Below are 72,089 nucleotides of genomic sequence, written 5' to 3'. Positions count from 1 at the left end.
GATTACCCCAAAGTCAGTGAAAAACACTAGATGTTTTCAATCCGGGCCTCATCGCTCCAGCATTTTCTGGAATGCAATCAAATGATTTCTGAGTATACACGTGCAAATAGACATGGCCATTTTGAACTTTGAATATGTTCCTTTTATGAGTGTAATATATATCAATACATAAATATATGGATGTGTGAATAGATGGTCAGATAGAAATAGACATGTCTGTTTCTTCCACTCACAAGTGTCCTGAGCATAATTTGAGTCTGGGCTCAGCCTCCAGATGATGAGGCCATGGAAACTCTAGAGCTGGCTTCTGGGCAGCAGGATGGCCTTCTGCTTCTGAAAATATCCATTATTGCCTCTTCTTCTCCCACGACCCACCTCTGTCCACTGCTTGGAGGCCAAACAAAGCCCTTCCTAGTGATTGCACCTCTTGCAGCCTGCTGAGAGAACCAGGCTTTGAGGGATGTCAGAAAATGCCCCAGGGATTAGATTGTCCCCACCATGGCCTGCAAGTGTCCGCCATGCTCTCAGCCCTCTCTAAAGGTGATAGTCATCCCATGACTTCCCAGTTACCTCTTCCTGTCTGCTTTCCCCCTGCTAAAGCAAGGAAGGCCATAGTTTCTCCTGTTTGTTTAGAAGGTCGTAGGCCTAACAACTCTTAGCTGTCTCCCAGGGGGTCCGTGCACCGACATGAAAGTGGAAATTTTGGGAGACTGAAATGACACCCCAGATTTCCTGAGGAGGGTGTGCAGACCTTCTCTGTGATGAACATGACATGCATGTTTTACACACAAAGACAAACGTGCATACACATGCGCAGGTGTATTCATTCATCAAACATGCCTTCAGGGCTTACTAGTACAGGGTATACAGTTAAAATAGGAATGCTCACACATCCATGAAATAGAAATAGAAAAGGAGAGAGATCTTAACCAAGGCACCAGGAAGGAAACAAAAATTAATGTTCCCGTGCCCTCATAATGTAGTGGGCTCCTTGGGCTCTGAATTCAGAGAAGCCTGATTAGTGCCCTCCCACCTCCTCTGTAAGCTCATTTTACCCACACCACCTGCCCAAGAAGCCTACCTCTTTATCCCGTTCCCCAGAGCTCTGCCCAGTTAGCTCCTGTCTGTTCATCCCAACAAGGTAAGCAATTCCCCTTCCCATGGGGAGCTCCATTTTCATGAGACTCCAGAGGACCCCAGGGATCCCTAGTGTAAGGGAATCTCAGGGACCTCTCTCTTCTCTAGCCAGGCAGACTGTCCTCTCTTCCCCCTGCTGGAGGAGCTGGTTCTCTGTCGGCTTTCTCTCACCCTACAGCCCTCCCACCTAAACCATAATGTGAAGCTGCCCTTCCCACCACCTGCTTTCTGATGGGACACTGTCCCTCTCCCCTTCCTCGCCATCCCTGAATGTGAACACGAAGGGCAAAAGGCCCACATGCTAATCATTCCTAGCAAACAGAACAGCAAAAGTAACAATGGAGGTGGGGAGGGGGGGTCCTTAAAGATTTCTGAACTGTATACTGCTCTCTTGCCTGCAGCCACCCCCCCCCCCCCCCCCCCCCCCCGCCCATTCTTCCTTTTTCCATCACCAAGTAAAGGCCAGCTCCTGCCCTGAGGCTTGATTTGTTTGGCTTTGCTATCCTTTGCTAAGGATTTAGAAGGTGAGAAATTTCATTAAAAATCTGAATTTTGATCTCTTAAAAAGTTGCAGTCATTTCATCATTTCCATGCAGCAATGATTGACCGAGGAGTGGCTCTCCCTTTTGGGAATGGAGCATGTCACTCTCCTGTCTCACCAGCTCTAAGTCTGTCACTGGCCGCTTACCATCCACCCAGTTTCCTCCACCCAGCCAGCTCTCTTCTCAGGACTTTGGGAGCATTTGAGCTCTTAATTCCAATGCTAGAGTCTCCGATCGGTGTCCCCACTCTTCCTCATGGAAGAGTGACTTAGATTAAATGGGGTCCTCTAACCATCAGAATAGAGACCAAGGCATGGGAGCAGGACAGACTTCAACCCCATATGAGGAAGAACATCTTGACAATGAGTGAGGCCTGCAATGTGGTCTTGGGAAAAAGTCTATTCTCAGCAGAGCTTTCTAGGCATAGGTGAGGTAGTTAAGTCCCTTCTGACCTTTAAGTGTCCACTGCTATAGACTAATGCTCAAGGAGATCACAGGACACAGCACTGGAGGCTGGAAGACCCCACAGAATGGAGGGAACCCCTATGGGCCTACAATAGTAGATAACAGTTTCCATTGGCTCATGGAATCAATTAAGGAAGAGTTTGATTGAAATTAATTTTCTCAGCTGATGTGCTCCTCTAACTCACTCTGCTGATGCCAAGTCAAAGCTACACAAGGAGGAGGGGCCTGGCCCTCTGGCACAGTGGCAGTGGCAGACAGCAAGTGCTCTCCCCCACCCTCATGGGCAGCAAACATAGAGTTAACTCCCTTCCTCCCCCAGAGAGCGACTCCCTACTACAACAGCAGAACTGGAGGTGCCCTTTGTGAATTACAGAATCAAAGTGGAAAAAATTACAAGGCAACTTTTCTGGTTTCAACTTGTCCCCTGCAGAAAGGAAATAGATTTTAATGTAAGATCTAAGAGGCAACATGTTTAATAAACTGCAAAAAAATATACACTTTTGGCTGCATGCTAGCATGATGAGCTTTGGGATAAAAGGAGATTTTTTTTTTAAGAGAGAGACAGATCCAAAAGGGGGCTGGAATCTACCTCCCACCATCCCACTAACATGCTCTCTAAGCAGTTGGGAGTAATCGCCCTAACCCCATCACAGATACCATGCAAAAGGCAAGATTAAAGGCTTTTCCTGCTCCCTTTCACCCAAATGGAAAAGTTTATTGCAAAAATTCTTTGTGCAAGCCAAGCAATATATAGCCTCCTTGTGATGGGACATCACTTAGACACTGATAAATCCCATTCTCCAAGTTGTGGGGCCTCTAGCTGACTGTGCGGGGAGTCAGCCCTCAAGGTCAGGAATGGGAATATTTCACTGTGTCCACCCCCAAGTAAAGAAATATTTCATTCTCTTTCTCTTTACCCTGGTTGCAATCTACAGTCTAGACAGTTGTCAGATAACAACCATTAGAGACAACGAAAAAGAATGCATATGTCTCCCAAAGATAAGCGGATGCTGGACCTCTCTCATGAGTTTTCTGGAAAGCTCTCAGAAGGCCCTTCTGATGAGAAACTGAAGGAAATGTGTCTGGCAATACATTCCCAGATGCTGGGACACATTTTACTCATCCCTGGAAGCTTTGCCCAGTTCGTAGATACATGGCAGAAAGAGGTCATCTTCTCCCCAAGGCTTGTTCAGAAATAAATGGAAAGGCAATCCATGGGAAAGTAGTGGAGTATCCCGATGTCCGTTTCAATCTGTCATTAATTCTCTCACTTAGCAAACATTTATCAAGGGTCTACCACTCCTCAGGCATTTCACTGGACACAGAAGGCATAAGTGAACAAGGCCAATAAAGATCCTGTTCTCATAAAATTGAAATTCCTACTAGAAAGTCTGGCAAACTTTTGTTTAGAGACGGGACAATGTCCAGAGTGTGCCAACTTAGAATAAAATTTTGAGATATTGTGAATCTCACTGTGCTGCTTGTACCCTCAAATAGCTAAAGCCTCTACCCTCTTTCCCACATCCATTGTGGTCTGGGGTTCGCAATACCTCAGTATCTCCATTTGAGATAGCAGAGACATTCCACTCCCCCAGACCACGGGACACTGGGGAGCAGAGACCACATCCTCCATTTTCCTCCAGACTTTCTCAGTACCAAGGATGGTTCCAGGCACAAAATGGGTACCCAGTAAATACTTGCATAGTTATTGATGAAGCAAAGAAACTTACAAGCAATAAAAAGGGTACTTATGCTTGTCAGCTCAAGGGCTATTATAAATGCAAACATTATCTGTCTGCATTTGAGGAGAGGAGCATTTGTGCTGGTCTAACTCTGATCCCTTTAAGACTGACCGGTTTGGACTAAGGCACTTACCATTTTTGTGTCAACTCCTGAAAAAGCAATAACAGTTTGACCAGGTTAGATAGAACTCCGAAGCAGCTTTTAAGATGGTTATGTTGATGCCACTTTTCTCACAAGAGGAGCTGGAAACTGTATGAAGCCTCTGATCTGATACCAGAGTCTAGTTCTAAAATTCCCTGGGTCAACAGCCAGGGCATGCATAAGTCCTGGGAAAAGGGGGAAAAAATGGCTTATTATTGCTGCGTCTTTCTTCCCTGAAGCTGGAAAGAATTATGTACATTGATCCCAGTGCTTCTGTGCCTCTGATGAAAAGACTCAACCCTGAATCCCAGAGTGATCGCCTGGAGCAAAGGCTTGAGTAAGTTTTCACCTCTTCTCTTGCCAAGATGTGGCTTTTAGAGCCTGGGCTGCTGATGAAAATGTCAACAACGCTCACATCAAGAGGAAAATGCTCATTCCACTGGCAAAGAGCATCAGCATTCCATAGATCGGCGGTGGTCTGAGGCACCCTTCGCTGGGCAGAGAGAAAGAACACACTCCCTTTCCCCAATCCAGTGTAGATCGTAAAGTGTGCCTGTTCCAAAGAGGGGAACAAGGAGTAGAGGCTGACACAAAAGCGCCCTCTTCTCCCATAAGGCCCCCTAGAGGGGACAGCTTGTCTTGTCCCGTATTCAGAGTCTCTCCTGCAGCAACAAAAACGTGGGATCCAGGTTTAGAATCTGACCCCTTTCCAAGATCTCACCAAGCACTTGAAAATTAAACTTAGTTCTAGAGGGCAGACAAATGGACTAATCCCAAACACAAAGATCCAAGTGGTGGCAGTTAACTAGAAGGAGGTTAATGTCTAGCTAATCCTAAACCCAAGACTCACAAGTTAAAATATAAGTAAATTATTTAGGGCCAACGGACCTGATTGCCAAATCTTGATTCAGAATGAGCTCACAAGACTGGGATACTGAATGTGCTGGAAAGTCTGGGGGAAGACTGGACTTGTTTGTCTCAACCGAGGTGGCTGCTATTAATAGCATTACTAACAAAGGAGGGGGAAAAGGTGTTGAAAAGGAGCAATGATATAATAACCTCCTTTGCAGAGATTCTAGAAAAGTAGTAGGCATTTGGTATGGAATTAGCCATGTTCTTCCAGAGAATTACAGAATCCTCTAGTTGAGTGGCTTCCAGACTGTGCTGTGAGGAGAACGTGGAGTTTCAAGAGATCTCCAGATCCATCTCCCAGCCCTGCTTTAGCTCAAGTGTCTCCACTTGCATGTATGAAACACAGTTGGGGTTCTGAGTAAGATTCTGTTTGAAGAAGTGGTTTTGCTGTTTGTATCAATAGGACTCTATTAATTGCAAAAGACAGAGACCCTAATTTATACAATACATTTAGACCAAGGGGCGCCTAGGTGGCTCAGTCACTTGAGCATCTGACTTCAGTTCAGGTCATGATCTGATGATTCGTGGGTTTGAGCCCCACATCAGACTCTGTGCTGACAGCTCAGAGCCTGGAGCTGCTTTGGATTTTGTGTTTCCCTCTCTCTGGCCGTCCCCTGCTAATGCTCTGTCTTTCTCTCCCTCTCTCAAAAATAAATTTATTTATTTTCATTCAGGAAACCTTTTCCATGTGGTAGCAAATTTCAGGCTTCCATTCTATCACCTCAAAAGCCCAGTGGTTCTCTTCCCCAATAGCTCTCTCTCTATTAGAATCAGGTTAGTCAGCCAAGGAAGAGAAAACTCAAAATGGCTTCTTAAACAAGAAGCTTATTCTCTCCCATAAAAAGAAATACCAGAGATAATACCAGAGATAAGCAATCCAGGAATATTGCTCTACAACATCAGGAATCCAGGCTTCTTTTTTTGTTATTTTATTATTTGCCACAGGTGGCTTCTAATTCATAGTCCAATAAGGCTGCTTGAGCTCCAGCCATCTTTTCTGTACCCATTTTTCTGTTCCCATATTTCTCCACCACCATCCCATGCAGGTCAAGTCTCAGCTTGCCTGCCCTGCCCTACCCCACCCATGCCACGGTAGATCCTCGTCACAAAGATATATACTAAGTGACTGCTACCTCCCTCTTCACAGTTGACAATGACCCCAGCTTGTCGCCATAGCCCACCCTCTTGTCCCTATAGGATAGGACACTACAGGTATCCCTTCATTATACCTCAGAGGGACAGAGGGCAGCAGAGACCTGAGCTTCCCTGGACCCCACCACAGACCTTTCCTAGAGGCCCACAGCTGGTCTTGCAGACAAAGGAGACAATCAGAAAGCCTCGCCAATGGGTCACCCTTATTTCAGGTACCAGGTAGCATTGAACTGAAAGAGCAGACAGCAGGAACAAGGTTGGCAGAAGCAGAAAGGGAGGAAAGTCTCACATTATGCCAGGTGCTATGCAAGCACTTGGTGTATCAGATGCCATTTAATCCCCACTTAGGGATAATCCTCACTGTACAGATAAGGAAATGGAGACTTAGCAGAGTTAATAACTGGGGCGCCTGGATGGCTCCCTTCGTTAAGTGTCCAATGCTTGATTTCTGCTCAGGTCATGATCTCACAGTTCGTGAGTTCGAACACCACCTCGGGTTCTGCACTGACAGGGTGGAGCCTGCTTAGGATTCTCTCTCTCTCCTTCTATCTCTGCCCCTCTTCTGCTCATGCTGTCTCTGTCTCTCTCAAAATAAATAAACTCAAAAAAAAAAGAAAGAAGAGTTCATAACTTACCAAGGTAACAGCTATTAAATCTAGAAGGAGAATTCAGACCCATGTTCACTCAGCACCAATCCCTGGGTTATTTCAACCCTCATCGTGTTGCCTCTGTTGTGCTCTCACAGGGAAGTCAGAGGACCAATGACTTTGTGAGGACTCACTGATGAGGACTGTGAAGCTCTATGAATTATTTAGTTCTGCACAAACATTACAAGATATTATTGTAAGAAACCCCAAGGGACTGTCCACATTTTCTCAGTGTCCTAGACTCTGGTTGTATCAAAAGCTGCTGCTTACAGGGAAAAGACTTGACCTTGGTTTTGGTGTCCAAGATCCAACTCCTAGCTGTAACTTTATTTAGAGGCAGAACACATAGAAAGCCCTGGAGATGAGGACCTTTGCTGTCCATCCTTACTCAGGGCCTTCAAAGTAGAAGCTCAGCATTACCTGGTCCCAATTTCATTCTGACCAAGTCCTCCGTGGGCCCCAGCCAACAAAGACCAGGCTAGCCTTGGTGTCTGGTGTCTGGTCCTGCTGTGAGCACCAGGTACCTATGCTCCTCTGAAATGGGGGCCTTTTCATAAACCCCAGCAGGCATCTGGAGGGCCCAACAAAGGTTTGGCCTGCATTTCATACTTTGGGCCCCAAGTCCCTCATCAGTACAAAAGTCCTGCCTTGAATTCCTTCAGTAAAGAAGTTTAAAATTTAGCAAGGTAGTGCCACAGAACAGATTTGTGGATCCACAATCCTCCAAGAGCAACAGGCCCCTTGTGGCATTTCCCAAAGAAAAAAGCAGAGGAGACTTGTTCAACATAAAGGGTTACCATCAGAGTGATCAATGTGACTTCTGAAAACAAATACCACAGTCCTTACGCTTTAGAATGCACTCATTCAGGTTAGGATTCACTGCTCACTGACTGTGTGACCACAGAGCACTTTATCAGTACCTCACCTTTATCATGTCAGGCTTGTATTCAAACTAACGGTATAGTTATATAACCGTGAAGCTATCACTTGTTGGACTCCTCTATAATCTATGCACAAATTACTTCTCACTCTCTAGTACTTTGTTGAGGACACAGATCAGAGAAGTGAAGTATTAAGTAACTTGCTCTAAGACACAAAGCTCCTAAGTGGTGGGGTTTGACTCAGAACTCAAGTATTCTGATGCCAAGACCATGGTTTTTCCCTAGCTATGTTGTCTCTTTCCTTTCTTTTTGGAAAGTGAGTTATTTAAGGACAGGGAGTGTGTCCCCTGGTTTGTACCCCAAAGCCAGTGTAAGCTGTTGAAGGAGAAAAGGAAGGAAAGGAGGGAGACCTCTCTAGGAAACCCATACATCCTAGGAACACCCTGTGGCTCTGTTTGGCCCTTATTACCAAGGGCTCCCAAAGATGCACTTAGACAAGGGCTTGGGAAAGGGACTGCAAGTACGTCTCCTTCCACCAAGCTGCACCTGCCTCCTATTCTTCCTGACATCCTCCCTCTATTTCCTAAAGTATGGTATCTCTGAGTGTAATATAGACCTTGGGTGTTTGGAGTTGAGGGGACAGCTCTGAGGCTAAAGTAAGTTTTCTATAGGTGTTTTGACTGATTTTTTGGGGTGACCTAGATAGCACAGTAGATTTCCATGACTATTAGACTTCTTCACTCACTTGCTGCTGCTGCCTACCCACCTAGGTCTCCCCTTGTGATTAGCTCCCAGCTGGATCTTACCAGATGGCATTGTGGAAACAGTGCCCCAGCTAGTCTCTGTCTTTGGGAGTGAGCTAAGATGAATCTCCTTGCTCAGATGTTTGGGTTAGCAAAAGCACCCCTGAAGGAGATGAATGGCCTCACCATGGAATGTGTCCAGAGCCCTGGCTGCTGTCCAGGTGCTTGGGGAGATAAGCCATTAGTCCCACATCTGATTTCCATCCCTCTGCCTGGCCTTGGTGTCGGGAGAGATTGAATGAGCCCATGCCCTCAGGATGGAGCAGCAGCATGGAAGCAGGGAGGGGAGGATGTGTCAGACAAATGGGGTGTTATGAGACTGGCCGACTTGTCTTCACCAAAAGGGAATTTGGTGGGAGCAGGAGCCCAAGGAGAAGGAAGCCTTTACTTTCCTACCCCTCCCACGATGATTACTAGAGAGGTCATGATCTCCGTGATCCCTACACAATTAAACACATATGGTTGTAGCCAGCATGCCAGGTCACTTTCTTCTGCTGGTGCACTAATGGGCCCTAAGTGGATCCCAGAATGTCAAGTGGCCAAAGGGAGGTATCCGCCAGCATCTCAGGCTGCCCCAAGAGAAAGGAGAATGAAGAATAGGGATATTTGGGGGAGATCTCCATTTTTCTAATGCAAAATAAAAAGTAATAGCCAGAGATCATAACCAAAAAGTTATCAAAGAATGCTTTTAAGGCACACACAGTGCCAAATAATATAATACAGGGTCAAAATACAGGTAATCAGTTAATCAATGGCCACCCTATTGAGCAGTTCCTTTGGGCCTAAAGAAGAGCTAGATTGGGGGTTCTCAACCAGGAGAGTGATATTTTTTTTTAATTTTAGAAAGTGAGAGGTAGCTTGAAAACACTCTCTTCCTTCCTCCCATATTCAACTGCAATAGACAAGTACTGTTAGGTACTGAGAAGAGGAAACCCTTTAAAACACATGTAGCATCTCTAATCTGAAGCTGACACTCTTTTTAGAGAGACCAGACTTTCTCATCCTAAATCATGTCCATGGAAGGTATCCATGGAGAAAAACCTGAGACTCAGTCCCTTTGTTTAAAAGATAAAAAAATCTGTAGTCCAGAAGAGGGAGGAGAACTTGCTGGAAAACCCAAATCCAGCCTTGCATATGTGAACAAATACAGATTTAACATAAGACAGAGGAGAATCTAATCCTGGTCACCTCTACAGGGTATGCACATGTGTGTTTTGTGCAACACAGTGGTTCTGGGTCAGTGTACTGTGACACAGCAGTGTGTGGCCAACCTCCAAGTGTTTGTAAGCAATTTTGAATCAACACGTAAGATCTATTTTTGTGACAGCAAATCCCTGTTAGATGGGTCATAGAGCTGAGAGAGTCACCCATTGAGGCATAGAACCAGCCACCACTTGCAGTTGACTAAGAGTCTGGAGTGTGACCTGTTGACTGGACCTTGCAAGAGCTTTATCTGAGGAGTAATTCCAAGGAACAGTGGAGGCAGGAAACGGTTGTGTTTACAGCAGCATGGTACCAAAGTGTGGCCAAAAGGATAAGGCAATAAGAGTCAGTGAAATTTAATCCCTCCAAGAGGGCTGCAAAAATTCTGGAATTTTAAAATAAGCCAAAGACATGAAAAACTTGAGGCCCAGTGATAACTGATAGGGAATACTCAAGACAGACTGAACCACAGGACTTCATTCCAAAGGCTATGAGTTATGACTAGAGCAGAGACCGAGAATGGAAATTACCCTCAGGACCCACCCTGGCTAAATTGTGAGACCCTCTTCTGGCCTCTATTTTCAGCTGCCCTCCCCACCACCAGCTCCCTGAAACACCCCCAGGCTGTCATCTGTCACAGCAGGCTGTCTCCCAGGCTTGTCTGCTTCCCCATCTGAACCTGCTCTCTCTAGCTGTTAATCAGAAAGAGTTCACCTACTGATTTACAACAAGATGTTTATTGGACTACCTGCATTTATTTCAAGCTTGTAATCTAAAGAAATAAATTTCTGATAGATACATAATAATGGAATTTCAGGCCTAAATGCTAGGTCCCTCCAATCATCACAAAGGAGGTCACTTTCTCTTCTCCATATGTGAAAACAGACCCTTAGCCCTAGAGTATTATGATGTCATGTTTTTTGTAACTACCTCCCACACTCACTGTATTGTTCACTTAATTTCTGGCCTGGGTTTCTGCTCTTACTGTGTGTCTAAATTGGAGCCATGTTCCAAGATCTGGCTTTCTCTCCTTTGTTTAAATAACAGATTTATTGAGATACAATTCATGCAATTCACTCATTTAAATTGCACTATTCAACAGATTTTAGTATGTTTACAGAGTTGTGCAATCATCACCATAGTCAATTTTGGAACATTTTCATTACTCTGAAGAGAAACCCCCACAACCATCAGCCGTCATTCCCCACGTCTCCCCAGCCTCCTCAGTCCTAGGCAACCAACAATCTTCGTTCTGTCCCTGTGAACTGGCTTATTCTAGATACTTTATAAAATGAAATCATACCATATGTGGGTTTTCATGACTGGCTTCGTTCACTTAGCATAATGATTTCAAGATTCATCCATCTCATAGCACGTATTGACACTTTATTTCTTGTAGTCAATGTTCCATTATATGGCTATGACACATTTTATTTATTCATTCATCAGTTGATAGACATTTAGATCATTTCCACTTTTGGTCTACAATGAATAATGGTGCTATGAATATTCTTGTGTAAGTTTTGTGTGGACAGATGTTTGCATTTCTCTTGGGTATATACCTAAGAGTGGAATTGCTGGGTCATGTGGGGATGCTGTGTTTAAATTTTAGAGGAACTGCCAGACTGTTTTACAAAGTAGCTGCACCATTTTGTATTCCTGCCAACAGCATATAGGATCTCAATTTGTCCACATTCTTACCAACACTTGTTATTATCTGCCTTTTTTTACCCTATCTGTCCTAAAGGTATGACATGGTATCTCACTGTGGATTTAATATGCACTTCCTTAATCATGTTGAACATTGTTTCATGTGGATATTTACCCTTTATGTGTCTTTGGAGAAAGGTCTATTCAAATCCTCTGGATGTGGCTTTCTTTTTAAAGAAAATTTAGAAGTATCAGGCAGTATGTTTCTGGCTTGAATACATTTTACATGGCATGAAAATCAAGAGGTTCTTCTAGAGATTGATAATAAACTTACTGGCTTATTTGATTACATTCCACAAACCCATTGAGCTCCCATAATGTATAGTCTTTTAGACCCTGTAGAAACAAAGAAGGAATAAGTCACAGATCTTCACTGAGGAAGCTTTGACTTTCATGAGACAACCATTTGTTTTCCTGATTTGAATTAAAATTCAACTACTTTCAGTATCTATATATCAGAGTTGTCACTAGATCATATGAGCCACCTCCGAATTAATGGAGGCAGTAGGGTTTCTTTCCATTCAATATTGTTTTAATATCCTCAATGCCCTTCTTTTTTCTCCTCTACTCAATGTTTTCAGTTTTTTTCTAAAGTATCATTCAAGTGGTTAATGCTCATGTAGATACTTCTCTAACATAAAAAAGAATGTATCAAGCCAAGAGCAAAACACCAGAAACACTCTAATTTAATTAGAATCAAACACTATCCCCTTCAGTGTGGCTGGACTTAGGGATTTGGTTCCCCAGAATAAAGGATGGAATGGAATACAATAACTTTACTGGGTAGAAAATTGGCAAACTCTCCCTTGGCCAGGTGACCAAGTTTCGCATTGCCAGTGCTATGTCATGTTGACAGCATGATAGCATGTTGATAACATGAAACAAAAAAATACAGATAGAGCTCTGCCTTATAACTTATCCAAAACTCCAAGCATATTAAAAAGTTACACATAAAAATGACTGGGAGAAAATGGATTTACACAATCTATTATAAAATAATACATAAATATAAAGTAGATGGATGTGGTCTTAAAGGAAGTTTTTCTAAGCTTAACACCAAAAAAAAGGAGAAGACCAATAGACATAACTAAATAAAATGTTTGCAATTCTTTTAAAAAAAAAAGAACAGATGAAATTGAAAAATCAGGGCAAATAATATTTGTGATGTGTATAACAATAAAGAGAACTTAGAAATGCGAAAACAAGCAAAGGATATAGGCCAGCAATTCACAAACCACTTTCAAAGTCAATAAACATATAATTAAATTTTCAACTTCTGTAGTAAGAATAAAAGGCAAATTAGAACTATAATAGGACAATATTTTATATCTGTCCTGCTGTAGAAAAGAATTTAAAAGTAATACCCAGTGTTGGCAAGAATGCAGGGAACGGGGCACTCTCATATACTCAAGGTGGGCACTTTGACAATTTGTTTGAAAAGCCTTTAAATATGCCTAATCATTGGCTCCAGAAGAGAATTCCTAGACATTTATACTAAAAAAGAAAGAATGTACATGAGTATTTATGTACAAAATGTTTTTCAAATCATGAATCACGATAGTGAAATATTGATGAAAATGTCCAAAAAGGGGGATTAGCCTTAAAAATCATAGGACAGTTTAGGGGCACGTGGGTGGCTCAGTCGGTTACGCGGCTGACTTCAGCTCAGGTCATGATCTCACAGTCTGTGAGTTTGAACCCCGCGTCGGGCTCTGCGCTGACAGCTCAGATCCTGGAGCCTGTTTCGGATTCTGTCTCCCTCTCTCTGACCCTCCCCTGTTCATGCTCTGTCTCTCTCTGTCTCAAAAATAAATAAACATTAAAAAAAATCATTTAAAAAAAATCCTAGGACAGTTTTATTCCATAGTTTATATGGAGATAAATGGGCCTAGAATAGTCAAGACAATCTTACAGAAGAGCAGCTGTATTAGCTGTATTTAGAACTCTATTTCTTTTTTTATTGAAGTATAATTAACATACAGTGTTAATATGAGTTTCAGATGTACAATATAATGATTCAACATTTCTATACATAACTCAGTGCTCATCTTGGAGTACTTGCGTTTTTTTTTTTTAAAGAGATCCCTTGGTCAATTAAGCATCCGACTTTTGGTTTCTCCTCAGGTCATGATCTCGCAGTTCGCAAGTTTGAGCCCCACATCGGGTTCCACACTGACAGTGTGACAGACTCCTGCTTGGGATTCTCTTTCTCTCCCTCTCTCTCCACCCCTCACTGGCTTGCAGATTCCCTCTCTCTCTCTGTCTCTCTGTCTCTCTCTCTCTCTCTCAAAATAAATAAAGCTTTAGATAGATATAGATAGATAGATAGATAGATAGATAGATATTCTCAGCAACCAAAGTGCTGCAGACAACTGGCCTTGCTTAATTGAAATGTTTTCCCCCAGGTCAATCTCATACACTGCAGATGAAAATTTAAATCTGTTCAATCAGTCTGAGAGGCAATTTAGCAATATATATAAGAAACTTTTAGATTGCACATAGCCTTTGACCCAGTAATTTCACCTATAATTTTTTTTTCTTAAGTGATCAAAAATGTCCTCAAAGATTTAGGTAGAAGGATATTCATTGCAGAGAACAACGAACATTTAGAAAATTCAGAGAAAACAGATTTCCAGGAACACAGGACTTAAAAACTAGATTATTACATATCCAAATAACAGAACAGTATGCTGTCATGTTTTAAAATCCCATTCTTGAAGAATATTTAAGAATGTGAATAAAATCCTGAGAGATTGTGTTACATGAATAAGGTAGGCTATAAAATAGTGTATATATTCCGATTCCATTTTGTAAAAAAAAGAAAGAAAAGTGAGAAAAAGGAAGAAGAAAGAGAGAAGGGGAAGGAGGAAAAGAAGGAAGGAGGGCCAGGGGGAGGGGATAGAAAGAGTCTCTGCTCACCTCCGACCTTGGACAAGAAGTAGAACTTCTCTAAATTGAAGCTCTCTCTTCTGGAAACAATGATTTATTCTTAGCCTTGTAAGAATTAAATGAATGACACGTAGGTGAGGGCTCTTTTGAACTTCAGTGATGGTACCAATGAAAGGTGGTGGGAGAAGGTGAAGAAAGAAAAAAGATTAAAGAACAAACTTAGAAGACACAAGCACTTTGTTCTGGAGGAGTTTTCATTGGGAAAGAGTGAACATAAAACCTCTGGAAGACATTTATGCATTTACAAACCAATAAACACCTGGGTGGCTCAGTTGGCTGAGCATCCAAGTGGGAAGCCTGCTTGGGATTCTCTCTGTCTCTCTATCTCTGTCTCTGTCTCTGTCTCTCTCTCTCTCTGTTTCTCTCTTCCCCTCCCCCACTCGAGCTGTCTCTGTCTCTCTCAAAATAAATAAATAAATTTTAAAAAATAAATAAGTAAAATAAAACAGTAAACACCGAATTCTCACCATGGTTCAGAGGCCCCGGCCCTCCACCTTCAGGTGGTCGACTCTCTCCCTCCTCCTACGTTTCTCCCTCCTCAGTTCCTTCAATCCCTGGGGCTGCTCCCTTGACCCAGAGCATTCTCCCCCCATATTCTTTTACTAGATAATTCCTACTCATCTTCCAGAACTCTGTTCAAATGTCACCTCTTCAAGGATTCCTTCTCAGACTGGGATGGTTCCCATAATATGTTCCTGTAGTATCCTGTACATCACCTTGATAGCTCTTGATTACAATGGAAATTTATCAGTTCCATATCTGTTGTTTTCCATCTGCCTTCCAGGCTAGAATAGAAGCTATCTTGTTCTCTGTCACATCCCCTATACTGAGCACAGTATACATAGTGTGGGCACTATAAAGTATGTGCCCGATTAATTGTGCATTCTCCTACAACCTGGCCATCCAGAGAAACCAGCAAGTATCTCTGGTACACACTGAAATCATCTGAAGAGATTTAAAACATACATTTGCCCAAGCCTCGCCCCCAAAAAACCTGGTATTAATTGGCCTGGAGAGGGTATGGGTCTGGGTTGCATCTGGATTTCCCCAATATGCAGCCATAGGTGAGGCTCACTGCTGAGTATCCAAGCCCAGTCTCAGCACAGGTGAGCATCTCTCAGATCTGGTCAGGTGGTCTTAGTTCAGAGCAGAAAACCTTGGAACATGAGCTCACCTCTCCCTTCCCCACCTGCCCTGGGTGACGTGTATAAACACTTACACAGCGTTACTTAAATTTGACACAGCCCAGGCCCTAAAGCCGGGCTAAGGAGAGGTTTGTTTTTACAGTACCAACACTTGACAGATTAAAATCTAAAGTGGGAGACTGTTTACATCATCCTTCCCACTGCTTTTCTGGCATTTGGTTTACTGAAAGGGCACCGTCCCTTTTCAGAGGCTGTGGGAAGTCCCTATTAATGCTTGTTATACTAAACAGGAGCACTCCAGACTGGGGACAGATCGCACACAGGGCTGGCTGCTTACTTTCATTTCGTTAAACTGCTTCTAAATAATGTCATTAGATTCAGAGTCCATTTATCTGCAGCATCCAGGCTTTCCCAATATGTAAACCACCTCCAAACTGAACTATCTCTCAGCAAAAGCTATTTCCTGTAACAGATGTTTTCACCTCCACAACACACTGGAAATGTACCACAGCAGGGGAGCCAATCAGGTAATGTAAGCACCTGGGAGGGTGTTGTGAGGTCATGCAGGCCCTCAACACGCAGTGTGGTCCTGGGACCAGCAGCATGTACATCACCTGGGAGCTTATTAGAAATGCAGTCTCAAGTCCCTCTGCAAACCTGCTGAACCTACATTTTCACAAAATCCTCCCCATTGAAATTCCTCCCATGCACATTTACACCTGAGAAGCACTAGTCTCAAATTCACTGGGCATTGGAATCACCTAAAGAGTTGTTTGTTTGTTTTTACTAATGCCTAGGCCCCACCCCCAAGAGATTCTCTTTGATATGGCATGTGGCCTGAACAAGACTTTAAAATTCTAATGTGAAGCAACATGTGAGAATCTAGGCTGATCGCCTCTTTTCCTGCTGAACAAATTAAGGCCTGGGGAGTTGAGTGAGTCATCCAAGGCCTCACAGTCATGAGTGCATGACAGCAAGAGATCTTAGGGCCATGGTAAAGACACGGGTGCTAAATTGTGCAGTCCTTTTTGTTAGTTCCTGTAGTGGGTTGAATAGCATCCCCCCAAAAGATACGTCCAAGTCCTAACCTGCTAGTACAAGTGAATGTAACCTTATTTTGCAGATCTCGAAATGAGATTATCCTGAATTTGGGGTGGGTCCAAAATCCACTGGCAGATGTTCTTATGAGAAGCGGGGGGACACAGAGAAGAAGGCAAGGTAAAGTTGGAGGCTGAGTTGGAGTAATAGGCCTACAAGCCAAGGATTATCAATAACCACCAGAAGCTAGGAGGGAGGCAGGGGTGGGTTTCTCCCTCAGGGCCTCCAGAAGGAACCAGCCCTAGACAACTTGAATTCAGAACTCTGGCCTCCTAGTGGTGATTTGTCCCAGCAACTCCAGGAAACCAGTATAGCCCATCGGAAGCTTGCCAACTCATCTGATACCCATCTGGGCACTCCCCAAAATCGTATCTGCATCCAGCCCCAAACACCCACGGCTCAAAAATATTCAAGGGCTCCTCATTTATAGTGAAGCTAATGAAGCCTGATCCCTTTGGCCTGTCATTTGCATAAGGCCCCTAGAAGGAGCCCTGGCAATTTTGTTCTCATAGTTTTGTATTCTTTTTCTTAGAATGTGACCTCCAAATTCTATGAGCTTCAAAAGCCACAAAACCTGAATCTGCCCCTGCCTTTAGGGTACAACATGAAGTTGGACATTCAAGCACTCTGCCAACCAAGCTCAACTCACCTCTCAAAACTCATCTTCCACCCGAGCCCTCCCCCCAGCTCAGCCAGACCTTCTCCACACTCCACAAGCATGCTTCATGCCTCCCATCTTCCAACTACAGGTGGGGCCAGCCCTCTGCTTCTCTAAGTTTGTGCTATCCACAAGACCTAGTTCAAGCCCTATTCTGCTTGGATAACATTTTCTGACCTCTCTAGCCAGTGGAAATCAGCCATCTCCCATAGTACTCTCTACTTTGTGTTGCTATTACCTTTTTACATGTTCATTTCCCTCATAATTAGCCAGTTTGCTTCTCTGAACCTCTTAGCATTTGAGGAAAGGAAGAGACCAGAGAAATAGACTTCATAGGCGTGTCCTCCTCTGTACCTCCCTTTCCTTCTTTTGCTGCCTCTTCTAGATCTACAGATTTCAGATTCCAAAATCTCATCCCCAGTGGCAATCCTAAAGCCCCCACATAAGTCAGGTTGGTTGCTTTCTTATTCTCTCTACTACTTCTTGGTGAAGTTTACATAGTAGGCTGCAGGGAACCCCAGTGTTTATCTGCATATCCCAGGACCACCTAGAACTGCCCTCAAGGGTGGGGTCTGGGCATCCCAAATAGGAACTCACACAGAGTCTAACTCTAATCTGTGTACGGGGTGAGAGATGGGCCCCAGTATGGCCAGCTCCATGTCCCCATACCAGAGGGAGGACACCCAGATCTTGTAATAGTCACGCCATTACTGAATCACTACAACAGGAAAGACAGCCCAGAAAACTTCTCAAATGACATTTGCTTGATTTAGCTCCTTAGTTCTTGCAGGAGGCTATAAATTTCTTGTTGGCCACATCACTTTATTTAAATAGTAAAGGAAAAGATGACTGTATTTAAATAGTAAAGGAAAAGGAAAGGAAACCTAGAATAATTGGGGACATTTGGGAAGGCTCAGGCAAAGATTCATTTGTGGTCACCTATAAAGGAATAGAAAATAGAATGGAGGTGGCTAGCTTACATTTTGCAATTCCTATGGTTCTATAGTATTCCCTTAATGATTTGGATCAGAATGCTTTCTTTGGCACATATTTGTCAAAATGACAGTTTGCTTTTTTCCCCCACATCAATTTCCTCACAGATATCCAGATTGGATTCTTGCTGATTGTCCTCTTTTGCGTCAGAGTAGTCCCAAAATGTTACAGATCACCTCAGTGGACGAGTATGAATGCCACAGGAGGAATAGGGGGAAGGTATCATCATTTATTCATTTGTGTCCTCATACTATGACAGCATAAGCATGCAGACTTCAGTCTCAAGACAGTGCTGAAGAGCTCACAGCCTAGTGGGGAAATCTCACACTGGATTGCCATCATTTTGTGTCCACGTGTCTAAGCACTATAAAAGATATATGAATCATAAGTACAAAACACTGTACAAGCACAGAGGAGACAGCAACTAACTAGTTCCCTGTGGAGGAATCAATCACATTGTTCCCTAAACTAAATGTTCACAGCGAGAAGGGAAGTGGCAGCTATAAAAATGATAGAAGAATTCTATGATTTAGAAATTGGATCAGGAATGGGGCACAGAGTTAAAGTTTACTTCAGAATACAAGAGTTGTGTGATAGTTCAATGGTTTCTAAACATGGTGTCGGTTAAGTTAATGAATATTATTGACATATGTGAGTAAAGGGATTATAGACTATCAACTTATATCTAAGCAGAGAGATCTTAATTACCAAGAGGTCAAGGAGTTAGCATGAGCACATGATTGAATGCCTGAGCAGTGACCCTCGGTAATAAGGGAGTTGCCCAAGTTAGCAAAACTTCATACTTTGTTCAGTGGAACTACGTTTGCCTAAGGTATAACCACTATGAGTAAAACTTTAAAAAACATAATAAAATCCAGTTTCTATGATGTGGTCAGAATTTATGAACACAGAATAGCAAAGACCCAAGCATTAGAAGAGGACACAAGCCAAAAAAGAGGACAAGATTTGAAATACCATTGGACTGCAATTCCTACGTTGTAGTTCAACCCCTAAGATAATTATAAGTATGAACTATAAGGTATACAAATGATTGTGCAGGATAGTGTGTGTTCTTGTGAGGCTTTAACATTAAAAATTCTTTGTTCAGTTACTGTGCTCCCTGATAAGTATCCAAAATCCCCATCCTTATATCCCATATGACTTTTTTGCTTTGATTTTGACACACTAAAGCACTTAAAGGAGGAAACAAAGAGGTGTTAGTTAAAGGGTGGCAAAGAAGGGAAGGGGAAAAGTTGAGCCTCTTAGGAATCTATGATGAAGATACAGCTCAACAAATACATATGTGGCATTTACAGACATTTACTCATTATGAGACTAAGGTAACAGCAGAAGACTGGAAACAATCCAAATGTCCATCAAAAGGAGACCAATTAAATAAATTATGGTACATCTACCTACTGTGGTTTTATGTAACCTTAAAGAAATGAAGATCTCTAAAAAATGGATATGGAATGACTCCTAAGATCTTCACTAAAGAAAAAGTCAATAATAATGTAAATGGTATATTTATTACCTATTCTTTTTATGAAAGAAAAAACACAAGAGGAAAGTATAACATACTTTTTGTGTGTGAAAGAAAGAGAAAAAAAAAATATATATATATATATTGTTATTATTAGTGCTGTTTCAAAAAGAAATATAGGAAATATAAACCAGAAAAAATGAAAAAGGTTGTCTCTGGGAGTAGGGTGCAGCATGAGGAGGGGGGGTAGAAACAGGATCAAGGATGTTCCAAATATAATTTTTATATTATTTTGACCTTTAAACCTTACAAATATTTTATATATTCAAAAACTAAAATTAAATCAAAAATGGGAAAAAAATCTAAAACCTTCAATGGAACACAAACAGAAACAAATTAGTTTAACTGGTTATCAAATGCACAACATGAGATTATTTCAAGTAATTTTTGAATACTGTACTCGTACATCTTCAATGGCTCTATTCTCTCTGTATGACTATATTCTATGAACAAAAAGCCTTGCAAAGAAATACTAAACCTTGTTAGGTAAATTTGTTGTTAATAGCAATATAGTGATTATAATCATGAAGTTATTTTATAGATATTACTAAAAAGAATAAGTTAAAATAAGTTATTCTATAAACCAAGATTTTCAGGACAAGAAAGCAGAGATACCTATATAAAATAAGTAAAGAAAAACCTACAGTGTTAGATTAGATTTGGAAATATCAGCAATCAACATAAACTCATTTCTTAAAACATTCTTTCCTACCTCTGTCCACTGAAAGGATGTAGAAACTATGACAGTAATGATAAACATACCTACCTGGCACCAGAATTGTGGTTGGTAGAATCTACTTTTTTTTTTTTAGTTGTGATAAAATACACAAAGCATAACATTCACTATCTTAACCATTTTTAATGCTTTATTTTTATTACTTTTTTTTTGAGAGACAGCAAGCAGGGAACAGGGGCAAGAGAGAGAGGGAGACCTGTAATCCAAAGCAGCCTCCAGGCTCCAAGCTGTCAGCAGAGTCCGATGCTGGGCTCAAACCCACAAAGTGTGAGATAGTGACCTAAGCCAAAGTCAGATGCTTAACCTACTGAGACACACAGGTGCCCCTAACTAACCATTTTTGAGAGTACAGTTCAGTATTCATAAGTCAGATCTTGGTGTTTAATGGTCTTTCCCATTGAGAAATCAGGGCTCTTTGAGTAATAGCTAATTTCAGGCCTGAGGTAAGAAGAGAATAAGGGAGACTGAGATATCACGATGTGCCCAAAAGCAAGGACAGCACTGTAAGACCACTAAGGTCACATCCAAAGGATACAGGAGCCAACCTGAAAGCACTCCCACTGTCTAAATTTGGCAAAATTTTAAGCATTGTAACTTGGGGCACCTGGGTGGTTCAGTCAGTTCAGTGTCCAAATTCAGCGCAGGGCATGATCTCATGGTTCATGAGTTCAAGCTTTGCATTGGGTTCTGTGCTGACAGCTCACAGCCTGGAGCCTGCTTCGGATTCTGTGTCTCCCTCTCTCTCACTGCCCTTCCACCACTCGTGCACTCGCTCTCTCTCTCTCTCTCAAAAATAAATAAACATTTAAAAAAATGTTAAGTAACTTAATGGAACATATTAAGTAAATACAACACAGGTGTCCACAGTGATCCTCAAAGAAAGAGAGAGAAGCAGAGGAGGGTGGCCTCAAAGGAAAGTTCTTCTTTACAGAGGCCAGAGAATATTGGAGAAATGATATACTTAGCAATCCCTGCTTTGTAACCTCCAAAGGACCAAGTGAGTCAGGCCAGGAGCATCACAAGGTACTAAAGCCATTTAGTGAGACGTTGAGAACAGGAGATTCCCAGGGTGCCCAGGACTCACCACACAGATTGCAAGGGTGGAAATGGACCCCGCAACTGCAAGATGTCCATTAGCACCTTTAACCAAGTGATCATGCACATCACTGATTGGGCACAACCTGCTACTATGTGCTTCCCTATGTGGCGCCATGTGAGGGACACAGCATTGGGTCTAATCAAGCCTGGGTCATAATTTGCATTTTACAGGAAATGCATGGGACAGAGGAACATGTTTAAAACACCACCAAAAGACAGGCAAATCCAGAATATTGGATATTCTATAAAACATCTGTACTGGAGGGGCGCCGGGGTGGCTCAGTTGGTTGAGCATCCAAATTCTACTCTGGTCAGGATCTCACGGTCCATGGGTTCGAGCCCCGTGTCAGTATCTGTGCTGACAGCTCAGAGCCTGGAGCTTGCTTCGGATTCTGTGTCTCCCTCTCTCTATGCCCCTCCCCTGCTTGTTCTCTGTCTCTGTCTCTCTCTCTCTCTCAAAAATAAAATAAAAACATTAAAAAATAATAAAATAAATAAAAAACATCTGTATTGGAATCCTGAAAAAGTCAGTACGTGAGGGGACTGCTCTAGATTAGCCAGCACTAAAAACCAAAAGCAACGTATAAATCTTGGTTCAAAAATAATCAACAAAAGATATTGTTAGGACAAGTGGGGGAAAATGTATGTTTGTAAAACTTATTTTATTTTATTTTTTAAAGTTTATTTATTTACTTTGAGAGAGAGACAGGGAGAAAGACAGAGAAAGCACAAGTGGGGGAGGGGCAGAGAGAGAGGGAGAGAGAGAGAGAATCCCAAGGAGGCTCAGCGTTGTCAATGCAGAACCTGACATGGGGCTTAAACTCCTGAAACCATGAGATCATGACCTGAGCCAAAATCAAGAGTCTGATGCTTAACCGACTGAGCTACCCAGGCACCCCTAAAAATTTTATTTTTATATTTATGTAGATATATATACTCATGGGTACACACACACACACAGAAAGAAAGAAAGAATTAAATAAAATAGGGTGCCTGGGTGGCTCTGTCGGTTAAGCATCCAACTTCAGCTCAGGTCATGATCTTGCAGACTGTGAGTTCGAGCCCCACGTAGGACTCTGGGCTGACGGCTCAGAGCCGGAGCCTCCTTTGGATTCTGTGTCTCCCTCTCTCTCTCTGCCCCTCCCCCACTCATGCTCTCTCTCTCTCTCTCTCTCTCTCTCTCTCTCTTGCTCAAAAATAAGTAAACATTAAAAAAAAAGAATTAAATAAAATAGATAAACTGATCCAAAGCCAACTGAGAGGTAACTAAGGGCTAGATGATATGCCAGATGAGTTTGTATAGCCTGGGCTAAAATAATCAGTTTTCTAAACTCAGGTTCCCTACCAATAGCAGCTTAGCGAAAACCCCCTTGTTTTGCAACTGCCCTTTTCGTAACACTGAAATTAGAATTGCCAGCCTCACAGAGGGCTCTCCAAGGACTCACTAGTTAGCATCTGTAAATATTGTAAGGCTGAAAATCATTGAAAACCAGATGTGCAAATATCAATGTGCCTGAGGTGTACAGAGAAACCAGGCCAGGTCTTCCACAAATCAGGGTGTGTGTATGGAAGGGATTTAATAAAAGTGGCAGCTCTTGCTGGATTCTCTTTGGAACTTGCCCATCCTGGGGTATGACTACAGAGTGAGACCCCCTAGCAGTGGCACAACATTTACACTCAGGGAGAGGTGACGTCATGTAGGGAAGGAATACCTAGATGTATATTCTAACTCTGCCGTATTTTTGGCCAGTGTCTGATATAGAAACCCATTCTTCCTGTGTTGGATTCAGAGTCATTTTATTTTATTACAAGCGTTGACTAGGCACTAACCAAAGCTGCATAGTTTAATTAGATATATGTCAGAAAGTGTGCTTAAAACTAGCCAGTTCAGGGTGCCTGGGTGACTCAGTTGGTTAAGCGTCTGACTTCAGCTCAGGTCATAATCTCATGGTATGTGAGTTCAAGCCCTACATCAGGCTTTGCACTGACAGTATGGAGCCTGCTTGGGATTCTCTGTCTCCCTCTCTCTCTGCCCCTCCCCCCACTCATGCTTTTCTCTCTCTCTTTCAAAATAAATAATGAAACTTAAAAGTTTTTCTTTAAAAAAAAAAAACTAGCCAGTTCGTCTTTCTAGCTTTCCAAAGACCTACGCTGTGGCCCAGCCACACTGCTGATTTTGGCCATGTCCAGCCCTAACTCATTATTACTACTATATTCCAATGACAGAAACAGAGCCTGGTGAAAAGGATTTCTATTTTTTTTTTAATGTTTATTTATTTTTTGAAAGAGAGACAGAGACAGAGACAGAGCATGAGCAGGGGAGGGGCAGTGAAAGAGGAAGACACAGGATGCAAAGCAGGCTCCAGGCTCTGAGCTGTCAGCATACAGCCCGATGTGGGGCTCAAACCCACAGACTGCGAGATGATGACCTGAGCCAAAGTCAGATGCTTAACCGACTGAGCCACCCAGGTGCCCCTAGGATTTCTATTTTCAAGACATTTCGATAATCATCATCTCAGTTGATCATTCCAGTAGTCCCATAAGATAGGCAAAGCAGAAAATAAATGAATTTTGCAAGTAAGTAAACTGAGGTCCATACTATCCTGGCCAAGGGCACATAACTAGTACATTACAAAGCTGGGAACAGAATTCAGCCTATCCATGGGGAGCCTGGGTGGCTCAGTCAGTTAAGCAGCCATCTTCAGCTCAGGTCATGATTTCACTGTTTGTGAGTTCAAGCCTCACATCAGGCTCTGTGCTCACAGCTCAGCCTGGAGCGTGCTTCAGATTCTCTGTCTCCCTCTCTCTCTGACCCTCCTCCTCTCTATCTCTCTCAAAAATAAATAAACATTAAAAAATTAAAAAAAAAATAACAATTCAACAGATCTGTCGATATGCCACCATGGCCCTGGGCCTCACAGTGCCTTCTTTCCACACCACACCTAGAGCTGATCCTTTTACCTGAACTCAAAACCAACCCCATTCTTCAGGCCGGCAGGTCAACAGCCAGGCCCCCAAACCCAAACTCCCCTTCCCATGAGATCCCCTCACAGAGTAGGCTGTCTTGTGAACTTTCTTCTGAGACTTCTGAGACTGGCAGGGAAGTGTGCAGGCAATAAAATGGGACTAAAATCAGGGTAGGATAGGGATAAGGTTCCATTGCCCATTTTCTTCCAAGTTCCAGCTTCTTTGTTGGAGGTCAGAAATCAAAACCCTTTGCACAGAGCACAGAAGGCAATGTCAAGCAGAGAAAGCTTGAGGTGCTCGAATCCAGTGATTCCCAAACTGGGTTTCCTGTCAATATCTGCTGGAAAGTTTGTTAAAAATAAAGACTCCTGAGGCACCTGGGTGTCTCCATGGGTTGAGCGTCTGGCTCTTAACTTGGGCTCAGGTCATGATCTCCTGGTTCGTGGGCTCAAGCCCCACATTGGTCTCTGTGCTGACAGTGCAGAGACTGCTTAAGATTCTTTCTCTCTCCCTCTCCCTCTGCCCCTCCTCCACTCACACTCTCTGTGTCTCTCCCTCAAAATAAACTTTGGGAAGAAAGAAAGAAAGAAAGAAAGATCCCTGTGTACCACTTGCAGAGATCCTGATCCAGGAGATCTTCAGGCAGGCCGAAGAATTTGTGTGTTTCTCAAACTCCCCAGCTGGAGGGGGTGGCAAGGTGCACAGAGGTCAGAGCATCGACAGACTCTGCAAGACAGGAGACTGATTCCCAGAGGCAGAGGAGACTTGCCCAAGGTCACACAGCCAGGCAGGGATTTACAACTTTCTTTTTTTTTTTTTTTTACATTTTTTTTTTTAATTTTATTTTTTAATATATGAAATTTACTGTCAAATTGGTTTCCATACAACACCCAGTGCTCATCCCAAAAGGTGCCCTCCTCAATACCCATCACCCACCCTGCCCTCCCTCCCACCCTGCCCTCCCTCCCACCCCCCATCAACCCTCAGTTTGTTCTCAGTTTTTTTGTTTTTTTTTTTCTTTTTTTTATTTTTTTTTATTTTTTAATATATGAAATTTACTGTCAAATTGGTTTCCATACAACACCCAGTGCTCATCCCAAAAGGTGCCCTCCTCAATACCCATCACCCACCCTGCCCTCCCTCCCTCCCACCCCCCATCAACCCTCAGTTTGTTCTCAGTTTTTAACAGTCTCTAATGCTTTGGCTCTCTCCCACTCTAACCTCTTTTTTTTTTTTTTTTTTTTTTTTTTCCTTCCCCTCCCCCATGGGTTTCTGTTATGTTTCTCAGGATCCACATAAGAGTGAAACCATATGGTATCTGTCTTTCTCTGTATGGCTTATTTCACTTAGCATCACACTCTCCAGTTCCATCCATGTTGCTACAAAAGGCCATATTTCATTTTTTCTCATTGCCACGTAGTATTCCATTGTGTATATAAACCACAATTTCTTTATCCATTCATCAGTTGATGGACATTTAGGCTCTTTCCATAATTTGGCTATTGTTGAGAGTGCCGCTATAAACATTGGGGTACAAGTGCCCCTATGCATCAGTACTCCTGTATCCCTTGGATAAATTCCTAGCAGTGCTATTGCTGGGTCATAGGGTAGGTCTATTTTTAATTTTCTGAGGAACCTCCACACTGCTTTCCAGAGCGGCTGCACCAATTTGCATTCCCACCAACAGTGCAAGAGGGTTCCTGTTTCTCCACATCCTCTCCAGCATCTATAGTCTCCTGATTTCTTCATTTTGGCCACTCTGACTGGCGTGAGGTGGTATCTGAGTGTGGTTTTGATTGGGATTTACAACTTTCTAACCGAATTCACATGCGTTATCACACTAGGGCACTTGTCAGCCCTGGAAGGCAAGTGAGAGCCACATGTCCTACTCCCTCTGGGGGAGAACACAGGGCCTCTTGTGCTTCTAAGAACCCTCTTCATCGAAGTCTGCTCAGGCTGCCTTAACAAATGCCACATGCTGGACAGCTGAAACAGAGACGTTGATTGTCCCGAAGTCCCGGAGACCAGAAGTCTGCACTTGACCTGTCAGCAGGCCTGCTTTCTTCTGAGGCCTCTCTCCTGGGCTTGTCCATGGCCACCTCTTCCCACGTCCTCATGTGATCCTTCCACTAGGCACCACTATGTCCTAATCTCCTCTTCTTGCAAGGATTAGGGCTTGCAGATGAGGTCTTCTCCCTGTGTCTTCACATGCTCTTCCATGTGTGTCTGTGCTCAAAGTCCCTCCCTTGTAAGGACACCGGTCATTGGATTAGAGCCCACCTAATGACCTCATTTTAATTGAATGACCTCTTTAAGGACCCCGTCGCTAAACATAGTGACATCTAAGGTACTAGGGGTTAGGACTTCAACACAGGAATTTGGTTCATGGGGGGCACACAACTCATCTTGTAATACTCTCCCTACCACACGGTGTTGAAATTGCTACTTGATTTAGACTAAAATCAAGGTAATTAGGAAGCAAAGACCAAGCTTTCAAGTTAAGCATTAGTTAAGCATTTTTAATGCTTTTTAAGATCCAAAATATCTTTGGGGTTATTAGTGCAGAAAAGTTTCTGAGAAATGCTATTTATAAACCCAAGGGCTGAAAATCTGTGTTGAAATTTATTATTTTAAAAAATGCTGTAATTCACAAGTAATTAATATTGCCTCTATTTATAAAAATCTGATGGGCTTTGGTTTTATCAAGGAAACCTCTAAAAATAGGTATAAGAAGGGGGAATGAAACACATTTTGGAACAGCTGAGTTGGTGGCATAACAACCCATCCCAATGTTTCATTGAACAAAATAACCTTTGATCTTGCTTGTGTCCTGTGAAGGCAGGATTCTGGAGGTCAAAGATTAATTAGTCTGGAAATGCTAATATGTTTATAAGCAAAATAAACTGAGAAATAATGTGCGAGTAAAAGCTACTCTGTTCTCACCGTCTCAAATTCCTAGAAAAATACAATGAAACAGACCATCCAAGCAGTTTCTGCACCAAAAAAAAAAAAAAAAAAAAAAAAAAAAAAAGGGACATGTTTCCTTTTTCGTGCACTGAAGAGACTTTGCCAATACAAACTTCTGCTTTTCATCTTCTGGGCTGTCCAGCGCAACAGTGCTATCTCTGACCCAGGGACATGTTTTTAAAAGCATTGGCTCCTCTTCACACAAAATTAATTGATGGTATATTTCCAAATCTTTCCTAAGTGCCCCTTCCTCGTTGCTTCCAACCCTCCTTCCACCCATGGCTTGTTTAAAAAAAAAAAAAAAAAAAAAAAAAAAAAAAAGCAGTTCTGCAAGATGTGGCTTTGCCAGGACACTGGACGGGCACTCCATTAGAAGTCTGTGAAATTGGGTTCTAATTTCTGATTTCCCACCTTCTGTGTGACTTGAGGCAAGTCGTCTCAACTCTCTAAGCCTCCATTTTCTCATCTGTAAAACTACAGGCTGAGACTCAATCACCTCTTAAATCTTCACAATGATCTTTGTATTCTTATTTTTTTTTAAAGGAAAAGATGTAAGATCTTGAAAAATGCATTTAAGTCTTATTTGTCTGAGAAAAGAAAGAAGAGGTGAAGGAGGAGGAAGAAAGAGAGAATCAGCAGAAAATGAATGAACCTCCTTACTTGTGACCATTGCTGCCCCAACAGTGGGGTCCCTGCAAACACACATCCCAAGTGGAAAGCAGTCTCTGCTGATAGAAACTGGGACAAAGCACAGTGCTGTCACCATCTAGCTGTGTGACCTTTGGAAAGTCACATAAACATCTCTGGTCTCTAGTTTTTTCATCTATAAAAGGAGAGAGTTGGATTAGATGGTTTCTTTTTCTTCTAGGATTGCATTAGTGAGACAGCTGGTATTGTCAATTGAAAAGGAAGCCATTCAAAGACGATCCATCTGTTTTTAATTAAATTCCATTTGCGACATCTTTATAAACGCTCTGGGTCTAGGAGATAACATTTTAGGAGATACTGATAACGTACATATTGAAGCCATATGGCAATGTATAAAGGACAGACCCAATTAAATAGAATTAAACCAGTGACTGGTAAGAACCGGAAAGCCTATGCTTTGAGAGATTTGGGGAGGGAGTTAAAGTTTATTGGGCATCAGAAAAGTAAGAGGGTATTTTCTATGGAAATTGGACATTAGCAGAAACGTCATGATAGGAAATGGACATTCCATGGACTCTGACAGAGTAAAAAGACGTAAGGAAAATAAGCAAACAGAAACCAGAGATAAAATAGGGGAAACGGTTGGGAGTGTCATCCATGGGGATGGGGAATGAGAGGAAGAGGAGCAAAACCTGGAGCAGATGACAATTCCTATCCATAACTCACATTTACCCATGGGTTGTGGTTTTAGCTTTTAAATCAGTAAACTTTATTTTTTTAGGGCAGTTTAGGTTCACAGAAAATACAGAGTTCCCATATGCCCTCTCTCCCCACACATGCACAACCTCCCCAATATCAACATCCTGCCCCAAATTGTGCCTTTGATACAACCGGTGAACATACACTAACACACCCTCATCACCCATATTCATGGGATTCCTCGTGGTGGTGTACATTCTGTGGGATTTTGACAAATGTATGACATGTATCCACCATTGTAGCATCATGCAGGACAGTTTCACCGCCCTAAAAATCCTCTCTGCTCTGCCTACTCAGCCCTCCCTGACCTCTAACTCCTGACAACCACTTAATCTTTTCATTGTACCCATAGTTTTTGCCTTTTCCAGAATGCCATAGAGTTGGAATCCTACAGAATCTAAAGCTTCCAAGTTTGGGCAGTTATGAATATAGCTGCTATAAATATCCATGTGCAGGTCTTTATATGGACATATGTTCTCAATGATTAATGATTATATTATTAATTGGTTATACGGTTAATATTGACAATACCAGCTGAAATACAAGTAATCTAGTACTATCGATTTTTTTAAGACAATATTATTTAAAGGAATTCAAAACAGTGCCTGACACACCAAAGGTGTTCAACAAATACTTGTGAAAGAATGAATGAAAAGTAATGCTAGAAGGGGAACCAAACTAACATCCAGTGACTTACCAGAAGCTGAGTTAGAGACTTGACCTGAATTATCTCATTTCATCCTCATTACAACCTGTGAGGCCAGTAATTAATTGTGTCTGATTTCACATAAGGAAATTAAGGGTATAGAGTTTTTGCCCATTAAAACATGCTGGATGAATTGGAAGAAAGGAAGAAAGGAAGGAAATAAGGAAGAAAGAAAGATAAAGAAGGAAGGAAAGAAGAAGAAAGAAGGAAAGAAAGAAAGAAAGAAAGATCTCAAGGAATAGGTATTGCTTAGAGATGGACCACGGAGAAGGACCCCCTCATCCTCAGAAGCATGAGATTAAGAGCCCATTTTTCTCAAGGACAGGGTGTACCTCACCTGGCTGGACATACAACATATCAGAGAACACCTGGTTTTTAATACCAGCAAACCTGGTCACCCCTTCTCGACTCCATTATATTTTGAAGCAGTTTATTCTGACAATCTGCTTACTTTTGAAAGGATCCTATCTCTTATGGCAGAACAATGCCAGTAAGAGTAGGAAAATTTGTCTTGAGGGCACCCGCCCCCCATTTTCCCTTGCCAAGTCCTTCCCCTGCCTTCCTGTTAAGGATCATCACACAGAAGCCCACTTACTTCAAACCTCTCCCTTCTTCCTCTGCTTAGTCCAGGCTCACCTGACCTTTGTCCTATTCTCCATGGCCCTGTGTGGTCACTGACTAATCTGACAGCTACTAAGGGACAGTGGAGAAAGGTAACTTCTCTGCCATTACAGCCATATAAATAAATAAATGTCTTGTCCTGGACTAACTTTAAGCAATAATTGTTACTGAGCGCTTCACCCCAAATAAGCCCCACAACCACTTATTCATGCCTTCTCCCAGGCACCATAAGCCTTTAGGCAGTCTTGGGGTGCTCAGGAAACCCTCTGGAGACTCCTTTGGGTTAGTCTCTGTGCCCCAACTATTCCCCTTAACACTTCTACACAGAAAGAAAACTCACTCACAACCTGTTGTACCCTCTCAAGTCCTCCAGGCTTCTAGGAAAAAGAGAAATCAGGGGCATCTGGCTGGTCCAGTCAAAAGAACATGTGACTCTTAATCTCAGGGTTGTAAATTTGAGCCTGTGTTGGGTGTAGAGATTAGTTAAAAATACAAAATCATTAAAAAAAAAAAAGAAAGAAAGAAAGAAATCAATCTAAGCTAACACATTCCTCTCGTAAATGTACCTGGGGAAGAAATTTACATTCATCAATTGTGTGCTCCTGGTTAAAAGGTTTGAGATCAAAGAAGCAAATCTAATAGAGTATTTTGGGTAGGAGGGCCTTGGGCCATTTCTTCACCTACACAATGATTTTTTTTTAACCTCTATTACTCAGTGACCCTGACTATCAGCGACTTAAATGATGGATTAGAAACCCTGTTGACTAAGTGTAGGGATTCCCTAAATTAGGCCAGCCACAAATGAGACTGATTGTCAAGGGTAAAAGGGAGTTTAAAAGGGACATGATGCAAATCTTACATCAGAACTAAAAACATACCACAAACAATATGGAGATCATATGGTTCAATATCACCCAGAAGGAAAAGGTATGAGGGGCTCAAAGGGTGAGCACGCAGTGCTTTCTACAGAGAAGAGTTCAATAACATGTGGATGTATGGTTTAGAAAGCAGAAAGGATTCTAGAACATACCAAACAGAATTCTGAGTCTATGGCCACTGATGTGACCTTCTCATAAAAAATCCTCTTTAAGGCCTTCCATCTTCTCTGTTCTTTTTCAGGGGGTTCTTCACTTCATTCATTCTTCCTGATTCTTTTCCAGCCCTGAGCTGTCCAGCTCCTTCCCTCTGTAAATATGTCTCCATGGCCAAATGTCCAGAGGAGAGCAACTTTACTTCCCCCAAAGCCAAGATCTAAATATGCATCCCTTCTTCGACAGGCTAGTTCTCATGGGGAAAAAATTTCTTAAATTTACAGTCTCAATCCCTATTTTGCCAATGCCCTGGCACACATGTTACTGTAAAGATATTTTTGTGATTAAAAGTTCTTCCATGTTTTAAGAGACTCTTAATGATGGAGGACAAACTGAGGGTTGATGGAGGGAGGTGGGTGGCAGATGGGCTAGATGAGTAATGGGTACTAAGGAGGGCATCTGTTGTGATGAGCACTAGGTGTTGTATGTAAGTGATGAATCACTGAATTCTACTCCTGAAACCAATATTACACTTTATGTTAAATAACTAGAATTTAACTAAAAATTTTAAAAGAAAAATAAATAAATACCCTTATTTGGCAAAATTTTTTAAAAAACGAAACCACACAAAAAATAAATAAATGTGAGTCAACCTGAAAGGACCTCTTAGGGAATCATGCCATCCTTCAAATAGTGCCCTAGTTAGCCTAAGACAGGTGCCTGAAACACACACCTGATGGGCACTTCCAACTCTAGAAAGATGCAATTCTAAGGGAGATTTGTTTTTCTTTTTCACTTTGTCAAAATTCACATTGAACCAGTTTCTGTGGAGATATGGAAACTTAGGCATCTATCCCAGAGAGCGATGGTGTGCCCTCACCAGAGGCCCTCTCATTCTTCCCATCTGTAATTTGTGAGGTCCAGTGCAAAACGAAAAGGCGGACCCCAAGTTCAGAAATTCAGAATTTCAAAATGATGACAGCAGAACATTAAGCCAAGCGTGGGGCCCCTGGAGGTGTGGAGCTCCATGAGACCTTGCAGGCCTCAGGCCCTCAAAGCCGGACTTGCTTCCAGCTCCAAGACTGTGCTGGTACAGAGTCAAATCTCCAGACCTTCCACTGCCACCAGCCACTGCAGACACAAGAAGGTTGCAACATGAGCCCAGACAATAAAGGCAAAGGACCTCCATTAACAACATGGCTCAATCCACTCTCCTCACTCACAGCGAAAGAAACAAAAATGCAGGCGAGAGCTGCTCTCCCCAGAGAAGTGTTCAGTACAACAGTTCGGACATCTGTTCAGCCTGTTTCCTGAAATTAGGACACATGTTGCTCTGGATGGTGAGACTGAAATAGGAAGGAACAGACGCTGTCTACTCAGGTATGCTAATAGTGTTCACTCAAAATGCAGTAAAGACATACAAGCTTCTGAAACAGAAGCAGACTTGAAATTACCAACAAATGCAGGAAAACAAAGAGGCGATGGTCCTTGGAGTTCTGTCCATTGTGCGAGCACACCCTAGAAGCAAGAAATGAAAACTAAGAACACAGATCTGATCTTCCCATCCCGTGCTGCTCTGATGCCTTGGAAGGAAAGAACAATAAACAAAACAAGCAATGTTAGATGAAACAGAGGGGTTGGTGAGCACGGCCAAGAACACTTAAAATTTCTTTAGTGTAAGTACATCTTTCGGCTTAAGCTTTTATGAAGGGCCTGGGAGGATGTGGTTGGACACAGAGAGAACAAAGCTCAGAAATGACAGGAGCTGCAGAGAAGAAATAAACTGCAGCGTGGAACACTGTTCATAAGCAGGGCAGAAAATGATCTCTGGGTTGCAAGCCGAACGTGAACCGGTGATGCAGAATGGGACCTACATTGAAAAGCTTGCTTTGTTCTGATCAGGGAAAAAAAAAAAGATTTTTTTTTTTTTTTAAATGAAAGGAATACAGGCCAGTCTCTGATAACATTCAGCACAGATTAATGTGGTTATTGGAGTTCTGTATCTTAGTTCTAAACACCAGAAAGTTATGAGAGGCTTACAAAAAGACTGAAGCTTTGGAAAAGAGATCCTACCATACAAGACAAAAAGAACTGGCTCGTCTACATTGAAGAAACAATAGAGGGGCAAGTAAAAGGATGTTACAATTTTATCACTCTCTTCTTTATTAAAGATCTTTGGGGTCCCTGGGTGGCTCAGTCAGTTGAGCATCTGACTCTTAGTTTCGGCTTAGGTCATGATCTCATGGTTCATGGGTTCAAGCCCCACATTGGCTCCACACTGGCAGTGAGGAGCCTGCTTGGGATTATCTCTCTCTCCCCATCTCTGACCCTCTGCTGCTCTCTCTCTTTCTCTTTCTCTCGAAATAAATAAACTTAAAAAAAAAGACTATTAAAAAAAAAAGAAGATCTTTTACCCCTACCCCCACCTTGCCCTCACCCAAGCAGACACCAACTCTGTCACTACAGGTATATTAGTCAAGGCTTTCCAGAGATCCAGAAAGTCTGCAGGCTGGAGACCCAGGAAAGCTGGTGGTGTAGTTTGAAGGCCTGAAGGCCAGAGAGCTGATGGCATAGAACCCAGTCTGAGTGTGGAAGCCTGAGAACTAGGATCACTCCAAGCAGGAAAGATCAATGTCTCAACTCAGGCAGACAGAAAGCAAATTCCATTTTCCTCCACCTTTTTATTCTATTCAGGCCCTCTGTGGATTGGGTGATGCCCATCCACATTGAAGACAGCAATCAACTTTACTCAGTCCACCAATTCAAATGCTAATCTCTTCTGGAAACATCCTCAAACACACACACACACACACACACACACACACACACACACAGAGAGAGAGAGAGAGAGAGAAATACTGTTTCACCAACTATCTGGGCATCTCTTGGCCCAGTCATGTTAACTTATAAAGTTAACCATCATAGCAGATACCTCATTATTCCCTGGGCACAGGGTCTGGGATATCCAATTACCTCCCCATCTATTAAAAACCCTCTTCTCAAGGTACCTGGGTGGTTCAGTTAAACACCCAACTCTTAATTTCAGCCCAGGTCATGATCTCATGGTCACGAGATGGAGCCCCACGTAGGGCTCCACTCTCAGCACATAGATTCTCTTTATCGCTTAAGATTCTCTCTCTCTCTCTCTCTCCCTCAGTGCCTCTCCCCTGTTCACATACTCTCTATCTCTAAAATAAAAATTTTTTAATCATTTTAAAAATCCGTCTTCTCCTTCAAATTAACCTACATTTTACAATCTGTACCCTCCCATATTCTTTTTTTTTTTTTTTTTGAAGTTTTTATTTAAATTCTAGTTAGTTAACTCACAGTATAGTATTAGTTTTAGGTGTAGAATTTAGTGATTCGTCACTTACATACAATACCCAGTGCTCATCACACAAGTGAACTCCTTCATCCTCATCACCTATTTAACCTTTCCTCCACCTCCCCTCTGTTAACCATCAGTTTGTTCTCCATAGTTGAGTCTGTTTCTTGATTTGCCTCTCTCTTTTTTCCCCTTTGCTTACTTGTTTTGTTTCTTAAATTCCACATATGCATGAAATAATATGGTATTTGTCTTTCTCTTATTGACTTATTTCACTCATTTCACTTAGCATAATACAGTCTAACTCCAGCTACATCATTGCAAGTGGCAAGATTTCATTTTTTGACGGCTAAGTAATATTCCATTGTTCATATATACCACTTCTTCTTTATCCATTCATTAGTGGATGGGCTTTTAGGCTCTTTGAATAGTTTGGCTATTGTTGATAATGCTGCTGAAAACATCCAGGTGCATGTTCCTCTTTGAACTGTATTTTTGTATTCTTTGGCTAAATACCAAGTAGTGCAATTGCTGGGTTGTAGGGTAGTTCTACTTTTAACTTTTTGAGGAACCTCCGTACTATTCTCCAGAGTGACTGCACCATTTTGCATTCCCACCAGTAGTGCAAGAGGGTTCCCCTTTCTCTACATCCTCACCAACTGCTGCTGTTTCCTGTGTTGTTGATTTTAGAGGTGGTACTTCATTGTGGTTCTGATTAGTATTTCCCTGATCAGTGATGCTGAGTGTCTCCCCACCCTCCTGGCCCCCATGAGAATGTGATTGGACTTATTCCAGGCTTTATTTGTCCTTTCATTCCCAGCTGTTATGAGTAAGTGCTTAATAAACATTTGTTGAATGAATTTACTTTCAAATCATTTCTTGAAAATCTATCATGAACAGAGTAATAAATATGTAGGGTTCAAAAAAATGAGATACAAAGAACTCAAATTCCAACAGGGAGGAAAGAATGAATTTTTAAAACTATAGACCTGTAGCTTTGTAACCGAACCAATGTGAGTTTGTTCCTTGGTGAGTCAGAAACTGCACCAGATGGAGTTGTCACACAAGGAAGATTTTATTTACAGCAAATAAGGAGATCATGAGGAATAACTTCCAAAGCCATGACTCTCTGAGCAAGGGTGGATGAGTTCCTTTCATTTAGGGTTAGGATGAAAATTTAGATAGGGATGCCTTGTCATCACATATGGAGGCAAGCATGAGGTCACGCGTGTGTCTTATGGATCGTATGTTATGTAAATGAGGCCGAGGCTTTTCCTTGGGTGGAGATTTTAGTATAATTAGGTAAAGATAGTCATCAGTCATTCTAGAGGTCTCTCCATGGTCCATCTGCCTCTGTGTGAGTCAGGTATTAAGCTCAAACTGGTCTGGGTGGTCTGGGCCAGCGGGTGGTCTTGTCAGAGCAGTTGCTATCACTTGCTGGAGGGGCAGCTTTGCTTTCCATTTGCCTGAGTTAAGTGATAAGCTGGGAAGAAGAGCTTAAGAAAAACTGTGGGACAAATGTCTATGAGTACAAGCAGGTGGGCAGTAAAGCTCAGGTCTTGCTTGGAGTCTAACTGGTGAAAGATTGACTTCAGCATCTTAAAATCTTAAAAGATTTTTAAAACATATAAAAGAATAAGATGATTGTTTGGAGCTAGCACAGGTTCATGGATCACAGATAGTCTCTGATTCATATTATTATCATTCTTTGGCCAGGGGTACTAGATTCCTAGATGTAGTAAGGATTATATGAGATCATGCATATAGGCTACTCAACCTAGTTCTTGACACTAGTAGCTCAATAAATGATAGCTATTGGTATATTATGTTGATTTCAGCAAGATATTTGACTAACTCTAGTGATATAACAGCAATAATCATAAAAACAATGACCACTACTTCTTATTTATCATGTGACAAACACATCCTAAGTGTTTTACATACAATATCATATTGAAACCCTGCAATTAGGCAAACTGGGTTGAATAGCGTCCCCAAACATTCATGTCCATCAGGAACCTCGGAATGTGACCTTATTTGGAAATGGGGTCTTTGCAAATGTAATCAAGGTAAACCAAGGTCACACTGGATTAAGGTGGATCTTATATCCAATGATTGGTGTCCTAGAAGGAGAAATTTGAAGACATGGAGGAGACAAAAGGGAGAAGTCTGCATAAAGAGACTGGAGTCATGCGGTCACAAGCCAAGGAATGCCATGAATTCTAAGCAGAAGGAGTTAGGGGTCCCCAGAAAAAGAAAGATGAAACCTAGCTTTCTTGACACAAAAAAAGTCACTTTGGGCCACTTGGCCGTCTTGTACTCTATGCCTCACCAGCATGACTTGCTCAAAGCCTGTGTCTTACAAGAACTTCCCAAGTCGTGTTGAAACTGCAGAATAGACCTCATTAGTTAATTACCTTAAGGGAACAAAAGGCTGTAAGAACAAATAGCCATTATGGGGCCAGGAGAGAACCTAATCCTATCAGGAACAACGTATTGTGGAGAACTCCCAGTGCTGATTCAAAAGTAAAGATTGACCTGACATACATTCTTGAGTTATCTTTGCAGGATCTAAACCCCTTTGAGCACTCAGATACCAGACCAACTGGAGCCAGAGAATTGTTGATGCTGACCTTTGCTAACCCTTGGCACTCTGACAAACTAAGACCTGGACACTGTCATCTTAAGATGATTTTTTACCTCAGTTCCATCCTGAATGCCCCATTGCACAAGCCCCTTCATGAACATGTATGTGCCCTTAGCTTAAAACTTCCCCAGCTTTGTTGTTCAAGAATACACTGTTTTAGGAAATATTCCTAGGGTTCTCCTTTTCTTGTTGCAAGTTAAACGCTCCCTTTTCTTGTTTTTTATCATTTATTTTTTTTATTTAAGTCCAAGTTAGTCAATATATAGTGTAATAATAATTTCAGGAATAGAACTTTGTGATTCATCACTTACATATAACACCCAGTGCTCATCCCAACTCCCTTTTCCCATTCTTTGGCTTGGTTGTGTCTTCTGGCTCGACATCCACCAAGAGGTGCACCTGTTTCAAGTTAACAGGCTAGTCAACGATCAGAAACTAGAAGCTAAAGGAAGCAAGGAAGGATCCTTCCCTAGAGCCTTCAAATGGAGCAAGTTCCTGCTAACACCTTCATTTTAGACTCTTAACCTCCAGACTGTAAGAAAATAAATTTTTGGCTTTTTAAGCCACCCATTTTGTGGTAATGCCATGGTAACCCTAGGAAACTAATACAGTAGAAATTATTACATTCATTTACAGTAAGGAAACTGAGATGTAGAGAGGTTACACATCTTGGCCAAGGACACAAATCTAGTGAAGTGCAGAACTCACATCCCAGCTCATGTCTATCTGACCCCAAAACCCATGTTCTTAACATGCAGACTGCTCCATAGATTTACAGCTGGCTTATCTTTTGCCATCCAAGAATGCTAATCAGCATATTGATATCAACATGAAGAGTTCTCTGATGATAATCTTTCTTTCTTTCTTTCTTTCTTTCTTTCTTTCTTTCTTTCTTTCTTTCTTTTACTGTTTGCCAAGTAGTGAATATTATTGATAATAGCTAATATTTCTATATCACTTACAATGTGCCAAGCACAATTTAAGCACCTTATATATATTAACACATTTATTTCTTAACCTCATATGAGGCAAAGGGAAGATTGATTACAAAAATGGTCCCAATTCATGAGGGAGATGAGTGAAATAGGTGAAGGGGATTAAGAGTACTCTTATCATGATGATCACTGAATAATTTATAGAATTGTGAATCACTATGTTATGCACCTGAAGCTAATATAACACTGTATTTAAAAGACAGAAAGAAAGAAAAAAGGAAAGAGAGAGAGAGAGAGAAAGAATTTATAACCATCCCCTCCCTCTCCCACCCTCTTGAGGCCCTCCATGATTTCCCTCTCCATGTCATGAAAACAGGCCCAAGCTGGCCTGCTGGAAAATGAGCTAAGACATTTCAACTAATGGCTAGCCCACCCCCAAAAACAGACCTCCTACTTAATCTGCAGCTCGCCCCAGACAAATGAAGGAGCCTACCTCAGACCAGAAAAACTGACTAGCAGAGCCTAGTTTAAATTGCCAACTTGAGAATTATAAACTAAGTAAATGATTGTAGTCATAGGCCACTTAGTTTCGAGGTACTTTGTTAGCTAGAGGACACAGGTAGGTACAATCATAATAGCGTATTATTATTAGTTTCCTATTTTACATATGAAGAAACTGAGGCCCAGAGAGGTTTAGTAATGTGCCACAATTATAGCTAAAAGAGCCAGGAATTCAACTCAAGGAATCTGGCTCCAGAGTCCATTCTCATGACCACCACAACATCTTCCCTCTCAATCATTTCCATGAAGTCAGGGAAGGATTGCCTTTAAGATCGGCCAATGACACCAAGCCAGGAAGGATGACTTCTTGCCATGGATGCCAGAATCAAGATCCAGAATACTTTCAACAGGCATGACTCAAAATCTATTGATCTTTAAAATAAAACTTCACAGGAAAAAAAAAAAAAACATATAAAGTCCTGCATTTGAGTTTTTAAAAATACACAAACAAGAGGGAAGGCTTGACTTAAAAGCAGCTCATGTGAAAAATTCAGAGGGTCTAAAGAAACAAAACTGAGTAAAAATCAACCATGTGATGCCCTGCATTGATGAGGGTCTGGTGTTCGAGCCCCAGGCAGTAATACTACTCCTGCACAAGTAGCTGGGAGATAACAATGTCACACCAAAACTCTGTTACAGGAGATAGTACTTAATCTGAGAGGATGGGGAGGGGCACGAGTCTGCGAACTCTTACGATATCTAAGATTTGTCAAAATGTTGAAGAGAAAGTAGATTGATTCTGTGATACTTCGGGGAGAAAATAGAGATCAGGGATTGGAAGTTTTATTGGGTAGAAGAATGAATAATGGTATTCTTCCTCCCATTGTCTCTCCCAGGCTACTTCCAGGGCTTGTTCTTTCCCATCCCTCAGTGAAATCTCCAGCAGACCCCTTAGCTTTCGGGCCCTTTTGATCAACTGAACAGTTTTGTTTCAGTAACTAAAATATCCCTTCAGTGTAACATCAACTCTCCAAGCTCATCTAAACTTAGGGCTTCTCCCTTTGCAACGTGGAAGCTAACGGGACGTTTGGAGACGGATGCTTGGGGCTTAGTCTCTCTTCTTTGCTCCATCTCCTTCCCCAGATTGCCAAGTCACCATGTTTCCTCCTTTCAGGGCAAACCCAAGGGGAAAGGAGATTAGAGACAAAGGGCAAAGTGGTAGATATAGGTGACATCTGGTAATAGTGCGCTCTTGGGGCAGAAGGACAATTATGTTTCTTTCACAAGCACTTGGGGGTTTCCCCTCAGGTGTCACACTGAGCTCCTTTGACTGAGTCAATGCCTCTCCTCCCATGAGTGGCTTACAGCTTTCCCTGGCCACCACTGTCTACTGGGATCCCTTTGCCTTTCCAGAAGTTCCTCTTCCATTGGATCTCTTTTAGGAAACCCAGACCAGTTCCGTACCACATGACCATTGGACCCCTGGAAAATACGTACCTTTGCTGCACCAAAACAGAGAAAGTGAAGCTCCTTCCCAACATAGCCTCTTCAAGTAGGTCACTGGAAAGGGGCAGCTATGGGCACAGCCTCCAGCCTTTAAACATTTCAGGAATGATGTCCTCAAATGCCAGGGAACACACTGAAAGCTCTCAAAATATTAGTCTTGAATTCAAGTGTCTTGAATCCCCTCTAGTTTTTTTGATAGGAGATACCACAGCACTCTACTAATCCTTCAGTAAAGAAGGTTCTCAAGGGTAACAGAGAGATGGGTGATGGGCTAATGCAGATAGGGTAGGTTTTTCAATTTCCTAAATAAGTCCATATAGATAGTCAAGTACCCAGCTTAAGCTACTGTTCTTAGCATCTGCCTGGTGGAATTCTAAGTTTCATTGTAACATACCATCTCAGAAGTTACACAGGAGTGGATTTCCCATCAGTAAGAGGTTATCTTCCTAACAAAACAAGTGGACCCAGATCAAACAGCTGTAGTCTACCAGTCTCTAGAATTAGTACTCAAACAGAGGTTGTAGAAGGAATTTCCACACAAAATGGAAGACAGGCAGGTAACATCTAACATCTTCTTTCTCACTCTAGAGTTCAATTATTTCTTTAACAATATCCATTCTCACAGCTTTTATACATATGTATATATATATATATATATATACACTTTTTTTTTTAAGAAAGCAATCTCAAGGAGTCACAAAAGTGAGTGCATGATTATGTAGCACACATGGTATTCACAAGTGCTCAGGGCAATTTAAAGGAAGGAAAACTCTTGGTAGAGTATACAGTTTAGTTAGAGAGGATTTGTCTGCCATTATATTACCCTGTACTTTTAAAGAAATTTGTTTCAGGATGCCTGGGTGGCTCAGTCAGTTGTGCATCTGACTCTTGGTTTTGGCCTAGATCATGATCTCATGGTTCATGGGTTTGAGCCCTGCGTCAGGCTCTGCGCTGACAGCTTGGAGCCTGGAGCCTACTTCAGATTCTGTCTCTGTCTCTCTCTGCCCCTTTCTTCTCCTGCTCTGTCTCTGTGTCTCAAAAATAAATAAAATGTTAAAAAAAATTTTTAATAATAAAATACCTACAGGAAATGAGTGACATCAGCAAAATAGAAAAATAGGAGTTTTCTATTGTCTTTTCCCCCAAAGAACACCAATTTTGACAGTCATCCAGGGATGAGAGTGTTTTTGGGTAAGTCTGGGAGTCCAGTGGAGAAGTTCCAGCACACCTTTAAAGGAAAGAAAGAAAGAAAGAAAGAAAGAAAGAAAGAAAGAAAGAAAGAAAGAATCCAAGACTGGACATATTGAAGAGGATAAAAGGAACAGATTCACTTTGCCTACACCACCTCTCCCCCAAAAGATGCACAGCTAATTGCCAAGAGAGACATTCCCAGCCTGTGATTTCTCCCTCAGGGAAAGTGAGAGCATGTGAAAGAGAGCCCAGCTTCCTCGGCTGCATGGAATGCTGCCAAAGAAAAAAAGGCCTGAAACCATAAAACTCTTAGAAGAAAACACTGGGAGAAGCTCCTTGACATAGGTGTTGGCAATGATTTCTTGAACATGACAACAAAAGCACAGGCAAGAAGAACGAAAATAAACAAGTGGAACTATATCCAACTAGAGAGCTTCTGCAGAGCTAAACAAAACAATTAATATATTTAAAAAGTAATCTGCAGAATAAGAGAAGATATTTGCAAACCACATATCTGATAAGGGTTTAATACTCAAAATAGATAAAGAACTCATACAGTGCAATAGCAAAGCATAAGTAAACAATCCAATTGTAAAATGGATTAAAAGATCTGAATAGACATTTTCCCAAAGAAGACACATAATGCCCAACAGGTACATGAAAAGGTGCTCATCAACATCAGTAATCACCCAGGATATGCAAATCAAAACCACAATGATATAACACCGCACACCTGTTAGCATGGCTTTTTAGCAAAAAGACAACACACAACAAGTGCTGGGGTGGGGGGTGGGGGGCGATGTAGACAAAAGGAAACCCTTGCACCCTGTTGGTGAGAATGTAAATTGGTACAACCACTATGAAAAACAGCATGGAGTTGCCTCAAAAAATTAAAAATAGAACTGCTATGTGGTCCAGCAATCCTTCTTCTGGGTATACATCCAAAGGAAATGAAATCAGTATCTCAAAGACAAAACTGTGCTCCTATGTTAATTGCAGCATTAGTCACAATAGCCATGATATGGAAACAACCTATATGTCCATAGTCAGATGGATGGGTAAAGAAAATGTCATATATAATTATATATATATACACACACACACATATATATGTATATAATACATATATATAATAGGTATATTATATGTAATATATATAATACGAATATTATTCAGCCATGAGAAAGAAAACCCTACCATTTACAACAACCTAAAATGAATCTAGAGGACATTATGCTAAGTGACATCAGTCAAACAAAAAGACAAATATTGTATGATCTCAGTGATACGTGGACTCTAAAAAAAAAAAAAAAAAAGTCTAACTCACAGAAACAGACAGTATAATGGTGATTACTAGGGGCTAGAGGTCAAGGAGATCTTACTGAATCAGTAAAAAAGTATCAACTTCAGAGATAAACCCTAGTCTTTAATGCAAAACAGGGTCAGATGATAGAACAGAATAGAAAATCCAGAAATGGCCACATATATACATATAAAAAACTGATTTTTGACATAGCTATAAAGACAATGAAGTGGAGAAAGGAGAGTCTTTTCAACAAATAATGCTGGAATAACTGGATAATTATATGAGGAGAAAAAATGAACTTAAATCCATACCTGTGGTAGGCATAATAATGCCCTTCCCGAGATATCTGCACCCTAATGTGTTCCAAACCCAAGGATATGTTAAGAGAGTGAAAACTCAAGCCACAGAATGGGGGGGGGGGGGGGGGGGGGGGCGGGGAAGATTGCAAATTGTATATCTGATACAGGACTATTCTCTAGAATATACAACAAAACTCTCAAAACTCAATAATTGGAAAACAAACACAAATTGCAAAAAAACTAGAGCAAATACTTCATCAAAGAAGATATAGGAATGGCAAATAAGTACATGAAAAGATGTTCAAAATCATTAGTCATAGAAAAATGAAATGTATAACTACAAGAGGATATCTCTATACAAACATGGGGCAACCCTCATATACTATTGGTGTGAATGTAAAATGGTACAACCACTTTGGAAAATAGTTCGACAGTTTCCTAAAAAGTTAAACACTAGATATTTAGCCAAGAGAAATGAAATCATATGTCCATACAAAGACTTGAATATGAATGTCCAATAGCAGCTTTATTTGTAATAGCCCCAAACTGGAAGCAACTCAAAAGTCCATCAACAGATGAATGAATAAACAAACAATAGGAAATCCATACAATGCAATACTATCCAGCAACAAAAATGAATGAATTCATAATAACACAACAACAGATGAATCTCAAAATACTGTCTATGTGAAAGACAGCAAATGGTATGATTCATTTTACATAAGATTCAAGGAAATGCAAACTAACATATAGTGACAGAAAGCAGATCAGTGCCTGGGGAAAAGGGTAGGGCAGAGGGATTACAAAGGAGCATAAGGAATCTCAAATTTTGAGGGAGATAAATGTTCACAATCTTGATTGAGATGATGAGATGATTTCATGGTTGTATATATATGTCAGAATTTATTACATTGTCCACTTCAAATACATTGTGTTTATTGTATGCTATTTATATTTCCATAAAACTTTTAAAAATACAGTAAGAGAATATTCTTAAAATATATAAAATTCAGGATGAGATAGATAGTCGTGCTAACAAGTTATATCAGCCAGCACCAGCAGACAAGTTTAAGGTGGGGTCTCCTTGGCTGCCTTGCAAAAGTATGCTGAGTTAAGTGAGAGCCCCAGTGGTCAAGGAAATGAGAACTGCTTGTCCTCTCAGGCCACCTGAGGGATGTAGACTGGGGTACTGGATGAAAATCTTGGGGTAGGAGGATCAATAACACCTCAGAGAATTGGAGGAAGGATGCTGGATGACAAAGCCCAAGCAGGTTCTTTGTCCTCTCTTCCTCCCACCCCTTTGCCAAAAGAAGTCCCTAGGCTTCTGCTTTCTGTTTACAAATTTGTGTGAGCAGTTTATTTGGTATAGAGTTGGGTGGTGTCCCACGTGCAAGCTAGGACATCCAATCAAGAGTGAAAATAACACCTTACATCAGTGATCAAAAACTACCTGGACGATGAATAGGGAAATGACACAATGTGACAAGGAAATGACACAACGTGGAAAATCCCGAGTTTTAGACCTCAGCAACCGTCGGCAAGACACCGCGCTCCAAAGTTCTCCCCTTCCCCGCCCCGCCCAGGCTTTTCCTTCCTTATTGACTCCTCCGGGAGGGGCGGGAGGCGGAGTCAGCCTGGGCCCCGCCCGCTGAGCGCGCCTCCACCCCGCAGCGCGCAGCCTCACCAGAGTCGCTTTACGGCCGAGGAGAGGGTGGGTCCTCGCCTCGAGGCAGGACGCCGAGCTGAGGGGCGGGGAAAGAGGTCTTTTGCGGCAAGACGTAAGTGACGGCGTAGGCGGTGCGACTGCAGCTGGAGGGCAGAGGAGGCGGGTTCGTGTTTCCCGGGCCGAACCGGGCTGTGGGGGGCGCGGGGCCTGGGCCGGGGCTGTAGCTAAAGGCCCGCGGTGACAGCATGGGTGAAGGGGAGTGGGGCGGAAGAGGCCTTGGGCTGCTTTGGCCGGTGGGAGGGGGGGGTGGGGGGCTGTCTTTGGTCCAGGCCGGGGATCTGACCCGTGGTTGGTGTCTCCCCGAACCCGCAGCGCGCCCGTCCTGTCCTCGCCATGAGGCCGCAGCAGGCGCCGGTGTCCGGGAAGGTATTCATTCAGCGAGACTACAGCAGTGGCACACGCTGCCAGTTCCAGACCAAGTTCCCCGCGGAGCTGGAGAACCGGGTACGCAGACTGGCTCCCCACACCTGCTCTGGGGCGAGGGAGGGGGACTCTTCAGGGACGGGAGGGAGTATGGGCCGACACCAGACCCGTTTGATGCCTGCCTCGCGGTTCTGAGGAGGGGCAGGCAAAGGAGGTGCCTTGGTCAAAGGAGAGCCACTAAGCAAGATGCGGTGTTTGGAGGAGGACGAATAAAGCCAAGCCCCTGAGTGTGATGGCCTTATAGAACTCGGTGGTGCCGAGTGCCGGGAATCTGTACCCGGCCAGCTGTCTTCTTACCCGGCCGTCTCCACACCTCCACCCGGGTTATTGACAACAGTGATGAGGAACTAATTCCTGAGGTTCCAAGCCACCTAACTCAGCATGTTGTAAACTATGACCTCCTACTTCGCCACGCAAGAGTAATCATCATCATTCTTGTGACTGGCGTTTGTGGCCATTGTGCTGGTCGCACTGCTCAGCAGAAAGGGTTTATTAAATGCTGTGCCAGACAGTTACAGACAGGCTTTCTTGGAACCTGAAAAACCTAGAACAGTAGATCGGCCTGGACAGGGAAATATCTCCGAACAAGGCCTTCAACTTGTTGTTCCCAGTTAAGATCACTGGGAGCCACCTGCGTTTTGATGCTTGCATATTGAAACTGTCCTCAGGATATAGGTCCCTTAGACAACTCTGCACACAGAAATGGAAGAAGGCACTGTTTCCTCTTTCTTAAGAGTTAGGGGGAAAAAATCAGTGAATTTTATTTTAAAAGTACAATGAAGTGAGCATATGTGACTGTGTGTTTTCTTGGGCCCGCATGTGCTCACCTACCCAAAGAAAGATCTTTTGGTCTTGAGCCATGTTACCTTACATTCAGTTTACTTTTCAGAGATCAGTTTCTGGTAAGATGGGAGCAGAGTTTTGTGCTCTTTTCTCCTTGATTGGGAAGTGAGCGACTGAGGTGATGAGGTGTGCTGTGGGTGTGGGAGTAAGAAATACTGGTCATGGGATAAGTGGGTGTAGATGATTCTGTGCTAGAGAAATGTGTAGCAGTCCTTTAAAATCAGCTTGTAACAAGGTAGGTTGTTCTACCTGATTGCCAAGTTTGGGAAATCAATGTATATCAATTATAGTGTCCTTCAACACTGTGGTCAAGTTAGTGACCCAAGTATGTTTCTTTAAATGCAAATGAAAGATCAGATATGCTTTGCTTTTCTTTCTTTCTTTTTTTTTTTTTTTTTTTTTGAATGTTTATTTATTTTTGAGAGAGAGAGAGAGAAACAGAGCATGAGCAGGGGAGGGGCAGAGAGAGAGAGGGAGACACAGAGTGGGAAGCCGGCTTCCAGGCTCTGAGCTGTCCGCACAGAGCCCCCACACGGGGCTTGAATCCCACAAACTGCGAGGTATGACCTGAGCCGCAGTAGGACGCTTAATAAGACTGAGCCATCCAGGTGCCCCAGATCAGATATGCCTTTTAAAGAAGATTTCATATTAGTTTGTCTGTGAAATGCCACATAAATGCTACAGTTTATCATTGCAATGTTATGAGTTAACTCAGCTTGACACTGGCTGGACATTTCCACTGTGGTTTGAAGAGGTAGAAATTGAGCACGATGCCTGCTGGCTAGAGCTACCAAATGTTTTTGTTTTTTTTTTTTTTTTTTCTTTAAATAATTTAACATCACAGTTAACATACATGTTTTCTGTGTTAGGGTTTGTATGAAATGGATCAAATGTTTTATTTGCAAGCCTCTTATGGAAAGTCTGATGTACACTATTTATGTACTTTCAAATCATAGTGTAAACTGTACACTTGGATGTTACAAGATTTCTTTGTTTAAAGGTTTTAAAGTCAAACTTCTAACTCATAACTAAGCCAAATATATGTATGCAGAAACACATTAGCCTTCCACTCTGTGTGGTAGAGCCTTTATTTTATAGTCTGAATACAGAAACACAATGTAGTCACAGTACTCCACTGATTTTTATAGAAAATTGATGTTTCTAAATTCTGGAGGCCTTTTTACTTCTTTGACTTCAGATTATAGACCAGAACTGCTTATGACTCTGAGTACTATACGGAGTGTTATTTGGTGCTGTTCAATTGTGTCTTTAAGGGATTTTTCTTCTTTTTTTCTTTTTAAATGTTTGGGTTAAAACACTAGTTTATGCTTTAAACTGCTTGGGAGAGCTTTTGATTTTCCTTTTAATGTGTTGAAATCAAATTTAAATTACAGGTTTAAATTTTCCTTGCTTTGTTTGATGGAAAATTGGAAGGTTTCTGTCTTTGTTTCTCTACTCCTTACCCTAGAAGTTGTACTGATTGCTCTGCCACTGGGGCTGATTTTCCTTTTGTGAGAACATCACACTTGGCAATTTAATAGAGGAAGAAACTAATATACAATGTTTTGTATTACTTTAAAGCAACACACACACACACACACACACACACACACACACACACACAGAGGCATTTGTACCCTTTAATCTGAGAGTGAGGGCACGTTCTGCCTGTTAACAAGTTTACTTTTTCCGTTGCCTGTTAGAATGTAATACTTTGATGCTTAAGTACTTTGTTGCCAGGACAATTCTTAAAGAAAGCCTTAGTCTAACTTTAGCCAAAATACAGACATCTAGACACCCTGGGTCTGGGTAGGAGAGAAATGAGTCAACTATAATTGAAGCATTTGTTCTCCTACATACCTTTAAAATATGTGTTTGCATCTGGTTCATAGAAATTACCTTTGACTTGTGATCACTTTAAGCTTCAGCCCCATGCTTTCTACCACATCATTCAACAAGAAACAAAATTTCTGGGAAAATGAGTCTGATTCCTATTTCCATTCTGATTTTCAATGTTTATTAGTCCAAATTTATGTTGGGCTCCCACTTCACAAATCTCCCAATTTTGTCATAGCATCTGTATCAGTCTTCAGGTACCCAAGAGAGAATACTGAAAGGTATTTTTCATAGTGAAGGGAGTGAAAGAAAAATGCCCACATTTGTTCTGTTGAACCCTCATATGTTAGGTCCTTTGCTCTTGCTGCTGTCTACCATGCTGTTTACCTTTTTTCCCCTTTCCTTTTTTAGTAATCTTTCAAAGAAATTCCTGACTTTTTAAATTTCTTTTTTAACCTTTTAAAAAAGTCCTTCATGTTGGTGGGTTGGTTGGTTTGTTTTTCTTTAATGATCTATGATTTGTTTCCATCCTATAAAGCATTACTGTCTTGGAATAGCTTTTTTAAGAATTCTTGTTTCTAGTATGATCAGTAATTCTGATCTGAAAGAAGATGTTTCTGGGTTGGAGCCCATGGTTTTGAATCACAAAGCCAAAGAAATGTAAATAATTCATGGAACCTTCCTTATCAGATCATAACATTTAAGTAAATCAATTGTGAGTGTTTGAAATTATTTAGACTTTTGTGGATTTGCTGATGTGACAAACTGAAGGTGTTATTTTAGGTATAATTGGGTAAAGATAACAATTTGTTACAAATATTTATTTGCAGAGTGAATAGAATTCATTTTCAGGGAATGAGAACTCTGACGTCAATTCTCCAAATGACCGTTCTTCAAGTGGCGGCTTCCCACGCCATCTCTGCCCATCCAGCCCTTTTCAGAAACTCTTAATATTCTAGGAAATTAAAAGTAGTTCCTATTGAAAAAGCAGGAGAGCCACCACCATTTTAAAGTTCACATTAAAGTTTTTCATGCCGTTGGCTCACCACATCCTCACAGTTTTTCCACGCTCAGAACAAAACAATGATCACAACTGCCTCTAACCTAAAGGGTTTTAATAGCTTAAGGATGATGACCATAAATTGTTTTACATTTTAAAAAATTATGTTCGTGGGACTGTTTTGTCTCAAACTGTATATTGAAGTCCTTTGACTTTTTTCTGAGTCTATATGTATAGACTTCATAAAGGAGAGAATTCATATGTAAGGAGTTACTCTACTCGTTTCAGGAATAAGGGAGTTTGTGTGAGAGGGGCCCTATAGTAAGGACAGATAAGTTGTCCTTTGTTGTCAAGAATGATAGTGTGGCATGAAATACTCTACTAATGGGATGAAAATCCTGGGGTAGAGCACTGAGATGTGAAAGTACTGTTAGCAGAAGAAAGTGAAAGCAGATGATTAGAGTGAAAATGGAAGACAATGGTAGTATTAGGGTCAATGTGAGATAATGGTGTCACTGAATAGAAGGGTAACAGGAATGACTTGGTGTGAAGAATTGTGTGATAGTTTGAGATTTTGCCTTGTTGAGTGTGAGCTTTTAGTAAATTCCAGTGTTTAGGGACTCCATTTAAGATTACCTGCTCTGAGAGAGAGAGGCAAACCAACTTACAGGTGATGGAGAGTAAGGAGTGCACTTGTGATGAGCACCAAGTGATGTATGGAAGTGTTGAATCACTATGTTGTACACCGGAAACTAATATTACGTTGTATGTTAACTAACTGGAATTTAGATTAAAAAAACTTTAAAACAATAAAAAGATTACCTGTCCTTTCCAGATAAAGAGAACTTCTCCTTCCTTTTGTGCTCCCGCCATACTTTATATATGTGCCCACTGTAGTACTTTATCAATTTATTATGTCTTTATGTTTACATACCTGTTCTGCTTACATGACTTGTCAACTCCTGGAGGACTGAGTGTCTTGTTCATCTTCCTCAAAGGCCTGTCCTAACATCTGATGATAGGTGCTCAGTAAATGTGAATATAAGTGAATGGAAAATGGAAGGATTGTATAATTTTATTAAGTTACTTGAAACTCAGTATAGAGAATAAAGAGACACCATACTGAGCCTTGAAGATATCCAGTGTCCATAAGAGGGATAAGATTTAAAAAAAAAAAAAAAAACAAAAAAAAAAAACTAAGCAGTTTCAGTAACATAGGTCCTGATTTAATCATCCAGGAGGTTTGCCAACTATTAGATAAGAATGTTGACAGAACAGCAGAATCAATTAGTGATAGCCAGCATTAGTGAGTGGCTGATCTTTTTTCCAAAACTTACTTTAAATTCTTTTTTCCATACAGATTGATAGGCAGCAGTTTGAAGAAACAGTTCGAACTCTAAATAACCTTTATGCAGAAGCAGAGAAGCTTGGGGGCCAATCATATCTTGAAGGCTGTTTGGCTTGCCTAACAGCCTACACCATCTTCTTATGCATGGAAACTCATTATGAGAAGGTGAGCCAACCTTTGTTTTCACAAAATCTCTTAAAATCATAAAAAAGGTGAATTGATATATCCATGTTTATAACAGTTGCCATAAAATTTCAAGGGCATTTATAATAATAATTCAAATTCTGTCATTGCTCCTGTGTAGAGAGCACATAGTAGAGATTCCTGAGTCTTCAGAAACCAGTCAAAATTCATCTGTTAACATAGAGTTGACATACCAATGTTCAAATTGACTTACACTTAAGATTGTAGAAGATCTGTATTCTCATTCTATCTAGCTTTTTGAGAATCCTTTTACTTTTTTCCCCAAGTCTCTGTCTTCAGTCTTATCCTCCAGCTTGAGTTCTTCTCTTTTCTTTCCAACTGCCTGCTAGACCTGGAGGTGCCAGCTTGTCAATGTAGATGTCCAAAAGGCAAACCTCACGCCTCCCCATTTTGTTTAATAACACCCTTCCTTTTTCAGTACCATCTTTAGGTGTGGGGGATGAAGAAGAGGGAAAAATTTATCAGTTGTCAAAGACTGAAATATCTGCCATTTTCCCATTCATTAACTTTTCATGATTTCTTCGGCCAATGCTCTAATGTACGCCCTTATTACCTCTTAGACTGTCGAAATAGTGTGATGAGTTTCATTTCTTCCATTCTTTCACTTGTCCAAACCATCTATTGCTGCCTTCATGGACACTGCATTATTTCCTCTAGCACTCCTATAAATTCGGAGGCCTCTCCTGGCTTCCCATTCACTGCCAGTGAGTAGAGCTCAAGCCCTTTCTCCAACTGACCTCAGGCCTCCCTTTCCAGCTTTCTCCCGCCCCTTTCTCACTGTATCTTTTGGCCAAACCCGCTTCCTCGCTGAGCACCAAGCATACCCTCCTAGGTTTTCCTCCACCTATAGTGCCACTCTCCCTGTGTTCAAGTCTCACCAAACCCTTAGGTGCCTCTGTCCTGTAACCTTTCCTTACTCTTCTAATTAGTATCTTTCTGACCTATGTATTCCCGCATTTTATTTATGTCTCTTTTCCTGGCACTTACCTCTCTGGACTTTTGAATGTAGCAGTTTGCTTTCTTATTTGCCCTTTAAGTATGTATTTTTCTTGAGGTCAAGGACAGTGCCTTAACTGTTTTGTGTCCCTCTTCATGCATAACACCATGCCCTGGGTGCATTAGGTGCTCACTGAATATGTATTGAATGAATTTAAGTCAATCAGAGTAAACCCCTAATACATCGTTTAATTTTGAGCATGTTTAGCAACTGAAATGCTATACGGGTATCTGTACTATACCCCACGCAACAGAACTGTCCCCGTGGTTGTCTTGCACTCTGTGTAGTAGAGAGCAGAGAGTTGCAGCTAAATTATTTTTGTGAGTTACTGGCTGGAGATGCTGCCATATTCATTAGCATCCTGACGTGAATTGTGTTAGTTTTACTAAAAAGGGTATATCTAAATAACTAAATTAGTTGTTATATTTTTCTCCATATTATACAGAGAACCAGCCAACTTTCATTCCTGTTTAATATTCAAAATCAGAAGTTGTAAAGGATCAGTATCAGCTTTCAGTCTGTGTTTTGTCTTAGCAGCTTCTCTTTAATAGTACACTTGCTGAGTGAAGGGACAAGGGTTTCATTCATTTGATAAATATTTATCGAAAGCCTACTATGTGCTAAACAATGCACAGGGGATATAATGGAATAGGACAAACATCGTTACTGACCTTGTAGTATTTATAATTTAGTGGTAACAACTGATGTTAAGGAAACAAAACCAACTAAATTATTAATGGCAATAAACGTCTTGAAAAAAACAAACTTTCCCATGATAGAAAATAATAGGAGAGACCTAATTTAGATTGTGTGGTCAGAAAAGGCCACTGAAATGGTAACATTTAAGCTGCTAAGTGAAGGCTACAAATCGTCCAGACCATTCAGGCAGAGAGATGGTAAATAAAAAGGCCCAAAGAGCATGATGGGTCCTGGGAATTGTAAGAAGGCCAGTGTGGAAGAGAGGGGCTGTAGGTGAATTTGGAGAGGTAAGGAAGGAGCTGTGTCATGTAGGAGTGTGTAGTCCATGGAAAGATATTCAGACTTTATTTTCAGTGCAGGGGGGAAGCTATTTCAAGGTCTTAAGCGGGAGAGTGATATGATCAGATTTTCATTTTAAAGCAATTTCTTTGCTCTGGAGGGAAAAAAAGATACAAAAGTGGAAGTAGGGAAACCAGGTACAATGCTCCATAGAAATCCAGACAAGAGATGACGATAGCTTGGACAGGGAACAGAGCAGTAGAGATAGAAGGAAGTGAACAAATTCAAGGAATATGTTGATAGTAGAACCAAGATTGAATGAGAAGCTGGATGTAGGAGGGGAGGGTAAGGCTGAATTCATATGGATAGAAACTAGGTCATCCGGGGATGGTCATTTAAAGAAGTATGTAATATTGCCAATTTAAAGTAGAATTACATCCTCCAGAGAGAGTATTTTGTTCAAGCCTGGTAGAGTTGTCATTTCACTACATTTCACATTTGTTAATACAATTTCAGTTAGCTTTTATTTATCCATGTGCATTTACTGAAATAGATACAGAAACCTCCTTCTAATATCAGTTGTAAAAAGAAATGGGTAATTGGGTTCCAGCCAACTCATTCACTAATTATAGGATCATGGACAAATTAATCTGAATTCTTTCAACTATAAAATGGGTATTAGAATTAATGTATTTCCTTACATATGGTAGATGCTTAATAATAAATAGTGTTTTCTTAAGATAAATATAAGGGGCACCTGGCTGGATCAGTCAGTAGAGCGAACGACTCTTGATCTTGGGGCTGCAAGTTCGAGCTCTACGTTGGGTGTGAAGATTACTTAAAAATAAAATCTTTAAGGGGTACCCGGGTGACTCAGTTGGTTGAGCATCTGACTCTGGATTTTGGCTCAGAACGTGATCCTAGGGTTGTGGGATCGAGCCCCATGTTGAGCTCTGCACTGAACGTGGAGTCGGCTTAAGATTCTCTCATTCTCTCTCTCTCTTTCTCTCTCTCCCTCTCTTCCTGTGGCCCTCTCCCTTGCACAAGTGTGTGCATGTGCTCTCTATCTCTAAAATAAAATAAAAATAGAGATATTATTATAAAAATAAAATTTTAAAATAAGTGAGAATTTAGTGTATATACATATATACACATACACTAACTTAAGTGTTTACATATATACACACATACATGTTTTAATCAGGTATTTGTGAACTCATATACAATTTTTTTCAAATATGAGTAATCTTTTTTAGCAGCTGCTGGCTTATTTAGCTGCTAAAACATTTGGTAGCTTTTAATTAAAATCCCTTTGACTAGGGGCACCTGCCTGGCTCAGTTGGTAGAGGATGCAACTCTTGATCTCAGAGTTGTGAGTTCAAGTCCCACATTGGGTGCAGAGCCTACTAAAAATTGATTAATTAATTAAAATTAAAATATATATATATATATATCCCTTTAATTACTAGTCTTGAAAGGCAGTTCTCAGTATCAGAAATAAAGTGGAAATTGATCCTAATACATGTTTTCACTTGGGTTCATAGGCAATATAGAAGGCACTACTTTATATGTCTAACCAAAGTTTCTTTTTACGGGGTTTTATAAAGCAAGTAAAGACCAAATAAAATTAGTCAAGAAACCAAAATTTAAGGTGTGGCTACATGTTTTAAGTAGGTGATTTTACTGGACAATGAATAACTAGATCACGCAAAGTGAACAGCTGGAATGGTCCTAATTAAGATATAATGTATTTATACTTTCAAAAGAAAAATTTTAAATGTATATTTGTAGTTTTGATAAAATGATAAAAGTGTAAGAACAGCTGCCTTCTCCCTCCCTCCAGTTTGTCCCTTAGGAATTTCTGTGCTATTATTTTCTACTTTATGAAAGAACAGGCTTGAGTCATTTAGTCGGTATTGTTTTAAAGACTAAAATTTTTAACCTACAAACAGAAAGCCTAATATAATAGTACTTATGCTTTGTCATGTGGGTTAAATTTTTTGAAATTGTAAATAAGCCTTTTAAAACTCACTAGAACAATCATGCTTTTTTCCCCTGTAATGTGCTATTTATTGATTTAAAATGAAGATAAAGACTTCAGTGTTATTTCTCTATTGTTGCTGGCCATTATAATTGGGGAACAAATGGGCTTGTAGAAGCTTCTCTCAGTAGCTGTCTGCCTGGTTCATAACATCCTTTCTGCTTATGTGCTGTAATCTGTAAAAGGAACAAATTAGAAGGAACTTAGATATTTTCTGAAAATACTAAGATCCTGCTGTTCTTGCTTAGCCGCACTTAGGATAGTTTTTCTTAAAGGTCTGTATTTCTTCTTGAGGCTTTCTCCAGTTTAATATTCTCAAGGAGGATAATAAATAGTCTTTGCTGAGGTTGGATTGTCTTCAGCTTTGTAAATATTACACAGATTGAGGTTTTGTTGAGGGTTTGAGGATAACAGATAATTTTGTCCAATATTCTTGTTTGTTTTGACATTGATTTACCAAAAATAATAAACTGTGAGCAAAACGTCAACATAAAGTTTCCTAGGAGTGAGCATGCTGATTTGTCCTGCCTGGGATGCAGTGTGAGTTTACTCATGTTAAAGCTTTCTTGTTGCTGAAGAGACTAAGACAGTCCTGCCTTCCCCAGAGCAATATTAAGAGGATTTGGAGCTTATGCAAAAAGAAGACATTGTTTTGTTTCTGAACTGATACCTAAGTGCACATGAATGTTATTAAAGTTTAAGTAAAAACTTTGCACATCAAAGTTAATGCTTGAATCAAATAAAGGCATGCTATTTCTTTGCCCGTAACCTGTGCCCAAGGAGTGAGGGAGGAAAGCTGTTCTGAAGGAATCCTTTCTTTGCAACCAGCCATGCAGACGCTTTTCTGACTGTCACCCCCTAGTGTAAAGGTACTGGAGTGAGGGTACACCGACTCTCCAATTTCCAGTTCTGTCAGATAAGCTGGGAAAGAAATTGGACAGAAGATTGAGCGTCCTGACTTGGGCACCTTTATGGGCTACTTCCTTACATTTGTTATTTTAGCATGATTGATAAACTGATAAAATGTACCTAAGATTTTTTTTGCCCATAAAGACCAAGCATTACTCAGGTTCTTTGTGAGTTGAAAATAGAATGATATTTGTATTACTTCAGGTAATTAGGTTAAAAAAAAAAAAAATTCTTTAGAAGTGGTATTTTTTAAGTTTTTTCTTTTAATGTTTATTTTTCGAGAGAGAGCATGAGTTGTGGAGGGGCAGAGAGCGAGGGAGACAGAATGTGAAGCAGGCTTCAGGCTCTGAGTTGTCAGCACAGAGCCAGATGCAGGGCTCGAACCCACAAACTGCAAGATCATGACCTGAACCGAAGTCAGACACTTAACCGACTGAGCCACCCAGCTGCCCCAGAAGTGGTGGTATTCTTAATTCACTACTTAACCCTGCAGACTGTTCTTTTAATGATATCATGCTCTTTTAGAACATGAGATTGTAGTATTCCCAAAGATGTAACTTGAATGAATTTATTTAAATTTCACTTTCCTTCAGTAAGAAAATCCACTATACAGACTACCTAGTGTTTAAAATTCTAAATCAATTTATACGAAAGTACCTAAATTGTAACATCCTAATTTTGTTAGTTTGCCCCGGTGCATTGTAGACCCACTCTTAAATTGTTTCTTAATTTCCAACTATTTTCATACAGTTCTTTTTCCCCTTTATGTTGTGATTGCGCTTATCTGTGACTTTATTGTATTCTGGTAGTATGAATTTAAGAAAATGTATAGTAATTAACTGGATCAAAGCCTTTTTGAACATTAGAGCCAAAAAAGGGTTATTATGGTGACTTTGAATCTGAAATAAAACATGTAACTCTTTGATTTTGTATATAACTTTTAAGATTTATTTTCCCCTAGCTTATCGGTCTCAAAATTGCCCTTATTAAAGCTGGAGATTTGGCAATTTCCAGAAGTTCCTTTGTATCCTATCTGGTTTTTGTCTGCATTTGCTTTGACTTTTACAACCTTAATGCTAAACTTATAAATTGAAGTTCCCATCGAGGACACAAGAGCAAACTACAGAGTAGCACTATATGCAGACACGGAAATGATGGAAGACACTTGTCATCAGAAACTCCATAGCCACTGACAGTCACGTGCTTTACAAAGGAAATAAACTTTTCCGTTTTAAACTAACTGGGCTATCTTCTATCTTTTGTTATGGGCTAACTTTGTATCATTACTTACAATTGATGAAAACATACAAACAAGAGAAACAGCAGTTCTTCAGTGTTAAAGGGGACGGAAGGCCAAGAACTACTCTTGGTATTAGAAGGTATCACACTGACAACACCTTATGAGTGGGAAAGGGAAAAGTACAACTAACTTTTGTGTATGTGAGCATCCACTTATTTCTCTGTATCCAGGATTGAGATGACAGGGGGCAGGGAGGAGGGGCCGGCACTCATGCTTTTGTGTGCATTTGCACTTTCACCGTATTGAAGATAACTTGTGACTCGCCGAGTCCATCAAACTGTGCTGAATGTTGTGTACAACTGGTGTGTGCCACATACTCAGAGCTGTATCCCTCCATATGAATATCTATTTCTGATTTTGAAAACTAATTCCACTGCCTGAGTATTTGGAGATCCAGCTGCTACTTAAGGTAAAATCTGATGATGACATAAAAAGCTGTGGTGTTTCTTTTCTGTCAGGTTCTGAAGAAAGTGTCCAAATACATTCAAGAGCAGAATGAGAAGATATATGCTCCCCAAGGCCTCCTCCTGACAGATCCCATTGAGAGAGGACTTCGAGTTGTATCTTTTTAGTCCAGATCATAAGGTCTAAATATCTATAAAAAGAAAATTTTGACGGTACTCTTGGGCATCACCTGGAGAGAATTTAACTCCTTTCTCATGTATTTATTTGCCCTAGGAATCTTCTGTGTGAATTGCATACCTACCATAAGCCTCTTGTCTCCAACATTTTTCTTAAAGCAAGTCTCCTTCCTTTGCAATTGTGTAGGTCTCTGGATTGTTTAATATTCTGGTTACCGTCTTTCTTGGTGGTTCTGAGGGCATCTTGTAGTAATAATGGGGGTGGTATGAGTAATGCATTTCAGCTGCAGAAACTCTGAACCTATAGCCTCTTTGAAATGCATAAACTCATAATGTGTGGTGAGACTTGTCATCCAAATGAATTGCAGTTCCATGGGGGTTCATCTGACTAGTTGAAATCAGTTACAGCTGCCAGATGTATCATTTCATTACCTTTGACATACTGTGCATATTTTTAGAGGCAGTAAGCTTTGAAACTCACTAAGTGAATTTGGTAAATAAAATTGCAAGAAAACTAATTTAACTTGATAACTGGAGTAATGAGTAAAATAAATTTTTTTAAAAACCTAGGTCAGATAATCCCAGGCCTTCCAGCTGATAATAATTTCAGCAGTTTTATTATCTTCCACAGCAGTGGTTCTTAAACTTTTAGAGGTCATGAACCCTCTCCCAGGAAAAAGTTAGCAAATAATTTCAGGGCATTTTGAACCCCTGAATTCATTACCTCCTTCAGTTCTCAGCCAAGAACCCTCTAGCTTCTACACTATAGCATCTTTTTCCAGAATTTTTTTTTTCTTTCTTCAAAAAATAAATAATCAGTGTTTGAGAGGGAGGACATGTGGAGTACTGCAGGCAGTTACATTTCTTGAAGTTTTTGTCAAGATGGAGAAAGCATCATGTTTAACTTGGGTAGGAGAAATCCTTAATAATTTAAAAATGAGCAAAGCGAATTGACAGCAAAGTCTGCACAGATCACACACACCATCTTGCCATGGTCCCCTTTTATATGTTCCATTCTACAGTGTGTTTTCTTAACAGCCATGCTGTTTAGATTGAAATCACCATTTATGAAGACAGAGGCATGAGCAGTGGGAGATAAACCATCGAATTAAAGGTAAAAATAAAATTATATGACGTATATGCAGTTTTTATCATTTATAGCATGCGTGAATTTTCTTTCCTGCATGGTAAATAAATCTTTAGATTATGGCATAGTCCCTATATTGGCTTTATATTTAAAATGTGTATTTAGCCCAAATTCCGTTTGGTGATCTAGAATTTAATCCTGATTTTTTTCCCCCTGTACTATTTTCAGACTGGTTTTCTTACTTTGTTTTAGGGCATGTTTTGGTTTTTTTTTTTTGGGGGGGAGGGGTTCTTGTTTTAGTATTTCAAGGCAATCCTAGACATTCAAATAGTTGGATTTTGTATATAAAAATCATTTCAGTGATTGCCCTGCCCATATGATGAATGGCTTTAATAACCAAAGAAACATTTCAGAGTGGAGGGGGAGATTCTGAATATTTCATTTATTTAAGTGGCTTCATTGCCCTGTAGAAGAAACCATACCCCTAGTGGGTAGAACCATAAATGTAATTCTTTTGTTTAGAATATTTATGTTCTTCTATATCCATATAATGACTCTGAATAAGTGAGAAATACATTAGTTAATACTGATGGGAGTCTGTAAGCAAATCACGTGGAAGCCATAGTACATGAGCATAGCCTTCTAAGTAACAGAAAATCGTACCTCATGGTTTCTGCTGATTTCAGTCACGCACACTTTCTGCAGTGCTCTGCTACCGTACTTTCCTGATTGGCCGTTTGCAGGTATGTGTCACTAACTCACAGCACAGAAACAGATGCTACCAAAGCAGACATACTCTTCCTTCCAGGGCAACAATAATAACTGCCACTTTGAGAGCACCTGCTCTGTGCCAGGTATTATACAAATGGTATTTCTCATTCTTACAAGAATTCTGCAAAGTATTTTCTCCATTTCACAGATGAGCAAACCAAGGTACAAACAGATTATATGGTGTTCTCAAAATCATTCAGTTTAACACATTTTGGGATATGAACCCAAGCCTGATTGACTGGAAAACCAGTTTTTACACCATACTTCGTATAAGTACTTGCAGCAGCAGAAACATGGGGAAAGGGAAGAGTTCATCAGATTATTGTTTATCTTCCCCTTTTCTTTTTCAAGACTTTCTTTCAAAATACATTTTGTCTGCCCCTGCACAATTTATCGAACCCTATAAACCAACCAGCATTCCAAGGCTGCCGCCTTTTAGCACTAGTGAAATTGTCACCTGAATTCTTTGACTTTGAAAGCCGAAAATCTAAATAATGACATCCTCTGCCATGTGTTTCATTTCTTTTAAAAAGGGCTTGTTTGGGAACACTTAGTGTTACTTGTTCATACACTTTCTCGTGTACAATTTCCAAACTGGCATTTCTCAGTTGAGCAACCGGGAACCTTAAAGTGTGGTTTTTGTTATGTGCCATTGGAATAAGTTTATTTTATCAATTGCAGCTGTGTTGACTTGGCACAACCCATTTGTCATGACTCGTTTTGCAGCTATTATTGCTAAATATAATGTCTTTCTGAGGTGGTGTGGGGTTTTGAGCAATTACACACCAGAGACTAATCTATCAATAGTTAGGCAACTGTGAAATTTTGAAATGGGAAAGATTTACTTTAGGAACTTCTGGATAGTTTCATGAATGCAAATATTTTTGTTCAATTTGGTTTTTAGAGCTGTGTGTTCCTCGGGCCAGGATCTAGCATGGGCTGAGGTCTTGGAGGAGGGGGAGAAACTGTAAGAATAATTAATTCGATTCTGCCATTTTTCTTAAGTCTCTAAGTTTTCTGCAGGTTGAAGCATTATATGAGAGCTAATGATTTTAACAACAACAAAAAAAGAAAATACACAAATCATGGAGATGGCCTTTATTAAAAAAACACTTAAAATATCTTTATTAAAGATTGATGGTGTTTTCTCTTTGGATTATCTTCTTTATTTAAAAAATTGGAATGTATCATTCTGTCACAATAAATTAGTGATGATAAAAATAGCTAACTTTTGTTGGTGTTTATTATGTGCCTGCACTATTCTAAATGCTTAATTTTAATCATCACAACAACACTACAAAGTAGTAGTATTATCCCAGTTTTTTCAGATGAGGAAACTCAGGCACAGAGAACTTAAGTTACTTATCTAAAGCTAAAAACTAGTAGGCAGCAGTTGAGGCAGCCTGGCCCCAGATTTGCTACTTCACCCTGTGCTGTACTATATTTTATGGTGTGATTGGTCAGAGATTGAAATATAGAGGGCTTGGGGTGCCTGAGTGACTCAATTGATTAGGCTTCTGCCTCTTGGTTTCAGCTCAGGTTATGATCTCACAGTTCATGAGTTCAAGCCCCATGTCAGGCTCCATGCTAACAGTGCAGAGCCTGCTTGGGATTCTCTTTTTCCCTCACTTTCTGCCCCATTCGTGTTCATTTGTTTTCTCTCTCTCTCTCTCAAAATAAATAAAAAGAATCATCCTTCTTAAAAAAAAGAATAAGAAATATACAGGGCTTGCATTTCTGGACTGCTGGGCTATGTACTTGCTTAGTCAATTAGTACAGATCCAAGTATTCTGTTAGATAGACCGTAGCGCACTTATTAGGACCTCTGATCAGTTGGTGTGAGAGACTTGTTTTAGAGGTTATTTTTAGCATCCCTTTCTAAAACTCCTCCTTTTCCTAACTACAGATCCCTCCTCCAGCTGGGACCCTCATCTATCCACTGGCCGATCACAGAGTGTCCCCTACCTCCTCTCCAGAGCATCATTCCTTTGTATCTGCTGCCAGAGCCACGGTGCCATTTACTCCAAGGACTAACTTTCTAAAATTCCACACCTGGAGTGACCTCTGGTCACTCAGCATCCACTTTGTGTCTCCAAATTGTGTAGGACTCTGTAATCTCTTGATTAGTTTCTGAGAAAACATAATGAAGCATTTCACTTTTTTTATTCAAAGCCGTTAATAAAATAAGCCGTTGGTCAGCCCAACACAAAATTCATTTCTTATCTGCCACCAGGACAGTGGTTCTCTCATTCCTGGGGCCAGCTTCCCAGGTGGCTTGAGACTTCAGCGAGTCCCATCTTAGCCAGTGTTCAGTCTTATTTCCCCCAAATTCAGAAAATGCTTTTCTCCGGGATTTTGGTGAAAGGTAGGCCGTGTCTGTGGTTTTGCTAACGCATCTCCCAGATCTCATAGACCTACCAGTTTTGCCATGGCCAAAATCTTAAAGATCTATTTCTGCTGTTCAGTTTCTCCAACGGAAGCTCATTGGAAAAACAATGTATAATGTTACTTGTTCTATTATAACAGTTATTCCTAATTAAAACAGTATTTAATGCAATTTCCAGTTATTTTTCTTTGGAGAATTTTGTTATTGCATTACCTTGAATGTTGGGAAGATGTAGTATGTGTTGCGTGTTCCTTACAAAAATAAGTAAGCACAATAAAGTGGATGCTAAACCATCAAACACATAAATGTCCCTGCTGTGTCCCTGAATGTGTAATAAGCAAGTATAATAAATATTTTAATTATAGTTTTGTTATAAATATAACTTATGAGAAAAAAATTTGATAGGAATAATACCGTATATTGCTAATTTTTAACTGTCCCTACTGGCAAACCTTATGATTCATAGACTTTTCCTCATATACAGTATTCAGTGCACAGAAATCTTAGGATTGGTTCAAGTACAGTAAGTTCAGTGATTTCCAACTAAAACTCTCAAGTCCGAGTTCGTGTTTATAGTTCTTCTGGCTGTATGTTCTTAGTGTCAGGGTTTCTTATGCCCTCCATTCATCTTCGGGGTTTTGAGAGCACTGTATTTGCAAGAAAGTTAAGAGATATATTAGGAAAGAATGAAACAGTTAAAAGTTTTACTTTCAGAGATACTGTAGGTGCTAATACTGGATTTAATCTTTCAGATTTAGTTTCTTTTATGGATCTGTTATTCAGTAAATCCCATCAGTCTGTGTAATATTTTAATTGTATAAAATTCCTTTGTTACTTTATAGCCTGTGATAGTGTATCTCTCTGCCTTTTAAACCTGTTGCAATAACTTTGCTGAAATAATAACACATTAGTAAAACTTTTCTTAAACAAATTGTCTCTGTGTCGTATTTGTTGTGATTTGGTAAAGTGATACAGTATTAAATTTGGCAGATAGATAATACTTGTAGAATCTGTGTAGACGATTTTTAAACACCTTACATTCATCACACTTTTCAGTTTATATGCTTTATCTCATAAGAGGCAGATATTTCAGCTAAATATAAACACCAAGAAATAGTCCCTAATAGTAAAAAATGTATTCGATTAAGGAAATAAAAGATTAGGATGTTTGGGGTGCCTGGGTGGCTCAGTTGATTGAGCGTCCAACTTCGGCTCAGGTCATGATCTCACAGTTCATGGGTTCAAGCCCCACGTTGGGCTCTGTGCTGACAGCTCAGAGCCTGGAGCCTTCTTCGGATTCTGTATTTCCCTCTCTCTCTCTCTCTCTCTCTGCCCCTCCTCCACTCGTGCGCGCGCGCGCTCTCTCTCTCTCCCTCTCTCAAAATTAAACATTTAAAAAATTTGAAGATTAGGATGTTTCATTAGGAAAAAATCAGTTATTGTTAGCTATCTTGGGTCATCTGATGACTGTTTTTAAAATGAAGTGCATTTGTAGAGAATAACTGCTTATATAGTCCATATTCTGATTTTTGTGAAATTATTTTTCTTTATAAGATTTTCAGCTTCCCAATTACACTAATAAATAGTAAATAGTACTCAGGTGGCCAGTATTCAGAAAGGAGGTCATTAGACCTGAATTAAGTTCCTTCTGTATTCCACTTGGCCCTGGCTCCTAGCCTAAAGTCATAGTTTGTCAAGAGTAACATGCTTTGTTTCCTGTTTTGTTGTTTTAAGTCCATATAAGGGAGGTCAGAGTGTTGGTGCTAGATTTCATTTATACACTGCTCTTCCCTGCCCCACCCTAACCCTTCAGACTCCGTGAGGGCAGAAGTGGTTTCTACCTACCCTTGGATCTATCCCTAACCACGCATCATCATGCAGGGTGTTAAATCTATTTAACAGGTTTGTTAAGTGAGTAAGATATAGGCTGACTGGTCATTAGCAGAGTTACTTCACTACATCTTGATTAGTAAGGTGTTTGACTTGATAATATAGTGATTTGTATACTCCCCTTGTAAAGTTCTAAGACTAGAAAGATCTCTGCGGTTTAAACTCCACTAAAGTAGACTTGCATAGAGATAACTACTCTTGAGGATTCCAGTGTCCTGTAGATAAGAATTCCCAGGGAAAGGAAAGGAATTACATTCAAAAAAATCTGAAGTACATTGGTATGTAAATAATGAATAAGCCACCAACTCCTACTTTGTCCTTTTTATTATTCTGTGTATCATTGACGTTGCCAATAAGTGATCCTCGTCCTCATCTGTGTTTGGAGGATAAACAATAAATATAAGCGTTACACAGAAACCAACTTTAATCTGCAAATGTGTAAGGTGTGAGGGATTTTATTCTTCCTCCCACCAAAGCTGTAGTAAGTGGTTTTACAACAGTACTCCACAGTACTCAAAACTTGGAAATGTGTACAGGGTAGCAAACATGGGCTGTGAATTATAAATGCCAAAAGGTAGGTTCTTTAACCACCTAAGTTCTAGGATCGTTAGCTTCAAAATGAGTAAACACAGAATTATTAATAAAGGTTATAGCTCTTCTGTATTGTATCCTAAGTTCTTCCCATATATCTCAAATGGTGCAGATGTGAAGTTCTATGAAATTCTACCTACAACCAGGAAGCCCTGTAGGAATTGAATGTCTGCTTTAAAAAAAAAAAAGCCTCTACTGTGCAAAAAGAAATAATTTTATAAATCAGGCACAACCAATGATTTTTGGTTAAGAGTCCCTGTCAAGTTAAAATGAATTTATGCCAGCAGAATTTTCTGATTTTTTAAAGTAGCATCTGAGCAATAGAAGTATTTACTGACCTTATAAAAACTTATTTAACTTTGTACTGCCACTTTTTGCTTTGGTAGTGAAATCTTTAATCTTCAGAATCGTAAATCACCTGTCTTTGAAGAATTTTTTTGTTTCAATTACAAAGAGTTCTTTTTTAAAAAAGAAGGTGGGCAGGGGGGAGCTAAAAAATTAGTCCATTGGTTGCCAGATCTGCTCTTGATCTTAATGTTTCTGTCCATGTATATATGTTCTTACCCCATATTTTCACAGAGCCATTTATTGCTAGGAAATGAACATCATAATTTGTATTCAAAATGTTTTGGCAATTAGTCTTCTGAGAACAGCCAAATGTCAAACAACATAACCATAGAGGCTTAGATTCTGTGATATATAAGGACTCAAAAACAGATGTAATGTGACCTTTTCTTTCCAATTAAAGGATTGGTGTGCACATTTGCATAATATCTCATACAATGTACAAATGTTTTAGTCTAATTCCTAATTTCTTAGGATTATGTGCTTGAAAAAGCAACATGATTATAGATGTTGCTGTCTACACTTAAAATGAGTGATGCTTCAGTTAAACCATTAGGAAAGGCCTAACAGCATGTTGTGGGCATTTTTAATACTGCAGAAAAAGATCTTCACTTAATGTCTAATGATATGGAGGGACTACATCAGGATAGGAGAAATCGCCTTTTAAGTAACCAGAATTCCCAACAGAAACCATATTGACAGAAACTTCACCAAACCCTGCCGGCAAGAGCTACATATTAAAAATATCATCCTTGATAGAGATTCTGTGAGAAAACTCTGAGGAGGGAGAAAAAGTTGCTTGTATACACTGATTTCTATTCCCAAGTTCTATGTAGACTTGGAATTCACCACAATCTTTCTATTTATCAAGGAAATGTGTGGTGTCAGGATAACAATGCAGCTGCATATTAACTATATGGAACAGTTAAAGACAGAAAGGAAAAATGCCTCTGGGACTAGAGGGAGCACTTAGGGACAAATTTAGCCTAATCAATTCATCCCAAAGATAGGCTTATTAAGAACTTAAAGAATTATTTGCCTGGCAAAGTTCTAATACGATTTTTTTATGGGACTTGACATGCTGGTTCTAGAAAATGTGAGACATGCCCTACAACTAGCAAGATCTATTAAGTTGCAGTACTTAGCATGGGGCACTGTTACAAGCATAAACTCACAGAACAATGGAACAGAATAAAGACCCAGATGAAGACTCAAGCATGTGTGGTGGGCTGGATAGTCTCCTTTTGCCCCTCTAGATTCTTTCTCCTCCTTGTGCTCCTTTATGTTCTAGAAAACTGATCCCTGTGGACTGCATCAGCCAGGCTCTCTTGGCTTCCAATGAGAGGAATGAATGGGCAGGAAATCTAAGCATGGTTCACTGGTTTGTGGGGGTGGCTACTTGGCCAGCTGCTTGGGGATGTAGGAAGACAAAAGTGGAAGGCTGGTGAGTAGAGGAACACTCTGGAAGAACCTCTAGGAAAGGTCTCAGAGTGTGAAGAAATCCATATGCCATGTAAATGCCCACTAGATATAGCATCCACCGCAAAGAGGTTCTCACTGTGGAAGTGGAGAGTCCTTTGGTGGCAGTCAGCCTCTTCCCAGCCCCATGGGACCATGGGACCATGTAAACTAATCATGGCAGCACAGGTGGAAGTTACCTATGACTCAACAACACAGACTTCCTCTCATTGTGACTGATCTGGGTACTGCCACTGCTGAGTGCCCGAATGGCAAACAGAGGTCAATGCTAAGCCCCGAACAGGGCACTATTCTCCAGAGGGGGTTCTGATAATAACAAACTGGACTTTTTTTTTTTTTTTTTAAGATGGGGAGGAGGGGCAGAGGGAGAGAGAAAAAGAATCTTAAGCAGGCTCCACACTCGGTGCAGAGCCCGACATGGGGCTCGATCCCACAACCTGACCGAAACCGAGAGTCAGACGTCAACCGACTGAGCCACCCAGGTGTCCCCTAGACATTTTAATTACTGAATTGGGATTGTGTTTTGTGACTTATAATGATCATGGGATTTTTTTTTTTTCAACCAAAAGTGACAAGAGTAATCATGGACCTTCCCCAGTTTTCATCCATGGGCAGGGGAAGAACTTTACCCAACAAATCAATGTAAAGGCACAAAAATAATATTGGAGACAAAAGTAAAGTTGCTTTATGCTGACATTCCATAGGTTATACTAATTGATATATGTACACACAATTCATGCATTATTACCATGTTATTTTTGGATACACACATATATGGTAAAATATGTCCATATGCCTGGGAACAATAAACACTAAGTTGACTGAAGCTGGTGGTTACCCACAGAGAGGGAGGAAAGATAATGGGGTATGAAAAAGGAGCATAGGGCTTAGATTGAATTTGTAATGTGAAATGGCTTATTATTTTCTATACGTTTACAAATTTTATAAATTTTATTACAAAAACAACCACATGTATTTGTCAATACAAATTACTATGTATACACACCAGCTAACATCCTCATATCACCATGGGCTTTGATAATTTGGACACAATACCCACCACCCCCTGGGATTTCACTTAGGTCTCTATTTTCAATTTTCTCTAAACATTCTAGCATATTTGTCTTGTTGGTCTCATTGTCAAGAAGCACGGGCCTCTGCATTCTGCTACTTCTAATTATACCCCCCCAAAAAAGTGAAAAGTATGGACAAATGGCTTTTTCCTGCTTACAGACAGGTGAAGAGCTCTTTAAAATAAATGAATTAAACTTCCAGCCTAGAAGCAGTATATAGCTGAGGAAGTTCAGGGTTAAGCTGAATTTCTCATGTAAACATGTCTAAGATGAAAGAAAGAAAGGCTGATGAGGAAACTTATGATCTCACTTCCCCATAAAGAGGGACAAGTCCAAAGTCACTGCAGCCTTCCCAGAGCTCCATGGGTCACATCCAAAGCTTACTGATTCTAACAAGTTAGCAGCTCATAGGACAGTGCTCACAGCAACACCAGCTGCAATAGACCAAGTGACCCAAAGCTTCTGGGTCTTGTTTCAGAAAATATCAACATTAGGGCGCCTGGGTGGCTCACCTGTTTAAGCATCCGACTTCAACTCAGGTCATAATCTCAGGGTTCATGAGTTCAAACCCCTGCATGGGGCTCTGTGCTGACAGCTCAAAACCTGGAACCTGCTTTGGGTTCTGTGTCTCCCTCTCTCTCTGCCCCTCCCCTTCTCACATTCTGCCTCTCTCTCTCTGAATAAACACTTAAAATAATTTTTAATATCAACAGTTAACACAATTTCATGACCAGACTTCAGTATTTTCAGCTGATAATATTTATAACTGAACTGGATCTAACAGAAACTGAAAATTTTAACAGTTTTTGTCACTTTGAGATACTATTCTAAAGGTGAAGTTGTTACATTATCTTTGCTAGCTAATTTAATAGTAAAATACCCAGATAATGTTCTGTGATATGGAATACAGTTAATCATCTATTCTTTAGCCTTTGATAGAGGATGAACACTCAATTAATGAACACTCAATTAAAATCTTTAGTGCTCCAACAAGAAACCTGTAAGTGGGGTTTTTTAACTTTTTTTTTAATGCTTATTTATTTTTCAGAGAGACAGAGTGCAAGCAGGGGAGGGGCAGAGAGAGAGGGAGACACAGAATCTGAAGCAGCCTCCAGGCTCTGAGATGTCAGCACAGAGTCCAATGCGGGGCTCAAACTCACAAACCATGAGATCATGACCTGAGCTGAAGTCAGACACTTAACCAATTGAGCCACCCAGGCACCCCTATAAGAAGTATTTAAATGAAGAAACCTAGACATATGCCAGAGGTTTGTAAGATGTCATAAATTTTTTAATTTCACACTTTTATATTTATCCAGGCTCTTATTCCTTATTATTTCAAGCACTGACATCTGCAGAGATGTGTAATATTAATGTTCCATGTACAAATAAAATAAAATGGTAATAATGACAATAAAACTTCATCTCTGTAGTTCTAACTAGAAAGTTTGGAACTTAAAAAAAAAATTTAAATAAATCTTAATGTATTTGGTCAGCTCAGGAAAACCATTACATATATACAGATGAGTCTCACTTGTATTCTAAAAGTTGTCCCTACACAGAAAAATTACTTCAATAAACTTTACTCTGAAGTGGAATGACCCATTTCATTAGTCATATGAAGTTCTCAAAATGGTGCCATGTCCATGATGCACTAACATGCAAAAAAGTAAGGCAAATAAAAACCAATGAACGGAACTTTGATACAAGGTGCACTCGAGCAAAGCTACCTTTTAAACCTCTTCCTATGACTATCATCAAACCTCTACCTATGGCTACATACTTAAAAACAAAAACAAAAACAAAAGTGCACTGTCCTAAGCTGTAAGTATTTAGAAATACTGAGTTTGGCCTGGTTTTCATTTAGACCTAAAGATAATTCACTAAATTACATAGACCCTAGAATAGACACTTCTCTAAAGAAGACATCCAGATGGCCAACAGGCACATGAAAAGATGCTCAACATCACTCCTCATCAGGGAACTACAAATCAAAACCACACTGAGATATCACCTCATGCCAGTCAGAGTGGCTAAATGAACAAATCAGGAGACTATAGATGCTGGAGAGGATGTGGAGAAATGGGAACCCTCTTGCACTGTTGGTGGGAATGCAAACTTGTGCAGCCACTCTGGAAAACAGTGTAGAGGTTTCTCAAAAAATTAAAAATAGATCTACCCTATGACCCAGAAATAGCACTGCTAGGAATTTACCCAAGGGATACAGGAGTGCTGATGCAAAGGGGCACTTTTACCCCAATGTTTATGGAAGCACTTTCAACAATAGCCAAATTATGGAAACAGCCTAAATGTCCATCAACTGATGAATGGATAAAGAAGTTGTGGTTTATATATACAATGGAATACTACTTGGCAATGAGAAAGAATGAAATATGGCCTTTTGTAGCAACGTGGATGGAACTGGAAAGTGTTATGCTAAGTGAAATAAGTCATACGGAGAAAGACAGATACCATATGTTTTCACTCTTATGTGGATCCTAAGAAACTTAACAGAAGACCATGGGGGAGGGGAAGAGGAAAAAAAAAAAGTTACAGAGAGGGAAGGAGGCAAACCACAAGTGACTCTTAAAAACTGAGAATAAACTGAAGGCTGATGGGGGGTAGGAGGGAGGGGAAAGTGGGTGATGGGCATTGAGGAGGGCACCTGTTGGGATGAGCACTGGGCGTTGTATGGAAACCAATTTGACAATAAATTTCATAATAAATAAATAAATAAATAAATAAATAAATAAATAAATAAATAACATAGACCCTAATAAACACGAAGACCTGCCAGCACTTAGACATATGAGCTTCTCATCAGATGCCCATGACCTAAAATCACATGAATTTTTTGTTGGAAAGATGACATTTCTCTTTGCAGACTCTTATCCAGAAATTTAGAAAATAGTTTTATGTAACCTGATAAGTAGTATATTGGCCATAATTTTTCAGAAGATAAATCGCTTAAAAAAAAAAAAGGCAAATGTGGGACACCTGGGTGGCCCAGTTAAGCATCCACCTTCGGCTCAGGTCACAATTTCATGGTTCATGAGTTTGAGCCCCAGGTTGGACTCTGCGCTGATGGTGTGGAGCCTGCCTGGGATTCTCTCTCTCTCTCCCTCTCTCTGCCTCTCTCTCTCTCCTTCTCTCTCTCTCTCTCTCAAAATAAATAAACTTTAATAAAAAATAAAATAAAGAAAGGAAAAGGCGTGGTCATTGTGTATTCTGCAATGAGCACGTGACAGTACTGTTTTTATATCTCACCACAGTGTTTCCCATTCATCCCTCTCAGAATTTATTCATTCTTTCTGCAAACTGTGTCACATGCTACCTCCTCGGGGAAGCTGCTATAGGCTAAATGATTGTGTCCCCTTAAAATTCAAAATTCATATTGAAATCCTAACCCCTAATTCAGAGCCCTCATGAATGAGAATAGTGCCCTTATAAAAGCAGCCCAGAGAGCTCCTTTGCCTGTTCTACCATGTGAGGTTACAGTGAAAAGACAGCTTTCGAGAAAGTGGGCCCTCACCAGACACTGACTCTGTGGGCACAATGATCTTGGACATCCCAGTCTCCATAACTATGAAAAACAAATCACTGCTATTTATAAGCCACATAACCTATGGCAATTTATTACAGCAGCCCAAATGGACTGAAACAGATGCCTACTCCAACCTTCTAAAATGTTCCCACCCTCAACGTTCTGCTACCCAGCTTTATTTTATACCACCTGACAAATAGTTATTTGTTTACTGTCTGTCTTCCACCATAGAGTCTGTGTTTCCTATTCACTGCTTTTTCTTTAGTACCCACACAGAGCCTGACAGCGGATACTCATATCACTAGATGCTCAAGAAATATTTGTTGAATGAAGAAACTAATGCATGCATGAATGATGGGCACTGTGCTGGATTTGAGGGCTACCTTCGGGGAATTCACAATCTACTGGAAGAAACACACATGTTAAATCTGCAATGTAGCATGATAAATGTAATACCAGAATAGTATAAGGTATATTGGTGACCTGAAGAAGGGGTGGATAGGTTAGGAATGCAGTCACAGAGGAATACTTTGGCTGAGTCTTAAAGGATGCACAGGAGTTCATCAGACAAGGTTAAATAAAAAGAGAAAAGTCTGGAAAGAGGGAACAGCATGTGCAAAGAAAGGAGACAAAATCCCTCGCGTCCTTGAGTAGTTCAACAGGACTGGAGCAAAGAGGGTGTAAGGGAGGAAGACCTATCCTACAAGAAAATCAGCAGCACTGTTTTCCAAGAGAATGACTAAAATCACACCGGCACCCGCCAGCCTCCCTACTTCTCTCAAGGGAGTCTACTTTGTCCTCCAACAGCCTGCTCCAGTGCGGGAGTCTAGGCCTAAGCGCAAGGAGGTGCTGGCCTTACAGGTGTTCTGTTCACTCTCCTCTAAGGAAAATGTCAACCATGTAAAATAGCAGAATAGGAAACCTAGAAATAAACTCACAATTTTACGGTCAGTTAATCTTTAGCAAAGCAGGAAAGAATATGCAATGGGAAAAAGCCTCTTCAACAAATGGTGCTGGGAAAATCAGATGGCCACTTGGAAAAGAATGAAACTGGACAACTTTCTGTCACCATACACAAAAATAAATTCAAAATGGATTAAAGACCTAAATGTGAGACCTGAAACTATAAAGATTATAGAAAAGAGCACAGGCAATAACTTCTTTGACATCAGCCGTAGCAACTTCTTTCCAGATATGTCTGTAGAGAAAGGGAAACTGAAGCAAAAATAAACTATTGGGACTACACCAAAATAAGGAGCTTCTGCACAGCAAAGGAAACAATCAATAAAACTAAAAGACAACCTATAAAGGGCACCCGGGTGGCTCAGTCAAGCATCAGACTCTTGATTTGGGCTTAGGTCATAATATCATGGTCATGGGATCAAGCCCCACATTGGGCTCTGTGCAGAGCACAGAGCCTGCTTGGGATTCTGTCTCCCTCTCTCTCTGCCCCTCCTCCACTTGCACTTGCACATGTGCACGCACTCTCTTTCCCTCTCTCTCAAAAGAAAATAATGATAATAATAAAAGGCAACCTATGAATGGGAGAAAGTATTTTCAAATGACATATCCAATAAAGGGTTAGTATTCAAAATACATAAAGAACTGAGACAACTCAACACCCAAAAAACAAATAATCCAATTTAAAAATGGCAGAAGATATGAACAGACATTTTTCCAAAAAAGACATGCAGAAGCCACTGACATGTGAAAAGATGCTCGTCATCATTACCGTCAGGGAAATGCAAATAAAAACCACAATGAGCTTTCAC

The 72,089-nt window shown here is 40.6% G+C and overlaps 1 protein-coding gene across 3 annotated transcripts; it reads left to right on the top strand.

Moving 5' to 3' along the window:
• Window positions 1-44,719: 44,719 nt before the first annotated feature.
• GOLGA7 (golgin A7) lies at window positions 44,720-62,326 on the top strand. Of its 3 annotated transcripts, none has more exons than XM_042934760.1 (6): window positions 44,720-44,743; window positions 45,004-45,135; window positions 50,154-50,306; window positions 57,029-57,130; window positions 58,203-58,265; window positions 60,916-62,326. In XM_042934760.1, exons 2-5 carry the CDS (start codon window positions 45,025-45,027, stop codon window positions 58,248-58,250), a joined length of 414 nt encoding a protein of 137 aa, XP_042790694.1. In that variant the 5' UTR covers window positions 44,720-44,743; window positions 45,004-45,024; the 3' UTR covers window positions 58,251-58,265; window positions 60,916-62,326. The 3 variants fall into 3 exon arrangements, with proteins under 3 accessions (XP_042790694.1, XP_042790693.1, XP_042790695.1); XM_042934759.1 differs by having other exon boundaries at window positions 44,743-44,794; XM_042934761.1 differs by having other exon boundaries at window positions 44,743-44,794; window positions 58,198-58,265.
• The last annotated feature ends 9,763 nt before the right edge of the window (window positions 62,327-72,089 follow it).

This window comes from Panthera leo, chromosome B1 (genome assembly GCF_018350215.1).
Source record: "Panthera leo isolate Ple1 chromosome B1, P.leo_Ple1_pat1.1, whole genome shotgun sequence".
Classification (NCBI taxonomy): Eukaryota; Metazoa; Chordata; class Mammalia; order Carnivora; family Felidae; genus Panthera; species Panthera leo.
The sequence above is the reverse complement of the archived record's forward strand: the minus strand, read 5'-3'. Positions and strand labels throughout refer to the sequence as shown.

Excerpts from the sequence above, each read along its gene's own strand:
- GOLGA7 (XM_042934760.1), top strand. The coding sequence starts at position 45,025 with ATGAGGCCGCAGCAGGCGCCGGTGTCCGGGAAGGTATTCATTCAGCGA. Across the intron at positions 45,136-50,153 it reads CCGCGGAGCTGGAGAACCGG|ATTGATAGGCAGCAGTTTGA; the intron begins GTACGCAGACTG and ends TTTTCCATACAG. Across the intron at positions 57,131-58,202 it reads TTGAGAGAGGACTTCGAGTT|ATTGAAATCACCATTTATGA; the intron begins GTATCTTTTTAG and ends CATGCTGTTTAG.